Source organism: Nothoprocta perdicaria, unplaced genomic scaffold (genome assembly GCF_003342845.1).
Source record: "Nothoprocta perdicaria isolate Ctin4 unplaced genomic scaffold, notPer1 scaffold_475, whole genome shotgun sequence".
Classification (NCBI taxonomy): Eukaryota; Metazoa; Chordata; class Aves; order Tinamiformes; family Tinamidae; genus Nothoprocta; species Nothoprocta perdicaria.
Window position 1 is genome coordinate 1 of NW_020455727.1, and position 70,898 is coordinate 70,898.

The following is a 70,898-nucleotide window of genomic DNA, read 5'->3' on the forward strand; positions in this document are numbered from 1 at the left end:
AGTACACTGTCGGCCTTGAAGTTAGTTATCTACTAACAAGGCATCCTGCCTGCTAATAGGCACTGTACAGCCATCCTTGGAGCGGGCCCCAACAGTGGGATTCACCAATGACGCTTTTCTCATGTCTCTGAAGGAAACACTAAACTTGATATGAAGTAACTTGTATCTGTGCTGGTCATCTTTTGTCTTCGCACCACATGGGACACAGTTTTAGGCCGTACTTACTTCATCTTGCTATGATTTTAGGTGATTACCATCAGTATGTGGCAAAACATCTTTTTCTGCTGTTGGTTTTGACAAGCCTCCTTAAAACTTTGCTTTTTTATTTCTTTTATCAGTCATCTTACAACTCAGTGGTTAGCTTGTACCTGTCATCTTGGCACTAGGGTTAGCGTGCATCCCTGGCACACTGCAGGTGACAAGGAAAGGTCATGCAGGTGTCCACAGGCTGAGAAGATATCACTGTGTGCTTGCTTGGCCCATAAATAAAAGGAGTCTGTTAGTCATTTTTCAGGGTAATTTGTTAACAGCCTGGGAAAAACAAGCACAAATAATGGGAACAAAATTACTGCTGTCAAGAAAATTTACATGTCAGTCTGCGTATGTGCTTTCTAGGGGAGAAGGACTGATGCTTTCTCACTTCAGGACTGGAAATTTTAGGAAGAAGAGCACTGCACGATGACAGACACTGGATTGTAAAAGGGCTGTCTCAATGTGGGAGTATCTTGTGAACTTGTCCTGGGATGAAGAATATTTTCCATGCTGGTTCTTGGAGAAAGGAATAGATGAGGATTAAATCTGACAACAGAGACCAAAGAAGAGCTCCTACTAGAGTATCTTTGAAAATGAGTATCAGATGTGGAATAACATGTCCAAAGTGAAAAGAACAAACAAACCCTTCATTATCCAAGGAGACAAAGCTGTTATTCCCAGTTCTCCAGCGAGTGATATCATGTGAATGCTACCTAATTATGATGGTATATGTATTGTGTTCCCTGCTATTTTCCCTGCTACAGATAGGGCTTGAATCATGGATGTTGTTTAAAAAAAAAAAAGAAAAAAAAGAAAAAAAAGAAAGATTTTCATTGGAAGAGAGTAGGTATTTTTACAGATCTGTGCAAAACTTCACAATAAGGAAAGAATGGAAATTGTTTAGCTAATACCTGACACAATGATCTACAAGATATTAAGCTTTGGCCCTTGAAAGTCTATGCTTCTTCAATGCTACAACTTCTTTAACAACACGTAAAGCCATGAGAAAGAACAAAAAGAACAATTTTCCTGCCACAATCTGAGGACATGCCACAATCTGAGGACAAAGGTACTGCTTAATTATTTAAACACATGCAACAGCATCCATATAATTTTGAAGGCCTACTGGGATATTCAAATGGCTTTAAAAATCTGCCCTTTAAATATATTCCTATTTATCACTGGTGATAAATACCCATGCATCCCCAGTAAAGCTGGAAATAATTCTTTCCTCACAGAAGTGCTCCAAAATTTAAATTCCTGATCTCAGTAAAGCTTTCCAAAAACTTTGCCTGGGTAATTCTATGAAAAAGGATAGCTTATTTTATTGCTATAACTAATACGCCTGTGACACCACTATTTAGTGCTAGAAATCACCAGTGCGTGGTATCAATAACTATAGTGTGTTGCCAGCCCACAAGAAGCCCATAAAAATCAGTGAAAGCTGGACAACAGAGGAGGCTTATTCACTGCCTTTAGTATCACTAGGGAGATGAAGCATTTACAGTTTCAAGTAGCAGGAAGTAAATTACGAGTTTTGTCTATGAAGTCTAACAAGGAGAACATTGAGTGCTTTTTTTGTGTCCACTGCCACTTCAGAGAGAACATGTTGACGGTACACATAAAAATTTTATTCTCTGCACCCTCTAACTTGTCCTTGGGCCTCAAAGAAGAAATATATATGAGCTTCTGACCTTCACGTACAGAGGAGGCAGCAAGAAAGCAGAAGCATTTGTGGGTTATATCCGAAATATCTCCAAAGACTTATTTAAAAAAACAAAAAACAAAAAACAAACAAAAAAAAACCCCACAAAACCGTGCTTCTTCCACTTCTGTTCCTGTATGTGTTGGTTTTTGGAAACTGCCACTATGCTCATTTCCAATTAGTATGTAGCAAATTGCTGAAAGGCTATTTGCATCGCTCCCTCTAATGGTTATATTAGCTATAACCATTGCAGGATTTATCAGGGCTGCTTGGAACTTCAGATGCGCACCACAGGTTGCATGGTGCTAACTCTTGAACCTATGCTTACAAAATTGAAGTTAGGCCTGTATTTTTGTTCTGTGTAAAAGAGCATACAACACATCAGAACTGTTATTCTTTGAAATCGTTCCATAAAGATCCTGCAGTACAAAAAAAAAAAAAAGGTCTTATACTACCAGCACATACAGCTGACCCCACTTTAGCAGGGAAAGGCAGTGACAGAGTAGCCTGTTTATTGCAGCTCTTTCAAAATATGTCTATAACATCTGCAAATACATGCATGGAGTACAAAATATCTGCTGGTCCTTCCTGCTCTGCTATTGATGAGCACAAAGGTATAAAAATGAGTGGTGTCTTTATTAGATCCTTTCCTTTATTATTTGACATACATATGTGACAGGAGTAATATCAGCAGATGAGAAATTACCTATTTACTGTAGTACATATATCTGCCAATATCACTGCAGATAAATACTACATGTACTCTTAAAACACACTGTACTAATTATTTCTCCTCTACCTACTTATCTCATTTAATTTATCTTCAAAAATTTCCCACTAATCCTGGTAATTTATCAGGTAGCTGCTTCAGGTAGTTGCATTTATCTTCTTTATTGCTAGATAAAGTATTATTGATGCTTTGCTTTGTCATTTCCATTTCTAGAGAAAGATGTCTTGTTTGGGGCGATGTAAAAAGCTATCTGTTACAGGTGAAGGACACTTCTGGGATATGAGAGCTGGAATTCCTTTAACTTGTTTTCAGGGAATGTTGATTATCCTGCAGAGCTGACAGGACAGTGATCCAGACACTCATCCACATAAACCAGTGCAGCTTTTCTGAAGACAAGGGATTTGTTTTCCCACATGAAGAGCTGCTCCGGCCTTCCTTCTGCAGCCAGTACAGAGATGGCAACAGCCACCAGCCTCAGGCTGCAGGAGACATCCCAGGCATGCAAGAAATCCTACTGCAATTGTTGTTGTGTCCCCTTATTTTTTTTTTTCAGTTGCAAATACTTTATTGTATTCTATTGAATTTGACTGCTTAGATCAATATAAACGCTCCCTAGAATACAGAATTACAAAGTTCTTGATGTTGATAAGGACCCCTGGCAATCATGTTATCCAATACCTTTACTTGAGCAGGATCACCATTAACAAGTTTTCCAGGACTGTATCCATAGGGCTGTTGAGTATCTCCAAGAATGTAGACTCCACTACCTCTCTGGGCAACCTCAGTCACCCTCACAGTAAAGAAGTTTTCTCTTAGGCTCAGAGAGAACTTCCTGTGTTTCTGTTTATGCCCTCTTGTCTTTTGCCCTGTCACGGGGCACCACTGCAAAGAGTCTATACCTGTCTTCTTTACACTCGCCTTTCAAGTATTTGCACGCAATGGTAGGATGCCCCCAGAGCCTTCACTTCTCCAGCCTAAACACTCCCAGCTCTCTACTGGGATAAGCCAAACCCAGTGCTGCTGGATCAGGCCTCCTTAATGGTCTTTGCTGCCTTTGCTTCTCTCCTGCATTAAGTCTAACATAGTCAAGGAAATGCACCTTCATCCAGCAGATTTACAGGTTCTTGTCAATACAAGTCTTTATAGTAAATTCAGTCTAGAAAACTGTGCTAGTTCCTAGCCAATATTTCAATATGCCATCCAGTAGCTAAGGAGCCCCAGGGAAGATGTGTTCTTCAGATGACCAGGTCAATCTGTTTATCAATTCATCATTCTGTTTCTTATTCAATTTCTTCTTCCATTTCCCACTACCTCTAGCTCTGAAGAAGTTGATTCCTACTTGCCTCTGAGCAATTATGGTCATTCTTACTGGAGAAGTGATTTGCAGTGATGCTTCTTAGAGAATTAACAGGAGAGAATTTAGCTTGTATGTGCAGCTAGTACAGATAACAGCCTTTTTACTCCTTAGTCATTACAGGTATTTCTGATTTTAGAGTTTGTAAGTGAGTCATACTAAGATCTTGGCTGTAAAGACCTCTGGAGAAAAAAAGAAACAAAACAAACAAACAAAAAAGAAACAGGGGCTTAATCATACTTTCACAAACTAGAGGAAAGCTTGTGCTTTTCTGCTAATTTTAATAGCATTTAAAACAGCATTGATCAAAACAGCAACAATATATATGCAATAGCAGCATCAAAACCTTACTAAAAAAGCCACATCTCATTAAATTGGAAGATGTACAGACACTGAGCAGCAGCATATTCACAGGAATGCATAAGTAAACAGACCAGTCTACATTCATATCTTTATCTTTCCATCAGTTTATATGAATATGGGAATCTGAGTACCACATCAGCACTGTACTTTGTTTAACATGACACTAAAAGGAGTATAGATAAAAGGTGCAAAAAGTCATATAATCAGACAAAAAGCATCTTCTTGACCCCAGCATGTTCACAACTGACATTTATGTTGAAGCTTTCTCCTTTTCCATACAAAATTTAATAGAGCTGCATATGCTTCACTGACTATAATAACATCCAAGAATCAGCTGTGACTATGACAAATGACTTAGAGACAGGGAAACAGAAATTAGTACATATTTCCCAACTAACACAAATTTAATTCAGGCAACAAGGAGACGCTTTTACTTAGGAACATTGTATTTGTGTATATTTGTGCTTTTACTTAGAAACATATTTTCATGGCCTTCTGTCAAATGCAAAACATGAAAATGGCATTTGACCAAATTTAAGAATATAGAAGCAGTCAGTCTTTGGTCACTGTTGACTAATGATTTGCTCTAAAATTCATTAACTATGTTTTGTCAAACTCCACTAAATTTAAGTGAAAAGACAGCAAAAATACTGGATTCTCATGTTTGCAACACTTAATATCACTAGGAAAAATGTACATTGAAAATATTTCCTGATCTTTGGCCTGATTCTCATTGCCGTTACAGATCCTTTGCTCTGACTGGACACCAAGCTTTAAAGGAAGTCTTTCCTATGAACACAGTCCAGGCTACTCTGTTCAATATATCATCACTTTGTATTCAGTCAGACCACATTTCCAAATGAGAAAACTGAAACATCTGTTAAAATACACTAAGTGCCTACTTCGCTTTTATTCTTTCCACAGACGCTGCAAATGGGCATTAAACATTTTTCTGGGCTCTTCGTGATGTTGTGCATCGGATTTGGCTTGTCCATTCTCACTACCATTGGGGAACACATAGTGTACAGACTGTTCCTACCACGAATCAAGAAGAAATCCAAGCTGAAGTATTGGCTCCATACAAGCCAGGTATGTATTTAGCATTAACCTCATCAAAGCCACATTGCTGATTTATAGTCCAGTGCTAGCATAGCATCTCACCAGCTGGAAGTGGATTAGTGAAGAAGTATAGTCTTTGGTATCTTATAAGCTTTACTCTGTCTATCCCAATAAAATTACTCTTGGTTTAGCTGAGCAGTATGGTTGACTTGTGTCCATACAGAGATGCAGGATTCTTCCTGAAAAACCTGCTATCTTGTCAACAAGTCCTTCTCCGGAATTTATCTAAGCACATACTTGTCTAGAAAAGTGTAATCTCCATTTCTGTATATGGTGATGACATCTGAACTTGCATGGTCTTTTAAGAATAGATGCTGAGGATCATAGTAGACCACACAAGTCAGACCTTCTCTGCAGTCACCACAACCAGTGTGGTGTTTCTGTTTTGATTTTTCATGGTATCAGTAACATAGGAGAACACGAACAGGTTACTGTCAGAATGCTAAGGCATTTATGGGCTATGTAAAACAGTGCCTAACAGTACCTGGCCTTATGAAGCTGTGCTGGATTCTGCCACACTAGAGCAGTATGTTAGCAGTGCAGAAGGGCACTGGTGACTGGCATTTGACAAATGAGGAATGACAGCAGCCGTTGCTATCTGAAGATCTCTTTGATTAATGACAAATTGAGAAGCCCAAAGGAAATAGTTCAAATATTCACAACTGCAAAGCCTACAGACAGGATCTTTCCATTTATACCATTAACTTTACAACTCCTTTTAGTCAGTAGAATGTTATTTTGCTTATCAAGAATTTTGCTGGACTGGCTTGCAACTGGTGGAGACACAAGTACTAGAAAATTTAATTAATCTAAGGAAAATACTGGAAGGAAATTGCTGTAGGCATTAGCACCTATGAGAATAAGTCATTTTGAAGCAAAAGGCACAAGTAATACTGTGAATGAGGCCTGTTAGAACATTATGAAATTTGCCAAGATCCATCTTTTTTTTCCTGAGAAATTCTAAGAAAAAGGAGTGTTTGCAGATTACTTATCCACCCTACAAACTGCCCTTCTTTGAGAACTATGGGGAGATTAACGTATAATGACAAACACAGACATTGCTTGTATCCTTGAACACGCAAAATAATTTATGCTTAAGTAGATCATACAAAGTCAAAATTGTTTACGCATTTATGGAGCTATTTTTAAACTTGCTTTTACTTATTCATTTTCTTATTTTCCCTGCAGAGATTACATCGTGCCCTGAACAGTTCATTTATTGAGGACAAACGCCAGCCTAAGACAAAACGAGTAGAAAAGAGGTGGGAAGTTCTGCTTGTCTTAAAAAACAAACTACAAAATTTACTTTGAAAAGAAGTACTTGGTAACATACCTGAAAGACAATGGCCCAAACAAGATACTTTGAAAGGAAACAAGACAGAAAAGACACTGGGGTGAAGTAGAAACAAATTATTTTCAATACCAGTTATTGGCTCCAGAAATTTTGTTTTTATGATTTCCCACATGGCTAATAATCTAAGCTAAACACAGCCTTTGAAGTTTGTTAAATCTGCTAACCTTGGTTTTAGAGCATTATAAGCTCATACACTGAGATACTAGCAGATAAGCAGGGGTCCTGGGAGTTATCTTTACAGCACACGTGGTATGTATGCTGGAATTTTTTTCACACAAATACAAGCTCTGCAATGGAAAAGCTGAAAGAAAACACAGTCCCTCAAAAAACAGTCTCAATTAACTCCTGAAGAAAAGAAAAAGTAAGAAAGTTGCTTGCTTTGATAGTCCATGTCTTCTGAAGCAAAGACAAACTTTCTTATCTATAGCTACCAATACATAAAACATTTTCTTAAAATTAAGCATTTTCCAGCTAACTGAAAACCACAAAGCACTCCTAAATGTATAGGTAATAGTATTGCTTTCCTACACAGGAGGCACAGACAATGGAAATGCAACTTCTTCCAAGCTGTTGATAGGGATTTGGGATGACTGAATTTAATCAAAATTTCAATCGTGTCAAAATACATAAATGTGTAACAGTCTACATAAATCAAGCATATAAAGACATATGCAATTAATTTTTTTTCTTCATTTTATGGCCTCACAAAAGCCCCAGTGCAGCACCTCATTGCACCGGAGCAGCAGTAACAGGAGCTGACTGGTGCAAGACGTTTCTTCCTCACACTGGGTGCTCACTAGGGCACAGCAGTGTTCATATCACGCTGTTTGCATGACTGATGATACACAAAGCATCAGTTGAATTATTATCAGCTTGTCAGATAATAAGTGGGGTAGAAATTCCCTAGCACAAGGAGATGGCCCTAAAGCTGATACTGAAGTACCACAGAAAATATTTTCTTCTCATGTGATGTGGCTCCTAAAATATCCCAGCCTATATGGCAACCAGTGTGTATGTGTGTGTATGTTCACCCACCCATTCCCTGCTGCTTGTGGTCTGAGCTGCCATTTAAACTGGATTGCAGTGAATATACATAACACTTGGTAACATGGGACCTAGATGTAATGAATACTGACATGGCAAGGTACAGCCCAGTGCTCTCTGATCAATTACCTTGTAACACCTCCTCTTATTCCACTTGGAAGATATGGAATTACTAAAAGCACCGCAAGGCAGAATAGAGGTGGAAAGAATTTGTATTATGTTGCTGTTACTTTTGTCAGGGAAGAAATTGACCTGTTTTTTAGGTTATAGCTTTACAGAAAGCTCTTTAAACTCTGTAGTAGAAGACTCTACTAGTAGAAGACTGTAGTGGCCAAGCTCAAAGGATTTTCATCTACACTTCATATGCAGAAGTGAACCCAGGTCTTTGTTAAAATCACTTCAGCTTGAGACAGAAGAGACACCACCATGAAGTGTAGAAGCTGTATCAGTTTCTAAAACTCTTATCAAAATGCTATCTTTTAATCTGTTGGGTGAAAGAACGGAAATTATATCTTAGTGGTTTGACACTGAGAATTATTTACAAGACGAGAGTGTTGCAGCATCTCTGGGACTGCTCCTATTCCTGCCTCAAGGCAGGTCTGCTGCGCAAGGCTCAGGGGCTGGGTCTCCATGGACTCTGCAGAGCCTTCCTAGCAGGCAGCAAGGACACAGCACAGGGAACCGCAGCACCCAGGGCCTTCCTGCACCGTCCTGCCCTTCTGCTCACACAGGGGCACCACAGCTGCTCATACTTTTGTTTCCCTCTTCATCCTTTGCCCACCTCTGTGCACCACAAAAGCTTGACCATTTGCGTTCCTAAATTTATGTTTCTGAGGAAAATAATCTGAAGGATAAAGAAACAACATTTTTTAATAAATCATAATAGCAGCACTTTTTTTCCCTCCTCCAGAGGGATGACTCACAGGAAGGGTTGCACATCCACAAGAGGAGCCTATGATTTCTTATTAACTCCCTCATCTCTATTCAGGTCTCACATTGGGAACAACCAGCATGCCGTGTGGAATACAGCTAATCCAAGCAACTGTCATCGGAAAAAATATATCTGCACCGATGAAGGGCAAACTGAAGTGACCATGCGGCAGCACCAAGACATCCCCCTGCCTCAGGTGAGGAGAGAGACTCCGGCTTCTTTAACGACCAACGGGAAAGCAGATTCCCTTAACATTGCTAGAACCTCAGTGATCCAAGAGCTCACGGAACTGGAGAAGCAGATCCAAGTCATCAAGCAGGAGCTGCAGCTCGCCATAGACAGGAAAACAGAGCTGGAGGAGTATCAGAGGACCAACCGGACTGCAGAGGCCTAGGCCAGCGTGCTTGGTCCCTTTCCCTCCTTTATCCCCCCTCCTCTGTAAAATTTGTAACACAATTTTGTAATGCCAGAAAGAGGCATGAAAAGTAAAACAGGCAGAATGCTCTTCATGAGAGCAGAATCGCAGCAGCCACAGCCACTGCCACCCTCCCGAGGCCTCCTCCTTTCCTGATGAGTTTCTCCTCTCCTTGACAAACATCATCGGCGCCCAAAGGACTATGGAAACAAGGAGCGCGTGAGCAGCTCCTGAAGAGTTCCTGGTTCCTTCACATGACACTATACAGTGAAGTTCCCGCGTTTTAGCCCTTTCTGTGCATTATTTCAAAAAAGAAAAAAGAAAAAAAAGAAAAAAAGGAAAAAAAGAAAAAAAGAAAAAAAAAGAAAAAAGAAAAAAAAGAAAAAAGAAAAAAAAAGAAAAAAGAAAAAAAAAGAAAAAAAAGAAAAGAAAAAAGGGGGGGGGATCTAAACTGTGGAAGCATGTCCCTTGTTGGTATGTTTTTGTGGTGTCTATGGGCCCAGCCCCATTTGTGCTAAGGCTCCTTTTGGTTGCCTTATTACAGCAGGTGCTAGTTCTATGTTGGCAACCCCTTCCCTCAAGGCACGGGCTGTGGTTTCACAGGACAAGCATTTGGTGGCAATCCTAGTACTCACTGCTCGCTCAGCTCTCTCAGCACAATTGCAAAAACGTGTTTGTTCTGTGACTAGGGAAAAGGAAACCACCCAGCTCAACAGCAACTCAGAAGGAAGCAAATCTCATCCGTCTGCTCCTGAGCCCAAGTTCACTATCCGCTCCGCACCAGAGGGAAGCTGGCAAACAGCCGCACTGGCCGGAGCGAGGGGATGGGTTCACAGTAGCACAGAGGAGGAAGGAGGGAAAGAGCAGGGTGAGAAGCACTCTAAGCCAATATTACTTCCCAGGGCTCCTACTGTGAAACTACTCCCTTATTATGCTTTGACTACAACTGACAACAGTTTTTTTTTTTTTTTTTTTTTTTTACAGCCAAAGTAACATAAAGGGGATCAAGTCTGTTGAGTCATTTTGATATCTAACTCCCACTAAAGCCAAAGGGAGTCAGGCACCAAAGTTTTAGTGGACTTGGGCTCTTAGTGTAAAGCAGAATGAGATTTGCTGTTTCAAAGGGGATATACTGAGTGCAGCTGCCTCACACCTGGACGATGAATAGAGGGGAAGGAAGGGTAAGCTGTTCAGCATCTGAATAAATAATACATCAATCCAACTAGCTGTGTTATTTAAATGGGATTTCTATTAACTTTTACACAACACTCTCCAACACATCCTGCATTACAGAGAAAATGTGTATAACGCTGTCAGAATTATTTCTGATAAGTCATCAAAATGTCCAGCCAAGTGTGTGAATGTTGCCAGAGGGGATCTTCTCAGCAGGCACAGTTAAAGGCCACAGGCACATCTGAGTCAGTGCATTTGGTGGTTTCAAAGAGGCATGCATTTTGGCTCCTGTAACCTTTGAGAAACATGGGGAAAGGAATAGCTCAGCACGGACCACTGAAAGCTGATAGCTGCCCACAGCAGTGCCTTCAATTACGAGCCCCACCATGAGGAGTGCTTGCTCTATTCACTACTCAGTCCTTTGCCTGTGGATGCTTCTGTTAGCATAGTCGTTTATATGGAAAAGTCTGGATTAGAAGATACAACAGAAAACTGTGACCCACACACACACACACACACACACACACACACACACACACACGCACCGGAGAGGTCTGAAGGAGTTGGGATCTACTCCTTACTCTGACCCTGACAAGCTGAACGACCAGGAACGAGTCAATTCACCTGTTCTCTTCCCCTCAACTCCCCTACATACCTCAACCAACAGCACCTCAGGAAGAGYTCTTCACTATACAATACCCAAGACTTACATCCTCTAACATGGTTAGAATAGGTGAAAACCATTTTCAACATTATTACAATATAAACACTAGGAAAGAAATATACCAAACAAATTCTGTTACTTCCCTAACTCTGCACGCGTGACCCAAGAAGATATCATTTAGTTCTTAAAAAAAAAAAAAAAAAAAAAATTAGGAGTAATTGCAAAAATACCCAAGAATACATATGTATATATATACTGCTTAAAGGTTCCAATCCAAGCACACAGTCAACTTTAACAACTCGTTTTTTCATCCAAAAGCTAAAAAATGACGTGATAAGACATTAACTAGTTAACAACTGAAGGTAGACAAGAAGTTGTTTCTTTGTGGAAGCCTTCAGATGCTTCCATATCAAAAGCAGAATAGGGATTCCTCTGAACTACAGCAGGGACAGGCCAAATCCTAACAGGAGTGGTCAAAGTTACAGTGATCTGACAGAGTGACAATCTGTCAATAGGCAGATCTTATTCAACTGCTTATTCAAGGCCATTTTCCTAAAGCATAATCTTCTGCARTACCATCATGACAATTTCAGATAGTCACGAAGCTACCACTCATAGCTGAAAGGCATTTCATAATTCATCACTCAGCTCACTTAACAGGGAATCCATGTGCCTCTATAAATTTATCAGAAACATTAGTCTGCCACAGAGAAGGAAAAAAGAAAATTCTAAAAGGTTCTTGCAACTCACTTCACCCCCGCCAATCAGAGTAAGACCATGCTATAGGGAGGAGTAGATTGGCCATGGCAGCTGAAAAGCCTAGGGTTGAAGGGTTTACTCTGAAGAYGTTGGGCTTTCCCATATCTCAGATTTGTCAACTGCATGCAACCTAACAGACTGCAGGAAAAAAAAAAAAAAATGAGAAGCAATTTCTTATCCAGGATGCAGTTCCAAATCCAGATTACTTTCTTATTCATCTCGATCCAAGGGCTCCAGAGTCCAGAGGGAGAGGTGGAAGAGGAAAAAAAAAAAAAAAAAAAAGAAGATTTCTTTGGAGTGGGGAGTACCACACAGATGTCAATCACTGCAGGAAGCATAAGTGGAAAAATGACTTTTATAAGAAAATGCTCTGGAGACTGTAGAAGATCCTAGCCTGTCCATATGGTTGGGTCTCACATTCAGTTCCCTCTCTTTTCAAACCAAGAGATTTACTCTCCTCAAGGACTTCATCTGYCTGGATTCCACAGAGACTTGCACTTATTTAGGACTGTATAAGAAAGCAAAGGCCATAGGGAAGAAAACAGAAGACGACATAAAGGACTGGAAACAGAGCACTATCCTTATGACTAGCTTGTACTCATAGAAGAAAAAGGAGGCAACAGGACATGTAGAACAGTAGTTAGCTCAATTTTCCAATTAAAATAACAACAAAAGGAACATGAAAATTTCCCTAGTTCTTGACTGATGGTGAAGTTACTGTCATTGAAAAGTCTTGGCTAGTCCCGAGAATCTCCATCCAGGACAAGGTACCTAGCAGGAAGGAAAAGATAAGAAAACTTCCAGACTAGGCAGCTTTGTATCCATCTTCACCCAATCTTCATGTTTATATATAGACATATATATATATATATATATGTCTAAGTTCTGTTTGCCCAAGATTCACGTTAGAACATTGTTTTTAAAAAGAATCTATGAATGCCATATCAAAATCCTATTGAGCAAGAATGAAGATGCAAGATGAGTTCTTGACACTTTTTAAAACAAATATATGTTGTATGGGCTGCAAGAATTTTCTAATTTTATACTTAAAAACTCTGGCAAAATGGATTTCCTCTAAAGTACACTTGTTATCCATTCCCTTCTATTAACCACAAATTATTTTATTCTTAAAAACTCTTTTAATTATTCCCATGTCTTGCAGCAAGTGAGAAGAGGTTTTAAGTTTTCACTGTTTCCTCCATGTTGTAATTATAAGTACACATAGAAAATTGGTTAATTCCACAATGAGATTTGGAGATTCCTCTAAGAAAGGAACTTTCCTAACTTCAATTGCGAAATAAACCCATACTGTTTCAACTGTCTGTTTGCAATGCCATGACTGGAGTGAGCAAAACTCTACTCATGTAAGAAAAACAGGTCTGACGTCCACTAGAAGTGTGATGCACCTCAATGACCAAGGGAATGGAGCTTTTGTACCTTTACTCTCTTCAATTCATCGTTCTCAGCTGTAAACGAAGTCGGCTGCTACAGGAAAATTGGTCGAAGGTCCAGACAACTATATGGTCATAATCCAAGTCCTGTTTTTTGATAAACAGGTGTTTGTATCACAAAACCTACCTCTTAATTAGTACCCTTAGAAAATCCTCTTTGTTCTCTGMGATGAAGCCATAAACTAGAATTCAGAGAAAAACTTCTGATGAAAGCAAAGTGGGTTTTGCTCATTTCTTCTACACATTATACAATAAAACTTAGTATTTAAGAAAGAAGGTATATAAATGACTTAGGTGTCACATTTAGAAGCAGACTTCAAATTTGGTCCTGAAATACAAAAAGCAGTCTAAAAGTAATGCCATGTCCTTCCATAAACTTCCCAGCAGCCATGACAAAAGTGTGATTTTGAGAATGCAACTGCATGGCTATTCTGTTGTGTAAGGTAGCAAAGTCACAGTCAAAAGGACAAGGTTTATCTTACTTAATTTCTTGAAGTCAAAGGGAGAAGGAAATTCATCTGTGCACCTTAGAAGTTTAAATTTCTGGAAAAAAAAAAATTTTTAATGATTGGATGAAACCACACTTAGATACCAGCAAAAGCAAGCAAAACAGCTTATCCATACCACAGTTTTTATTAAAATTTGTGCATTACAAGGTTAATCTTTGTGGCAAAGTTGCACCAAAGTAACCTCTAAAAACTCTTTTCTGAAAAGGACAAAGATAATACAGTCTCAGTCCAAGGGAGAAGTTTCCATATTAATCATGCTTTGTCAGTACAACACTATCCTTAAAGATTTTCCTATGACTTATCTTTCTTCCCTTCTGGATAAGAAGATGTGCATATGGTTTGCAGGGTAGGATAGGTGTTTTCTACTGTCCTTCTTTCACAGATTCTTATTCTGACTCGAGAAGATATGCGCCCATGGAATCACTGCTTGGAACRTATGTACCAATTCATTCCTTCTTTGGTCCTTTAACTGGGAAGCTATTCACTTTCAGAAATCCTAGCATATCTTGATGAGATTTACTAAATATTGAAAACAAGCTCCTCAAAATCACACTTATCTATTTTGCACCATGGACAGTTCCCATCTCCTAAAGCCAGGTCTTCAGAATGATGTTCCCAACCTGACAGTGCAAAAGAGACAGAAAACGGCGTCCAAAACACAAGAGAGTCCASAAAAACTGAAGGCAGGAATAAGAGAAAAGGGTTAGGAAAGGAACCAACTTCCACAGTCTGTTCCTTTCCCTTCTCTAACCATACTTCCTGGAGGAGACTGCAGGTCACCTGACAAAAGCACTGACTGCCACAAAAAAAGTGACAACCAAAATAAAAGAGGGAGGCTAGGTGGTCAGCRTAAGCAGCACATTTACATCACTCCAGCGGGAAGAATCAGCCAATGTAGATCCTATGGAAGTCGTTGGCCCCAAAGGCAGCATTGCACTTGGGGCACTTACGCTGCCGGGTGTCATAGCGCGTCTTAACGCACTCGAAGCAGAAAACATGGAAGCACTTGGTGAGCACAGCATCCTTCTTGCGCATGTTGCAGCACGGGCACGTCAGGCGGGCCTGCGAGACAGAAACACCAACACCACCGTGAGGTCCACTGCACTGCACTGGCTGAGCTAAAAGATGACAGAAGATGAAGATCCTTCCATCCTTCAAAAAGTAATGTGTTTTTTCCCTGTTTTTTCTTGGTTTTGTTTTTCACATAGAACAGGTCTACAGACAACAGATGGGAAATACTGACAACAGGAAAACACAGCCTTTTGGCTAAAAGAGAATTAGAGGCTCATGGAAACATATACTCACTTTGTAATCCTTGATCTCCTCCATCAGTATTTCATCACAGTTGGGTACCATATCAGGCTTCTTAGTGGTCTCCAGCTTCCTGCGTAGCCTAGAAATGTCTTCCTGCATAAAAAGGACCAAACAAATGATTAGTGTCCTCTCTCTCACTGCTTTTTCAGGGATCAAAGAGTTTCTGAAACTGTGGGCAAAACCATTCCATATTAAGTTAGTTCACCCCCATGTTTCTCCCCAGATTATCCAACAGATTTATGATAAGTTATATCACCATCTGGTGTCAGGTGCACTGTCAGTTACCGATGGCCAAAATGTGAAGAAATTCACACAACTGGGGCCTATTCCAAGCAGGACACATAAGGAGACAAATATCAAGGAAGACAGAAGTTGCAAGACTGAGTGAGGCATATACCTCAGCTCTTTTGAAGTTGAACATCTCTTTCTCTCTAGTCACTCTGCTTTCCACAATCTCATCCTGGAAGTCATGCAACTTCTTCTGAGCTAGTTCTAGCTGGGCTTTTAGGTCATCAGCAAGCTGGGCAGCATCCATAGCCTGAAAATCAATCAGAGAAAAGAAGTCTTGATGTTTTATAGCTCCTTTATTTGGCAATCCAGGATTGCTCAAAAGAGTTCTCCTAGGACTGCTGCTAACTGCTTTTTCAGTCTAATTTTGGTAGTTTCAATCGAAAGAACTGGAATTATTCCCTAAATATCATTTCAATATCAAAATATCTTACCATCATCAAGGTCTAGTTTAAGCTGGAAAATTCCTCTTTATCCAAACAGAGCCAATTCTTGCTGCACTACGATGCATCTCATTCACAAAATTCTAAAGTCYGCATACAATGTTTCATGTATTTTCAGCTTTCCACTTTCCACACCTTCTCTACTAAATTCTTTAGATAAATAACTAATTTAGAAGCTTGAGATAAACTTTCATTTTTACTTTTTAAACAAAACCATATAAWTTCCTTTTTTGTACTTTTAATTAGATTCAGTCTTATTCTACTCATAACAAACTCCTTCTCTTAAGCTACCTTATACACCTGTAAAATGAGCTCCTAAGCTTATTTTACATTTTTCCCTCTTCCTCATCTCTTCTACATCAGCTCWGACTAATACCAGGCTGCTGCTGCTTCTTCCACTTTCATTATGGTTATCCTTTCAACAGGACTTTACTCCAGTTCCCTCATCAGACTTCCAGAAATACACACTTATTCTGAGTTTTTCTTTAAAAAGAAACTATCAGTCTGCCATACCTTAATTAGAATTATTTTTAAGACTGCTCAGCCTTCCAGCAAACTCACCCCAAACTAGGGACTACTATGCTCCATAACATCAATGACAGAAAGGCACATTCTACACTTGCAATAAAAACAACTTTCCACTTTTTGTTCCAAGAAAAAATCCAAAACACTCACCTTGCGTTTGTTCATTTCCAGGGCCTGTGTTCGAAGACCTAGTTCCTTTTCTCCTGTTCCAATACTGCTTTGCAGTAAGTGCTCCTTCTCTTCCAGCTTACGTACAACTTGTAGCTGGGCATCCACCTTGAAAAGGGATTAGGAGATAAAAAAGGAATGAAAACCGTGGTCTGCAGGTAACCATAGTCATCACGAAAGCTATAAGCTAAAACTACTCCCGCCTGTCCATCACTGAGGAGGATCTCTCCAGCTTGTCTTTCTCTCCCTTGATAAATTGGCAGCCTAAAGCCTTTTTTCCCAGACCTCTCCGATGAGATTTTCAAACTCTAGCAGCCAAAAACTTGCAACTAAACTGAATTTATTTTTTGGAAGGTATTGTAGAAACTTGTTCCAAGGCTGTGAACAATGCTGCCCTAGCTCCAAGAATAGCAGAAAACAGCTCCTGCGGCTGTAGGAGCATGACTCCCCATTTCTCTCTTTTATCCTGCTCCACACAGCAATGAACCTCTAGGACATTTTATGCTCATAGGTGGTCTTTTTGTTGCTCACTAAGAAGGGTGCCTTTGAATTCTGACATAGTACAGTAAGTAATGTAGTAAGMAGGGGGGTTGGACTAGATGACCTTTGAGGTCCCTTCCAACCTTAAGCATTCTATRATTCTATGATGTTCAGGAAAATATTCCCTCCAACTGCCCATCCGTTCTGTTGTCCTCCCTCCTTCTGTCAGGTTACCTGCGTCTTCAGTGTCAAGACTTGATCTGCCAACTCCTCCTTTTCCTCTTTCAGCAGCTTGTGGATCTGGTTGGATTTGATGCGTTCTGACATTAGCTTGAAGTTGGCATCGTCCTTCTCCCGCAGCTGCTGCATCAGGCGGATATTCTGTTCCTGCATGTCTTCAAAGGCCTGGCCTGTGACGTCCATTTCTGAGAGTAGGGCCTCTTCCTCCTGCAATAGGACAAAGTGTCTTGGCACTACTGTCTCCTGTACCTATACAATGAACCTGAATATCTTACTGAGAAATAGCAGTCCTAGCAAAGATGAACAAAAGATGTATGAGTCTCTGCCTTTCCCCCATGCAAAAAAAAAAAAAAAAAACAGGAMAAAAAAAATCCTCCCTAAAACTATGCACCAAAGCCAAGATGGCATAGATTTAGAAGCTGTACAAAAGAGATGGTTATCCTTGCAAACATTCACAGATTGACTAACCTGCTGGTGGGGGGATGGGAGGAAAAACAAATAAATGAAAAAAATTCAGAGGCATCTCCAGAAATGTTCTCTGGATAGAAATGATTTCCCAGTTAGCTGTCAGAAAAAAATAGCACAATAATTCTACTCATGGTGAATGCAACAGTTATTAATTGTCTGCCAAGCCCTTAGACTAACTTCAGCCACTTCCACATTAGCAAAGGACAGTACAGAAGTATTTTGCATGACAAATAAATTTCAAGAAGGTGTATCTCAAGTCACTAGTCTGCCTCTCCCTCACTCAGGTAATCCTGTTCTCTTTATTTTAGATTATCCTATTCCAAAAAAGAAAAGGAGGTTTATAGAATCACAGAATGTTTGAGGTTGGAAGGGACCTCTAGAGATCATCTAGTCCAACCCCCTGCTCCAGCAGGGACACCCAGAGCACGGGGCACAGGGCGGCATCCAGGCGGGTCTGGAAGATCTCCAGAGAAGGAGACTCCACAGCCTCCCTGGGCAGCCTGTGCCAGGGCTCTGGCACCCTCACAGGAAAGAAGTTCCTCCTCACATGGAGCTGGAACTGCCTGTGTCTCAGCTTGCACCCATTACCCTTTGTCCTGTCACTGGCCACCACTGAGAAGAGCTTGGCTCCTTCCTCCCTGCATTCCCCCTTCATGAACTTACACATTTTAATTAGATCCCCTCTCAGTCTTCTCTTCTCCAAACTAAATAGGCCCAACTCACTCGGTCTCTCCTCATGCGAGAGACATTCCAGTCCCTTAATCATCTTTGTTGCCCTCTCTAGAAGCTCCAGTCTCTAGACTCAAGCTCTAGACCCTCTCTAGAAGCTCCACGTCCCTCTTGTCCTGGGGAGCCCAGAGCTGYCCCCAGTGCTCCAGGTCTGGCCTCCCCAGAGCTGAGCAGAGGGGCAGGATCCCCTCCCTGCCCTGCTGACAACATCCTCCTSATGCAGCCAGGAGCCCATTGGCCTCCTTGGCCACGAGGGCCCTGCTGCCTCATGGCTAACTTGGTGTCMACCAGGACACCAGGTCCCTCTCTCCATGGAGCTTAGAGCACCACGCACACATTAATTACATGAACTGTGTAGACAGAAATACTTTTAAAATGAAATAGCAACCTCTGCATCTAGGCACTAACCCTGGCTCTCTGCTCTTCCTGTAGGCCATACGGACAATGCCCCTCACAGTCAAATCCACCATAAGCTTTGAGAAGCCTATTGTTTTTTTCCTTTAGTAGACAAGAATAAAAGCAGTACCGCACTTGGCAGATACAGGGTAAAAATGTCAGTTGAATTAGACAGCTTCAAGTAGCAGACATGGAAGATTACGTGCTTCCCARGTACCCAGGCCGGAACAGCAGCTTTCGTAATCTCTCACCTGTTTAGCCATGGCTAGTTTCTTCTGTAAATACTCAATCTGCTCCTCCACTGCTCGAATCTTGCGGAGTGCATCCTCATCAGCCATCTTTTTACTTTCCTTTTTCTCCTTTTCTTCCAGGTCTTTCACCCTCTGCCTCAGTTCCTCCAGCTACATCAAGAACGGAAGGGACACAATAGTAAGCACAAAAATGTAGCCTAGACTCTCAACAATCTTTTTTTTTCATAACGCTGTAAAAATATTAAAAAGCATCTTCAAAACAAAACAGGAAAAGAAGACAGACCTATAATCTTGATAATATATTACTGGCAGATAGGCCATTAAAATGAGCTGTAAAGACTAAGACYTTTATTTCAAAATCCTTGAAAATGTCACAGTGCCTTTCCTCAGAGTGGGAATATTAACTTCAGTTTCTTGTAACTGAGTAATTCTATTCAGTCTAAGCTCTCTCTGCTGCTCCATTCAGATACAAAGTTTTCAGATTTTGACCTAATCCAYTTGTCCAAACCTCTTTGTAAAAATCATGGAATGACTGAGGTTGGAGGTCATCCAAACCTCCTGCACAAGGAGGCTCATGCACAGCTCTTCACAGATTCATCCAGATGGATTTTTAAGACTCCCAAAGAAGGAGACTCCACCACCWCTCTGTGCAGTCTGTTCCAGTGCTCTGTCACCCTCACAGTCAAGAAGTCTTTGTCCATATTAAGATGGAACTTGTAATGTCAGATACATCAAGTGATAATTTTCATCTAATTAGGCCCCTCTGTCCTTTCCAGGTCTWTCCGGTATCTGTACTCATATAATGCTGATAACAAATAACTACAGTAGAGAACAAAATACATCTTTGCAAGAACAACTGTTAATATCACCAGCAATGACACAGTCCCTTAAAAGGAAAACATCCTTAATTATCACTGTTCATCTCCCATCTTCCCAACTGTCCCAATCTAAGTGACAAAGATGAGAGGAGCAAGCAACCTTTAGTTTGAAGTCAAAAATAAGACAAAAAAACAGAAATTTAAAAGCAGAGCATTTGAGAATAACCTTTAAGTAACATGATAAACGGAAAAAGGGAAGAGAAATTAAATATACCTCAGCTTTTGCCTTCTTCTCAGCTGCCATGAGCTGCACTTTGTCYCTCTGTTCCTTGGGGGCAGAGCGGTACATATCTAACAACAGCTTCATCTCCTTCTGGCTTTCCTGGGCCTTCCTGGAAACAGKGAAGGACAACTGTGAGAAAGCAATACAAAGAAAGAGAAACAAAAGCAAAAGATGCATCATAACAATGAGCAATGAACTATCTGTCTGTGCTTTCATACCGATCCAAGACAGGGAAGACTACTGTATCTGTAGTAATTGTAATCATCATTATAATGACAGCAACCCTAACTACCATGCATCTGGTCAGCTTTTTTATGCTTCAAGATATCACTGGAAMAATGTTATGAGACCCTGTCTGAGCCACAATCTGATCAAGAATGGGTAAGAAGTCTGGAACTTCATAGCTAATCTTATAAATAAGAGCTACAAGTCAAGTTACATGAATGCCTCAGAACAGGCACAACTCAGGCATGGAAGGGAGGTAGTCAYTCTTACTTGAGCTCAGCCTTCAGCTGCTTGATCACTTCAGCTTCCTTCTTTCTTCCCTCTTCATGCTTCCCCTTTTCCTTCTCTTTGGACTCTCTCTCCTTCTCAGACTCCTTCTGCTTCTGCTTTTCCCGCTCTCTCTCCTTTTCCTTTTCTTTCTCCTTCTCTCGCTCTCTCTCTTTCTCTTTTTCCTTCTCTCGTTCCCTCTCCCTCTCCCGTCTTTCTCGTTCCCTCTCCTCTTCATCTCGCCTGGCCTTTGCTTCACCAGCATCTTCAGAGGGAGCCTTGGGAACTGACACTTGGGCAGAAGGATCATCAGGCTCCTGCTTAATCTCTGGAGGTTCCTCCTTCGTGTCTTCAGTGCTGGACTGGGACTGTAAGAGAGCACTGCCACTGCGAGAGCGGATCTGTTGTGGAACAGTGACAGACAAAAAGAGAAATAAACTGGTAAGTTTTTAGCCAGAAGCCTACACCTCATAGTTACTTCCTTTTCCCAAATTCTTGGAAATGCAAGAATTTGGGAAATTCAAATGCAAGAAAGTCTTCCTAAATCCTTTCTTGCACAAGTTCTTCACAATTGCTACTGACAAAGGAGCACCATGTAACTCCAAAAAGAAATCCATTTACTCAGTTAGTAGAAGGGGTACAAATGCAAGGATACTGTCTAGAGCACCACTGAAAATTACACAGCGTATGGCATCTTCAGCCAGGAGGACTAAGAACAAAAATGAGGCTTGTCAGACTGCATCCACCTTTTAAGCACTGTCTGCTCCAGCTTTCCCACTCTGATACCTTGCTCAAGTCAGACTGGGCTTCTCTCAGTTTGCGCTTGTACCTCAACACCTCTCCCTTCAGCTGGTGGTTATGGTTCTGAAGGCTGCTGATGAGATGACGCATCTCCCGATTAATCGGGCCTACAGAAATGAAAAACACATGACAGTAAGAAGACATGGGTTTCGCTGGTCTTGAGAGYACTTTTGGTTGGACAAAAGAAAACCAAAAAAGATTAAGACAAATAACTATTCCATAAGAGTAAGACAGTTTATTCACAGAAGTCATGCCAGTTTTACATGTTGCCCTGCACTTCTGCAAACTGCTAGCACTTAAAATTACTTTTTCCTGTATTTCTACTCTAAATCCAAATGCCGATAGAGTTGCATACTGTCAGAAATCTCCAATATCAACACTACATTAACTTACTGCTTTCTGATGAAATGTGAACATTACTGGTTTCCTAACCAGCCTGTCATCCCAAATATTTAAACTCATTCATCCCAGAAACAACTCTAATACAAAAATACTTTATATTCCACAGTATCTCTATGCTACCATAAATTATATGTTTGCAAAATATTTTACAATATTTTAGGATTTTACAACACCTCAAGTCAGACAACACAGAACTGTCTCTAAAATATATTAAAAGGCTTTTGTACTGCACTGCAAGCTTTAATGTTTTGTTCTGATGTTTTTTAAATACAATAGAAGGCAATTTCATACCTGCTTGTTCATTGGCAGCAAGTGTCTGTTCAAACTCTATCCTCAGCATCTCATATTCTTTGCGGACTTGTGCCAGGGTGTCCTCTAGCTGAATAACCTCTGTGCGGAGCTTCTTGTGAAGGCTGACCTCATCTCTCTGAGGAATAAGAAGGAGAACGAAATTGGTGCTACAACGGTGAAATGTCTCTCAACTCACCAACGAGGTGTGATAATAGATTAATTATCACCCAGCAGACAAATTCCTTGGTTAATTCCACAATCATTCAGGCTAATGAACAGTGATAGTCAATGTCAGGGCAACATCACCTGGTTTGAAGGGGGGGAAATACCGATGGAGAGGTGGTATAGCTACCTCAATCAGTTCCACCTGGCGCTGATGTGTGGTGCGGGTGCCGTGGAGCAGGGTACGGGCCTCATCAAGATGTGCCTTTAGCTGCAGACTTTCATTATACAGAACAGAAAATTGGGACTGCATGCAGCGATATTCCGGGGTCTCCTTCACAGCTTCTTCCACTGCTCGTCGCAGCTCAACCTGGCCAGGACACAAGCAGCCACAATATGAGCAATGACCAAAAGCCTAAGAAGGAATCTGAAATTTTCTTTACGCAAGAATTTAACAAAGTGACAGTAAACAGCAGTAGTGAAACTGATACATACAATACCTGCATAGAGCTTATCATTCATAACAGAAAAGAAAGGGTGTACCACAAACAGTATTTCCCTCAAACGGAGTTCATCTGGATAAAAGAGATTTACAACTGCCTCATGATAATTCCTGGAATGCCATTTCTGAAACCTGGTTAATCAAATAAGGCATTTCTCACAAAAGACTAATGTTGTTACTGTTCACCATGATAAAATTTAGATTATCCTGTATATATTTATGCACTACAGATTAAAATATTTTTATGCTGTTGCTATATAGTAGCAATAAGACATAAGGAATTCATATACTCTGCTTTATCTACCCTTCCTTAAGCCTACCTACTATTCCAAGAACTTAAGATTCTGCTGAACAAGTTCCCTGAATTCTTTCAGCTCTGTCTACTGAGTGGGTTAGTAAGGGAAAGAAGGCTGAGAAAGGAGTTAAGACTACTGAAGACATGAAATTAGTTTTAAACAGAGATCACCAGAAATGTACAAAATGAGTGGATCAGAAAGAGGGAAATAAAGACCACTGAGATTCCAATGTGTGACCACATGGTGTCACCAATGCACTCAACTGCAGGCATCAGTCCCAGGAACATGCTGGATTCTAATACTTGTGGAATGCAGAATACAGATAGAGGGAGCACTGTAGAGTTGTCCTGTAAGAGGCTTTCTAGGGCAAGTAGAGTGCTACAAACCGCATTAGGACAGGTTAATCCTCACACACATCTCCCACCTTGAGTTTCTCATTCTGTGTTGTTACTTCCTCAAGATCCTGGCGCAGCTCCTCCAATTCAYTGAGGCGATTCCCAGCAAGTTCTTTATTCTCTTCCAGCTCCGCATTCATCTCTTCAAACTGTTGGAGACAACATGTTGGTAAAACTCACTACTACCGTATCTTTTGAGGGCACTAATTTAGTGGCTGTCTCTATAGCAACATAAAAAGCTAACAATCTCACCACTGCCAAGTGACTATTTCTATCACGTGTGGTTTGTAAGTAGGTAACTAATGTAGAACACAAAATGTCTTGCCTAAGGCCACATTGAAGCAAAGCAAGCACTTAAGTTCAGTCCCAAGCTGCCCTTAACTACAAGCACTGTGTATCTATTCCTCCCCTTGCCCAGAATGACCCCATGGCATTACCTTGCGGGCATTAATGGTGATAGTGCCCCCATAAAGACTGCTCCCAGCTCCATACACCTTGTAGCCTTTGGAATTTACCTGAAAAAAAGGCAAAAGATTTTGTAAATATCCAACTAAATGGCATGACCCTGATGACAAAACAAAATCAGGACTGAAAATGGTACTTTAAAGGCTTTACCACAAAGCAGTCATCACAAAGATGACAGAGCTCACCCGCTCCAGAACATCTGCTAAGTGGCGGTTGAGTCGCTGCTCTCTTTTGCGGATCTTATCAATATCCCACTGAAGATCATCAATCATAGTCTCCAATACAGACACTCGAGACTCTGCTGTCTCCACTTTCTCTTGCAGTTTGGAGAACTGCAACCAAAACAGTGTTTCAAATAGTGTACCAAGTGAACGTAAGTAAATGAACCTTAGTCCTCCAAGATTGCTCAAAATTAATTTTAGTCAGTATGTCCTAGATTCTTGCACTTTCCACCTGTCTTTTGCCATGGGGACAGATTAATTCCTGAATTGCTATGAAATTTGGAATAACCAATTCACAACACAGCAATAAAAATGTAACAAGCAAAACTGAAAATAGAGAAGGAGTAACAAGTTTCTATTAGCCAGCAGCAAACAAAGCCCTCTACCTAAACATATTAAAAGATACTGGTTAAACCTTTTAAATGCTTCTATTCATCCATTACGCCCATTGTTAATTTTTTTCTTGCGACAGCACAAAACAAAACAGAAACCAACAGAAGGAATAATTGTGATMATGACTGGAATTATGCTATAAACTGGGGTTGTTACACTTTCAAATATCAAGTTCAAAAACTATGATGTTTACACAGCCACCTTAGCATCACCTCACCACTTCCTCTGTGGTCTTTWCTTCTAAAACTGAATCCATTGGCTTGTTGCATCAGTGATAGAAAAAATAAATACTGCTAAAGCACATAGAAAATCCATGTGAAATTCTCCACAACTCTTTCCTTAGCCTTTGCTCAGAATCTGATTTCCAGCTCTTGTTGTTTCTGGCCTTCTCCAAGTCAGTAACCTGCCTTCTAAACTGTGGTAACCATAATTACACTGTGTGGAAAACTACTGAGTGCAGACTCCTAGCCAACTAGGAGAGATTCTCTCCTCTTTATACCTCCTGAGACATGACACGGTGTTTCTCCTGAAGATGATCAGCCAGTTCCTGCAGACGTCCATTTTCATGTGAGAGGTAGGAATTCAGCTCCATGACTGCTTCTTCCATCAGTGAAGCATCTGAAAAATGCACAAAGCACATGAAATGAGCAAAAAAACAAAAAGAATTGTTTTACATTGCTCAACAACACAAAGAAAAACAAACTGGAAAACAATACTTCTATTAAACTTCTTCCCATTATTTTCTCTAGCAGGCGGTTTCTAACTCTCGTTTCTATTCACAGAAAGCTTCAGCTTGCAGTCAGCAAGTAAAAGGCTCTGGGGTATAAGACAACAGGTATTTCCAATTGTCAGTTACTGCCTGCTAATGCCAGAATCACTCCCTACATGTCAGTGTGAGCAAACAGATCATGTCCCTTGTAGCTCAGTGACACTCAGGTGCCAGGTCAAGTTCAAAACKGTATATATCTGCCTCAGCAGGAGGCTTCACCTGATACACACAGATCATGAACGGCAGCACCAAGCACGAGCCAGGCTGCACTCACACCAGAGCTGCTGCACAGTGCGAGGCTGAGCACTAAGAGCACATCACTTCACTATGCTACAGTCAGACTTGCCCAAGCTGTTCTAGGGAAGAATATAAAACATTCTGGTCAAGAGGATGACTTTAGGTTCCACCTACATTTTCAATGAAAAAAGGATAAAAATTCTAACCTTGGGCTATAGCCAATAATTTCTCAGCTGCATGAGCACACCGCAGCAATAAACATGTCCTCTTTTTAGCTCACCACTTTGGACAGAATTCTCAGCATTCAGATTTAAAAGTAGTAKGAACAGTCTTCTGGCGTAAAGTGCTGCTTTATACTCAAAAAGCCATTTTGCTTGTTGGGAGTTTGGCAAGTTAGGCCAGTTTATTCGAGCAGCTAAACAAGCGCGAGCAAAACTAGGACTTAACACTTTCAATACAAGATCATCCCTAGACTGGAGGTAGGTGGGGATCTTTGATGTCAACCAGGGACCAGTCTGCTTAGTCCTACCTCCACTGTTCAGCTTGTGGGACAGCACATCCATTTTCTCCTGCAGCTTGTCATACATCATCACAATCTGGGCAACAGCACGTCGGGAAGACTCCACACGCTCCTGCAGCTGAGACTCTATCTCCTCACTCGTACTGCTGGCCAGYGTGGCTAGGAAGGAGAATGCTGGCTCCAGACCTTCACCTGGGAACACAGAGTGTTCAACATAAAACAGACRTGCTTTGTCAGGCAACATAATATTTGTCTTTGTAACTGCAGAGTCAGTTCTATCCTTTAGAAAAGCATATCCAACACTGTCTATAGTTGAAATTTAGCTCATCCATTGTCAAAAATCAATGTATCACCCTTCCAGATGACTCACCTCGTTCCCTCTCGTCTTTGCGTTCCTGATTACTGTCTGAGTCCGGTTCAGGTTCTGGTACCACCAGCGCTTTGCGTTCGGAAAGAAAGTCTCCAAGACCTTGGTCCAGGTCGAAGCGTTTAAGGATGATACGAATATTTTCATCAAACTAGAACATGGGGCAGGCAAAAAGAGTGACAGATACAAAATAACCGACTGCAGGTGAAGAGAAGCTGGAAGGGGGCGGACAGCATAGCCAAGCAGATGACTAACCTGGTTCCAGTAACGATTGATAATCAGCAGAGAGGCGTCATCGGTGGCCTGCCGCCGCTCCAGCTTCTCAATGTGTTCCCGTAGCTCGTCCTCAATCGCCTGACGCTGGTCCAGCATCTCCGCCAGCTTCCGGTTCTTGCTCTGCAGGGTCCGGATGTCCAGCTCCTCCTGCGCAGAAGCAGGAGTCAGATCAACGCAGCTAACAGAGCACTGGCACRTCCCATACCAGCAAGGCCACTGGCCTCCCAAAGAACGAAATAACATGATTCTGTTTCCAGATAAGCCAGAAAGAGTTTGCATGTGGGCACACAGTGCAGACATACCGTTGAGGAAACGCCACCCAGCTTAATGGTCTCCACTGTGGTGCCCGAATCTTCAACCCCTGCCTTCTTCTCTGGGGGTGCAGAGGGGCCAGGCTCTGCTGCAGCCCGTTTGTTGCCAACTCCTGACATGGTGGCTGATGGGCAGATAGTCCTTCTTCTCTAACTTTTGCCCTAAAATTAAAAAACAGACACAAAAAGATAAAAAACATTAAGCATATAGACACACAAACAAATACATATTTAAATCCATCTTTTAAYGTTCCATCTCAACACAGTAAGACAGCCAACACATTAGAGGAAATCTAACTCAGAAGGTTTTGTAAAACACTGCTCAAAAACATCTCATCAGGGTAAGTGCTGTGAGCWGCAAGCTAGTGAAAGGAATGACCCAGCAGAAGAACCACTGTGCAGGTGGTGGTAATGTCCAGAAAGGATCGCTGTACCTTGTCAGCCCTGTGCAAAAGAGAAAAAAGCACCATGTGGGTTCAGTCTCTGGTGTTTCAGACTCTTTAACAAAAATGATTTGTGCCTTCSTTTTACAAGGGACTAGGTAGCACCCAAAGACTTCCTGAGTTTGTGCACATATTGCATTAGCCAAATGGTTGTCATACCCATATGCACAGACAGCTAGAGCTGAGGGCGACACCACCTCAAAGAGCTCTACAAATGTTTACATAAAGACCTTAGAAAYACTAGTAAAAAGGAAAGGCAATTCCAAAGAACAGTCTGTGAAGGCTCATGTGACAAGCTTGGCTGTGTGTTACAGAAGAGATTTAGACATTTTTAGAGAGCAATTGGGGCCTAATTAATGCAATCTGAAAAATTTCAGGCTACTAGTTCCATATATTTTTTTCTCAATGAAATAGCAAGTATTTCTCTAAAACACTTTTTTTTTTATTAAAAAAAAAAGTATTTTATTTAAAGTTAATATGGCAATTAGTGCTTRACAAGTGCTTGACATTCAAAGCAAGCAGTATTATTCTCTCACATCCTTTCAACCTACRGCTTTGTAAGTTCATAACAGACAAATGAGATCTGTACTTTTCCATATTTGCTTAGCATGGCTTTTGCAGTTACAAATTTAACCTGCCAATACTTATGTATTTGCTTTATTTGTGYAGTTCTACGGAAAGCAGCGAGGCTACTGCACTTTTGAGATTTACCTGGTGCACAGATGGCTTTGCCAAACGTGGTTTAAGAGGCGTTTTACCTGGAGAGCTGCTTTCACCAGGCCCAGCTATAACGGTTAGCTCAAAACGAGTTACTGAAATACCAGACATCTCTCCTAGAGCTCCTATACGCGCCTATGAAATACAAATTTTAGATTCATGTCTAATAAAAGCAAAAAGGGGGAAAAAAAAGTTTATTTTTAAATCGAGGTGCAGCGCTCGGCCGCGGCCTATCGCACTCACCCCCACGACAGGGCGCCCCGGGGCCTCCTCGGCTTCAGGGCGCCAGGACAGGGCGCCCCCGGGAGCCCCGCCGGGTCCCGGTCACTCACGTTCCCTCCGCGCCGCGGCCCCCGGACCCATCAACGGCCGCGGCCACCGCCGCCTCCTCCCCGCGGCCGGACGGAAGTGACGCGCGCCGCCCCCCGCCCCATCCGGAACCGCCGGGCGCTGTCGCCCTCGCGGCGCCGCCATCTCGCCCTCACCCGTCATGGCGGCGCCGCCGCCGTGCGACATGGCCGCCGTTGCCATGGCGATGCCACTGCCGCTGAAGCCGTCGCCCTTGCCCTCAGCTAAGATGGCCGCCGTCATGGCGGGCCGGGCAGCCATACASTCAGCTGCGGGCCCGGAGGGTGCTGAAGGGCATCCTCACAGTGCAGGCTGCCCAAAACGCCTGTGTGCGGAAACGTGCCGGGAAGCAGCGTCTTCCCAGGCCCAGCTCCACTCAGGAATTGTGTAAAACTGCATTTCCGTGAAAATAAATCTGAACAGGAAAAGCCAGTGGGAGCAGCCTGGCTAGGTGGCTCTTCTGCTTGTGTGTTGGGAACAGTTCTACATTTTAAAGAGCTGCAAGCTTTCTGTGYTTGTTCTCTTTCTGCCTTCTCTAGAGTTGATTCTGTATTTGAAAATACCAGCAATAAAACTGTACACSTACCTCAATGTCACAATAAACTGGGCTGCTGTCCCCAGACATAAATTCCAACTAGAGAGGAGAGTTTAGATGGAATTAGATTCTAAATTTCCAAAGAAAAGTGAAGAAGTTAATTGTGGCTGCRGCTACAACTAGTTTGGTGAGCACATTAATTTCAGTAGTTTTATGAGGAACTAAGAGAACATTGATGGAGGGTAGTGGAAGTCTGTGTTTACACTGTAGCACAGTAGCATGTAATCTTCAAGCAACAAAGCTAAAAAAGGGAATTCCCTGAGGCATAACCTTAGGGAATTTTTGAAAATTTGCATTCAAGTGTCTGTTTGAAAGTCAAAAGATTATTTGCTAGTGCATTCTCCACCCACCCACTTCTCAGCTGAAGGCACCTTTTGCTGAGAGTAAAAGGTTAAGGGAACCTGTTGATAGTTACTGCAGGTAACACATGATGAAAAATTTTGAAACAAATTTTTCTGTTGCATTGCACTTAAAATAAACCTTCAAACATTTATGTTTTCTCCACTTTTCTTTATGCCATTTTTCTCCTCTATTTTTTGGTTGCTGATGTTGTGTTGTCTAGAACAAAAGCCTAGCAAAACTGTAATTTTATGGAAAGTCAAACTTTTATTTCATCTTGTTTCTTCTAATCCTTTATTCCTTGGCCGTTTTCTTCACAGAGAGGGAAAAAAAAAAAAAAAAAGTAAAACTGTTCCTGCAACGCAGCCTCATATTCAGCACATTCTTTTCAGTATCTGTGCCATGTCTTTAAATAGATATCCAAACTGATCTTTGATCTCTTGTTTACCCAGTGCAATGGGTAAAGACTTGAGCTTGCCCTAAAAAGGGAGTTAAAAGGGAAGGTCCTTTCAGCCAGCCAGACTGTAGTACAAATAAAGAGATAGCTCAATTTCAAGACACTTGTGTACTTTTGAACACAGTCGGCACACTGAAGATAGGAAAATTGCTCTCCTCCATCAGTTCTTTGTCACTCTGACCTTACATAAGCCCTGGAAAGCAGGTAATCTTTCTGTGAGCACTGGGATTCTTGCCCCCGCCTTCTTTAGAAAGAATATGCCTCTTCCCTCGTGCCCTTTATAGATTCACTGTCACATCCTGGTGAATTCTTACACAAAGATAATAAGGCTGAAGTCTTTGAAATCTTTTTTAGCAAAAGTATTACTAAAGAGACTAAAGGGAGTGAGGAAGGGAGGGAGTATAAATGCTTGAAATGCTTGTGTGAAGAAAGTGGGAAAACTGAGCAATCTAATCTCACCGAATCTCACAAGGTGCAGAGGAAGTATTTTCGCCCTGTTAGCAGTGTTATACGCAGTGTTGCTCCTCGTTGAAACTTGCAGGTTTAGCCACAATCCTTCAGCCGCAGTAGCAGTAGGAGAGAGTTTAGCACATATTTCTTTCAAAAGTAGAGCTGCTCAGGAATTTGAATTATTGGGGCAGAGCGTTGCTGGAAAAGCAGCTGCACAGATTGCAACATGAGCAGAGAGGAGCCTGATTTGAAGAAATATATTCAGTTTATTTCTAGGTTGGGTTAAGTTGTGTAGGGGTAAGGATACTCCGAACTCCCAGTAGTTGCATCCTACAGCTGGGATCATAAAGACTCTCAGATTGACTGGTTTCACCTCTATAAACAGGACTTTCTGATGTCTCATAACCAGAATTGAGATAAGATTACCTGTCTTGCCAAAACAATCTAAATTACATATCAAAGCATTTGTAATTTATGACAGCTCAAATATTTGCTGCCCCTCAGACTGTAAGGAGAATAGCATATACACGTCCCAGGAAGAAAAACAACGGAAGAAATGGGTTTGAAATGATTCCTCTTCAGTAAATCAAAGTGATGAGACTCCATGATGTGGACTCTTCACAAGTCCAAGTGTGTCCAGACAGACAGCATGCAGATACACAGCTAAATTTAAAAGGTTGATGCACATAGGACAGTATCTCAAAAGATCCTTCATATGGCCGGACTGTACTGCTCTTGGGAGGAATTGCCAAGAAGAAACTGCATGCTGTTGATAGGTGATCCTAGTAAAAATAACTAAAATAATCAGTCATAATGAGTTTTTTGACTCAGTTTCACTTATTGCTTATTTGGGTTCACCATATTAGCATACTGTCTGAGGGCATGAATACTTAGCGTACATACGTAAGGGACATATGAATTATATTCGACTTTGGTTTAGGAATGAAATTTAATTTTCACCTGATTTGAACCAACTAGATAGAAATGTGGAAGTGAATCACACATTCTGCACAGAAATTCAGATTTGTCCTCTGTCTTGCAGACATGGCTTCTGAAATTGTCCTCCTGTGGTAAAGAAACACTTGATGCTAGAAGTCAAATGGAGAAYACAAGCTTTAAGGCAGGAGATGATTACATTTTTCTATTTTATGAAATAAGAAGGTCTGAGAAACATGCATACTACTTAGTAATGTTTGTTAACTCACAAAGTCCCTGTATGCTTTTATCCAAAATAAGCTTTGAATATGATTTATTTTTAGAGTTCCAACAGTAGCTTTGCACAACTCCATGAATCATAAGTAGGAATTTCCATAATAACCCAAACACCCACACCCCTCGCAATGGAAATGCATGAAGAACCAAAGAGCCCCAGAGCTGCAAAAAGGGAAATGTTGGAAGAGCTCACTTAAAACTAAGGCCACACAGAAGAAAAGAGCTCTGTCTTTCTCATCCTGTCAGGTATCTGAAGGAAGGAGAAGGAAAGACTAAGACCCAGACCTAGACTAAGCAGAACCAACAGGTTTATTAGGTACAGCCTTGCTATCTAACTGCCCAATTTCAGTAACAAGGAGGAGGGATCAAAGTCTCAGAAAATGGAGCAAGAATTTGAGTGTTTTCTTMCTTTTTCTCTCTGTTGGGGGCAGCCAGCCCCTCAACTTTTTGTGTGTATATGGAGGGATGTTGTAAGGTTATGATTCTGGAAACAGTTATCACTAGTTTCCTCAAAACAACCCAAATTCCACTATCCATGCCTATAATGCACTTAAACAGCTGTTATTCAAGAGTTTTGTATGTTGGTAAGCTCTGCATTTCACATTATGAGATGGGGCAAGGAAAGAGATTTATCTGAACATGCTCATTACTTATCAGCAATTAAATTTAAAAAAGTAATATATCATGGAGAAATTACTTATATCTTTAGTCTAGATAATGCAGGCATAGATGTTATAGTAGGTGTCTGATATAGATGAGACATTTTTGTCTCTAGGTGAGACATTAATATCCTTCTGAAGTAAGGCCAATGACCTGAGTTGGGGAGGTTGTGGAAACTCAAAGAAATTAATTGGAGTTAATTAAGAAATATGAATTGAAAGTGAACCACTTAGTCTCTGTGTTACTTTCTTTACAGAAACTGTCATTTAGAATGAAAAAGCTTTAATTATTCTGCTTCTTTCACTTTGAAAGAACATTCAGCTAAAGTGAATTAAAAWCATTTAAAATTTTCAAATCATTTTGTCTCCTAGCAATTTCCTCCCAGCAATAGAAATGAGTAACTCTTTGTGCTTCTCACATAGGCACAGAATTTGTTAGTGAAATGCGCCCAGCAACCACACAAAATAAACCTTACTTCATTCTGTAAGAGATAGTTAAATGCTCTTCAGCAGGSCCTGGGGGAAATTCCTATCTGATCCAGCAAACTAACTAGTTTGTTAATCCAGCATTTTTCTACTGGTTCTCTGTATTATCATCTGCAAAAAGAAAACCATTCCAGATTATTCTCAAAACTTTAAACACAGAACAAGTGCCTGAGAACCAGTGTATTTTAGCAGATAGTTTAAAGAGCCTCTTCATTCCATTTCTAAATAAAACCTCTGTCTCTGTCATTGAAATATCCACCTCATGGTCTGCAGAGTTCAGGATGATGCAGTGAGACAGCTGGTAACTTGGATCACCAGAATATACACAATTAAATAGATAAGATACATCGACTTCAATGACTGCTACCACAGGTACAGCCCTTCTAAAATTCTTTCATCATTTAATACATTGCTGTTTTCTAACATATATATAATCAAAGTACCTAATGATTTCTTCYGGGAAGCAAAGGAAGCCTGGAATATGTTTGTGTGTGTATATATGTGCGAGTGCAACATGCAGTAGTCTCCAAAAGGAAATTACAGTTAGCAGATATCTGCAGCCAGGCTGGAAGACCTTAGAGGAACAGTATACCAGATTGTATCTATCATATGATTATGTAAGTTATCAGAACAAGTCTGGAAAATATGAAATGCACTTGTACATACATAYTGCATAGAGTGAAGGTTTGCAAAGGAGATGAGGAGTGTTTGGCAGCAGGTGGATAATCCAGTGTGCAGACCAGCATAAAGAAGAGATGAAATGATTCCAGCCCTTCAGAGAACATTTCTATGCCCTGGACTGCCAGGCCAGCATGAATTCATCCCCGTTGGACCTGTATTTTATCTCAGTCCTGTTGTTCTACAGTCAAACACAATAGTCCTGACATATGAGCTCATTGTGCCTCTAGTAAAGAACAAAGGACTCTGAATACTTTTTGTCTGAGGTGATCAATACTGGATCTGAAAGATAAGCAGAGAAAGCCATTTCATGTAGCATGGTATTCATCAATATTGCATTTCATTTTTAAAATTTATCAGAAATGTCTGCTGCTTCTTAAAAGACATAATGGAAATGGGAAATATTACTTACTTGTTTTTTTTTTCTTTGAACAATTAGCAAGAGAAGAAAAATATTAAATCAGATTTTTAAGACAGTTTCTCCCTTCTCTGCAGGGAGAAGATACCTACAATGCAGCTGAAGGTGAAGAAATAACTAGATAATTATTAKCATCATCTGATAGCTGAAAGAAGTATTTGCAGGTGAGGCACAGCCCTTAACTACTGGCCATATACTGTATGTACATACCAGTAATACACATGATTCACTCTCCTGCTAAAATGCAGTCACTTTGGATGTTTTCCTAAGGATACAAGATTTACAAAATCTTTTTTTTTTTTTTTTTTTTTCCTGGCATTTCACTACTTCCCTGAATACATTTATTAAATTCTATTTTAACTGGATGAAAGAGAAGTCTCAAATTTAAGTTCACTGCTACGTATTGCTTGCAGAGTCTATGTAGACGTCAGATAGCCATATCTCCAACTGCATATGCAACTTACTTGCCCTCTGCTAAAAACGTGTGATGGAGCAGGAGATGCTGCATAGGAGGAAACCTAAGGAATGTGGACAGTGGTAGTGTGGCAAGGAACATGGTGCAGGTGCCAAGGATATTCAGGGACAACAGTGATGTACAGGGTAGAAGCAACATAAATCCATAGGAATCCAGTGCAGTCGCCTCAAGACACTGTATTTCTGCTCTGTGGCTTTCCAGGGACACAGAAGAATATCTAAATCACCTTGATGGCTCATCCTTCTAACAGGCATTTGCTACACAAGACAAGAGCCATACACGATTGYAGGCAAACCAAAAGGAAATATTAGCCCATTCCCTTGCACAAATGTGTAGTCCTGAGATCTCTTGGAGTAGCTGAGTGCGTGGCTGGGGAGAAGGCAGCTCTGCCAYAGGAGAATACCCAGGTCTGCATTCCTGGGTTGAACTTACCCTGCCTAGAGACAATTTTCACCTCTTTTTTGTTTGTTTGTTTGTTTATTTTCCTGATTATAACTTCAAAACGTTGACCTGCTACAGGCTGAATAATTTCATTAACAGCTGCTGCTCCTCGGCACTTTATTTTGCAGTTAGGCAGCCTGAGCAGCGGCTGTTCCCACATGTTCCTTGGTGCTCTCCAAACCCTCCCTGCTCGGCTGGCAGGTTCCATGGGGTGAAATGAAGTGCCCCAGGTAGCAGCACAGGGCCCATCATAAAACAAGGTTTATTCTTTAGTCAGACCAGTCCCCCTTGGCACTGAGCAGGGGAAACCCACTGACAGAAATGAGCAGGCAGGACTGTGTTTTAAACRGTGTCATTGCCCCCAGATTGCTGGTGACCCTCCACCCTCAGCCTTTCAGGTCTAACAGGAGTGGTTTTAGAGGAGTCCTAGAGCTGTTCAGGGGTAAGAACTCAGACTAACCTGAGAAGTGAGGAGTTAAGAGATGTGGCAGCAGGGAAGACGACAGACAGGGGTCCTCACAAGATAATAATTACTGTAACTTTTGCCCTGAAAAATTGCCATTCTTGTCRATCTATTACTGCTAAATTACTCTGCTGGCTGAAAATGTATCTGAACTGTAGTACTAGATACTACCATGTGGTATGTGTTTCTGGTGATGCCACTTCATAGCTCTCCCACACACATATTGCCACGCAATGGGATAAAACCATCATTCTGTATTTTTATTTATGAATTCTGCAGCTCTAATCCCAAGAACATGCTAACAGACCTCCCAGCAATGTACAGTCCCTTATATCTGACACCTCCATGCATTCTTTGMCTCTTTTCTGTCACATCACTTTTTTTTTTACTTTATTTTTTCCCTAATACAGCAATATTTGGAGGCCTAGGAAGGAACATCTGAGTGGGATGYGGAGGGATGAATCTAAGTGGGAGGAATCATTGTCCTTAAAACTGTCAGCAAATGATGGTCAGCAAGAAGGATAATGGGAAATAAATCGCCTGAGAAACTATGCTTTCTTCTTCTGTGTTTTCATATTACTTTCATAGAATAATAAGGTAAGGTGCCGTTGGGGACATCTGGCAAATCTGCCAGGGGAGAAGACCTTTTCCTGGGAGAGCAAAATGCCGTAGGAAACAAAGCTTGATGCTTGATGATATTTCCATTCAGAGCATTACTTTTCCTCTTGTGTTACTTTCCCCTTCATCAACATCACCTCAACAATATGAAGCTCCAGCTAAGTGATAATTTCTATAAATTGTAAGAATTGAGGATTACAGGTGCACATAATTGAGTTCTTTTATTTATAATGTTTATGAGAGGGAATAATACAAATTGAGACATTAAAATTGAAATTAAAAAAGAAGATGCATCATGCTAGAACTTTCTGATCACAGGACTGGGCTGTAGCAAATTACATCTGTGTTTGACAGAACATAGAAATACACAATGCAAGGGATTTTTCTCTATTTTTTTATTTTTATTTTTAATTTCAGATTTTTCCATTAAAGGGAGGTTAGAGTCTGATAACAATTTAGCCTACCTAATTTGCATTCACTTCCTTTTTTCTGTAGCTGCAGGCATTAAAAAAAAAATTCAAAGCTTGTATCATCTTTCAGATAAGCTGTGACTAGAAATAACGTGTAGAATTTAGAACTGTGATAACAGGACTCTTCAATCACATTGGTATGATTTTGGGGTCCTCAACAGCCCCCTACAAATTTGTCATAGCCAATGAGCCTCCCCTCTTGGTATAAATCAGTATAAATCAGTATAAATATGAGTGGTAGCGCTGTTATTTCTRTGTGTGACGGAGCACGTCCAGGTAAAGCAGCCACCATCTCGCTCGCAAGCTGAGCGTGTGGGAGTGACCCTGCCATCCGCAAAGGCACCGCGACCGTGTGAGTTGGCAACGGGCCCGCAGCATGTACGGCCTGAGTCGGAGCACGAACCGCCCGGAGGGATCGGAAGCAAGACAGGGCAGTGACATAAGGGTGTGGTGACAGAAATGTGTAAATATAGTTGAGTCATTCGAAAATCCTAGCTAGGAGAGGGCTTTTTATGCAGCCACAGATGACCACAAAGCTCTCCGGCACTAATCGGGTTAATATTTCAGTAGTCCTAGTGGAAAGCATTCCAGGAGCAGAGCAGAAATCAGGGACTCCAGCTGTGCCGGGATCTCCACCCTGCAAAGCCCTTCCACATTGCAGACAATCTGCCTTTTGTTCCTTGACTCTCTTTCACATACCTGCTTCCCCTCTCCATTCCGGCTTTTTCACTCTTGTCAGTTTGTCTGTCCCCTCTTTCTAAGCATCTCCCTGTTGGGCAGTCACATGTTCAGGCTTAGATGCCTTTAATCCCACCCTCACTGCCTGAGAGGGAGGAGAAAAATTTGCAGGAGAGAAGTGAGCAACAAGCAGAGTGGCAAGACAGCAGAAAACAGAGCTGCACGGATTTCCTCTGCTAGGAGCACCGAGTTTGGGTGGTGCACAGCCCATGCCGCTGGAGAGCAGGGAAAAGGAAAGCAAGGGACATGCTGGATTTACGGAGAGCCCGCGGCTCCTGCACGCTCCAGGGTGTCTCCTGACTCGCAAGGCTGCTGAACAGAGAAGGGTAATTTTCTTCACGCTGCATTTTCCGTCCCATGTTGCTGCCTTTATGGCTCGGGCTGTGGTAGTGGGTCTGGCTTTGCTTTTCCAGCGGGGACTCGGRATACAGGGAACGCTGCTCACCTGGCGGGGCCCCAGGCACCCCGCAGCAGAGGCGCCCCATGGGCAGAGCGGGAGGTGCTTTTGCTCCGGGAGCCACTTCCAGCTTTTGCAGGGCCGGGTGAGGAGAGGCACAAAGTTGTCGGCCTCCCTAGCAGCCGAGATGGGCACATTCTCCAGGAACCGGCTGCCATGGGCCCCAGTCACTGGGGCGCTTGAGAGGCAGAAAGCAGAAAGCCCCGTGGGAACCAGCTCAGTGTTTCGTGCTTGCCCTGGGGACGTGACCCAAGGTGGTGACTAGCAGAAGAGGGGGTGGTCAGAGATTGGCGAGACCTGCAGAAACCTTCCCTTAAGGGAAGAAAAAAAAAAAAAAGAATTTAAGGAAACAAGGGAAAAATAGCCAGCTTCCTCCCTACGGCTTGGTGTTGTCCCAGTGAATCCTTAAACCTCAGACAAAAGCAGCATCGCCAGAATTTCTGTTTGAAAACCTGGGCAGGAGGCTCAGGGCCGCGCACACGGAAATGCTGCTTGCGCCTCTGCGGTCTTGCGAGGGGAGAAAGCAGAGAGGGGGATCAGCTTTGCTTATCTAACACCCCCTCCTCTTCGACCATCATCACTAAGGTAACTGCTATTAATCCTAGTGCTTTAAGGGTCACCTTGTGCTACCTGGCAGCTCTCCCGAAAGCAAAGAAGAGCACCTAAGAAATCTAGGGTCTGAAGTCAGTGACATTTAAAGTCATAGGTTGTGGAGGAAATCCGCAGCTGAGCTGATGGTGCAGCAAGACATGAAATATATAAAATATACCAATAGTGAACCTACACGTTCACATGCTTGCTCTTTCTTATGTGGTCGACAAAGAAACCACCGAAAGAACAATTTTAATGTACAACCAATGGGCTGTCACAAAGACATGCCAGTTCAGCWGCCTTTTCTAGCATAAGAAACCACAAAAAGATTACCTTGCACATGTGAAATCTGCTGCTTTCTTGTCTGGCCAAAAAGAGCTATGAAGCTGTATGAATTATATAACCTACTATTTTTCAGCTACTGTATTTATCTCATTTTCTTTGCTTGGGGCTCAAGCAAATTACCAATACACCTCAGAACCAGGACATTCCATTTACCATGCATTTCTACCCAGGATATGTTATCTGTTTCAACATGGGAGAGGGAAGACTGAGTCCTTCAAAGTCAAGTAAATACGGAAAAAGAGGTTGTAGTAATTTAATGTTTGCAGACTGTGCCTCTGAAAAGAAACATGCTGCTTATCAGTATGACCAAACATTTTGCCTTTGCACACTACTGGACTCGGAATATTCTTGATGGTACTTGCTGCCGTTTTATATTTTGTTGTTACAGTGACCTATTCCAACTGGAAACTTACAGCTTTGTTACCAAGTGCCTTTACTCACAAGAAGATGATATTACATTTCTCTTTTACCTTTTTTAACTCATGACTTTATAGTCATAAATGGACAAAAAGCTGCAACGTTTCCTGAGTTGAGCAGCAATCAGCACATCTGCTTTCTTTTCCTCTTCSCCATTTCATATATCTGCATCCTTGTCCTTTCCAAATCCCGACTGCTCAGACAACTAATCTAATCTACACGCTCCCATCTCAGAGATTGTGAAATGACTGGTTTATTAGCAAGCCCCACAGGCACATCTGTATATAGAAATTTAATAAAAAAAGCTATGGCAGAAGGGGCTATTCTGGAATAGCTGTAATGGGATAACTCATTCACATCTGTTCTGGAATAGCTCCTTCTGGACAGACTTTTCTGTGTTTAAGATTTTTTTTTTTTCCTGCTCTGTTCTATAACTTGTTATTTAACTTGTTAATTAAAATAATTCATTAATGCCAATAAAYTGAATACCACATTCAGTTTCTTTTTCAATAACTATTCTAGGTCATTTACCCACGTGGATTACTAAACTACAAGATGCCAGCTGTTTATGACAGACAAAAACAGTCTGATTTGCTGCATACCTGGGAAAAACAAATTTGTTCCTACATTTTATATTCTTATGCTGAGACCCACTGAGGCAAAACAATCTCTTGTTAAGTATATTTATGTACAGGATCTTACATAAGACCTTGGCCTTCTTTTAGGAAAGGACTGTAACACAAAGAGTTAAATACAAGTTATCTATAGCACCTCTGTAGCTAAGGAGTGAAAGCACATTCAGCTCTGAGATACCAGGGACAGAAAAAGGTATTAGTTGATGCCGACTGCTTTGTCTAAAATGGATTTTCTTTTTTTAACAAAAATGTGCATGCAAGTTTTATAACAAAGTAGAAGCAGGCTCAAACTAAAAGCCTCTTTTTACTTCTTGGACAGCTTTAAGCAGATCTCTATGAAAATATGCAGCAGTTTTTATATAGATCATTACCCAGCGCTATAACAGCATGTCATTTTTGTTTCCTCTGGCAGAGAAGAGAATGTAAATTTAGACGGATGCAGATTGCATAATTTATTTCAAAGCTGTATAAACCTTTGGTGTCATCTTGCAAAACTCCTCCCAGAGCTCCTTGTCCTAAGTCTCTGTATGGTCCTATTTTGCAGGACTCTTCTCCAGGGTTCTTCTGCTCCCCCTAGATCTTAGTCTTAATCAGCCTCAGTACTACTTTTCTATGATGTCTGTGCATACATAGAGAGGCGGCTAGGTGTCTGCAGTGAGCTTTGGTCACTTGGCTATGGCAGTACAAAGTTAACCCACTTGAGAAGCAGGAGAGAATTTGAGGAAATAATGTAATTAATATATACTCCATTTCATAGTCTGTTTCGTTGGTGGCTTTGTTCTTTTAATTTAGGGCAAATGGGAAAACTGTCTTCCAGCTGCCATATCATTGTACTTCGCCGCTTAGTGCAGCAGCTTCCAAGCTGTGGTCCCTGTATTTCTAGAAATTTATTAATAACTTGTAAAAATTGCTAATAACTCTTTGGCTTTGCCCATCACAGTCAAATGGGAAAAGCAAACCAGCTTATCAGCAAGTTCACATTCAAGATGCAAATCTTCTGTTTCGGGGGTTTGGTAATTGAAATTGGTTAAGAAACACTGCCTATATAACTGCCTATTACGCTCTTCCCCGCCCCCCATAGAATTTAAATTACATGTCCTTGGACAGGAAAAGACATATATCTTTCTTAACAGGCTTTGTGAAATAGTGAATCAAAATAGAGTGCACATGCCACTGACTTCCGCCTCTCATGGCCATGAGAGCCCCCTACACTTTCCTTACTCAAGTTACCACTAACCTAAGTATTAGGCTATGGCAATGTTATGCCTTTGGTTTAAAAATATCAACATGAGCAAGAACAAATAAGGCTCTTGGGGAGATCTGAGCAATCCACTGCATCACCAGCATTGCTTGTCTTTGCCTTAGCAGGGACTATTTTAAATGAAAGTTTAAAGGAAACAATCAGTTCATTTTATATTATTGTGTGACAAATAGCAAAGGCAAAAAAATGCATTTAATAACTTCTCTTGAAAATGTCTACTTCACTCTAAATTTAGCTGTATCCATGACTAACCTATATGGATCCTTGCCAGTTGTTAGCCCTAGCATTATCTGAGTTTCTTTACAGAGCTGCTTCAAGTACTGCTTGAAGTTGATACAGGAAATACGTTTGATGCCTCTTAGTAATGCACCTTGGAAATGAACTGCTGAGTTGTTACCATTTAGTATTCTGCTGAATGCTTTTAGGAGCAGAGCTCTTGTCAGGATGGTATGCATTTCTAAATGCATGGTATGTCCTATCTAAATGTAATGGCTCTTTGCATGCTTGACTTCTACTGCACAACACAGTTTTCAGTTAGAAGCTATTCATTGCAAAAACATTATCTGACACCTCACYGACTCAAAGCTGTCCAGAAAGCAGAACAGGAATTGCCATATCCCAAATGAGAAAAGATGTCCATCTGGTCCAGGAATATGGATCAGCTTTTGGTAGGGAACATACTTTTCTGAAGATGAAGGCATCCAAATAGAACAATGAACTGAGAGCAGGCTTATATATAACTGTAGAAGATTTATAATGCTATTTAAGACTTTGTCAAGCACCTCTCAGCAGCTTCATTTGATTCAAACAGGATTGTTTGCTTTTAAACTCCCTTTGTATTTCAGTTAAATTTAATTGGTGCACTAACAATATCACCCTCAAGACAAAGGTCTCGTTTCTATTCAAAGAAGTTAATCATTAGATGTACTTGGTCCTGGGCTTGCAGCCTGTCTGTATAGTGCTAGGTTGGGGGCTAGTGATGCTTCACACAGGGGTTTCTATTTTCTATTTTCCTGCCACTGCAGGATCAACACGTAAGTTAAAACTGCCACTCAGTGTAAGGTGAGTTACTACTCTTAGTAGTAACTATCAGCGTAGGGATAGTTACTACTATCGCTACGGCTGAGCTAGGGACAGGTAGCTACCAGATTGAACAGTCGGCCTATCTGTGGCACTTGGTGAGAGCCTTTTGTTTTGTTCATGTTAGGAATGGCTTCTCACATTCACACTGAAGTTTAGTTAGTCAAAGAGGAATCACTTAATATTGTAATCATAAAGGCACAGATAAGGCAGTGGAAGAGGGAGAAGACCTCTACCAACATACAGTGTCTGTCTAGAAATCTCTTTGTATTTCACAGTTTTGAAATCTGTAGGAAGCTTTGCTCCAGGAACACCTGCCCTCAGGAGTCCCTCTGCAGAAGTGTTCTGAAAAGCAAAAAAATCAGCTTCTCCTTTAAAGCACCAGCGCAGGAGACAGTGTTTTGCATACTAAAGAGGAAGTTATACTTTTTTTCTGTCCTCATTTAGTTACACAGAGAACTGTTTCCTAAACAGCCCAGTAATTAAGAAAAGATTTGGATGCAAAGCCGCTTTTCCCAAACGGATGCCAAATTAAGTGACTAAATGTCTAAATATGGAAACATGCTGAATACACAACTTTATGTTAATTACAATTTCCAAAAAACGAATTAAGTAATTGCTGACATACTTCCACAAAGAGCATGTAAAAAATGGCTTTTACTGGAAGTAATACACTATTGCAAAGTGACTATTCATGACTTATAAAAATTTTTAACCCACTATAAAATGCAATTTAGATTCTTATTTTTTTCCTCAGACCTATTTTTCAGTTACCAATATTACCTACATTTATAAGGAAAATAAATGGAACATCTAAAAATAGAGAAAAGAGAAAGCCAGTACTAACAGTTTCTGAAAATATAGGTAAAATCAGAACCACCCTGATGAGTAGAAAACAGTTAGAACTCTTGGATTTGAGTTCTGCGTAGGGGATGAAGCTTCACTTCTGTCGACTGAAAATAAGTTTGACCTACATTCAGAATTCCCTAGTTCCTACAATTATAGTCCAAAAAAAAAAAAAAAAAAAGGAAACCAGTGTTTCCTTCTTTTCTACATCCTGGAGCTTGTTTTGGCACAAACTAGAGTATTTCTTGCATTTTCATGTGCTTTTGGCAGCTGTTAGGCTCTGTGGTTATTCTGCTACGAAAGGCAACGGACTCTTCCCCATGGGGCTTCAGACTGATAACGAATAGGAGACCCAGCACGGCTGCTCACAGCCTCGTAGAAGCACCGGTCTGACGGTTGCTCCGCTTTAACTATTCTTAGTTGCAGGATCAGACCACAATCTGGTTGGATTGGCTCATCAGTTACAGAACTCACAAGCCAAAGCCAGGCCTTGGCAGGTGTCCTCTCCATTCTCTCCCCATTTGTCCTCCTTGCTGTCTTAGCTTCCTTGCTTTCAGCTTGCAACCTCTCAGCCTCCTTGTGCCATGAAGCAGGACGTCGGCAGGGGGAGACCCAGCACAGCTTTCCAAGCAGAAAAATCCAGAGCAGAACTGGTCCCTCGGCACAGGGGTCCCCCACACAGGGATCAGGGATCCAGGCAGCACGATTTCATGGTGCTGTTGGGCCTCTCCCTTGCATAGCAAGAGAGCAACACCTTAGGCAAGGATCACTGGGGTTCATCACATGAGGTGCTGCATAGAAAATACAACATCTGTTTCTTTCTCCCATTTCAGCATGAGACAGTATAAGGGCTCTTGCCTGAATGGGTATCTCTAGTGGTTGAACATAYAACCTCAAAGCTGCAGAGCTCAATGCAGGCTCATACTTCATCTACCTCAGATTTCCAGCAGAGTTGGCAGGTAGAAAGTAATTGTTACCTGAAGAATAAACCTTCTTTTAGCTCATCACCTCTATATATTTTCCCTCTGTAGTCCTCATTTTCAAGTCTGGAGTCTGATTCTGCAAACTGTCAACACGTTGACAGTGCAACTCACACCAAAAGGAAACTCAGAGGCATAACCAGTGTGGGTGTGACTATGGAGCTACAGAATGATATTCTGCATTTGTTTGTTTTGTTAATGTTTTTGCTTTGTTAGCAGAACATGAGAAAAGGGAAATCCCTGGATTTTGAGTAAGTGCGGTTACATATAAAGTCTTCATTTTTGATAGATATCAGGTCTTCATATGCTGAATCGTAATGGCTTGGGTTCTGGTGGCTGAAAAGCATCTATCAGGGCCTTTATAAAGTGCATTGATGGAATACAGTGCTGTGTTAGTGAAACAACATCTTATTATCAGCATAGAAGGAGTTATTTGCAAAGATACTGCACATTCTCATACATCAATGTGAAAATTTCATGCTATTACTACTTAACTACACAACAGATTGTGTGAGTTTTGTGCTTTCATGAATCATGGGTTTGCATAACACTGATCCTATAATCTGTCCAAGAAGCATTTGAGATTTCACAACATGTTAGAAGGGCCTGGCCTCTAGCAAAGATTTCGAGTACCTCTGCTGTATTTTTCATTAATTCTAGCATATGAGACTGTCAGATTGCCGTATGTCAATGGGAGACAGTTCCCCCCAACACTAAAATCAGCAACTCAAATGTAGCAATGTGCCGCTGTGGCCAAGGAGGCCTGTGGTATCGCGGGGTGCATTAGGCAGAACAGTGCCAGTGTCGACCAGCAGGTGGAGGGAGCTGATCCTGCCCTCTGCCCAGCCCTGCTGAGGCCAAGTCTGGAGAGCTGGAAACAGGGCAGGGCTCCCCAGTACGAGAGGGACATGGAGCTACTGGAGACTCCAGCGTAGGGCTGTGAAGATGATGAGGAGCCTGCGGCATCTTTCTTGTGAGGRTAAACTGATAGAGCTGAACCCATTCAGACTGGAAAAGGCTGAAGGGGACCTTATCAGTGTCTATCTTAAAGAAGATGTCAAGAAGATGGAGTCAGGCTATTTTCAGTGGTGCCCAGCAACAGGATAACAGGCAGCAGACACAAATTGAAGCACTGGAAGTTTCATCTGAGAAAAAGCTTCTTGACTGTGAGGGTGCCCGAGCCCTGGCACAGGCTGCCCAGGGAGGCTGTGGAGTCTCATTCTCTGGAGATCTTCCCAACCCGCCTGGATGCCACCCTGTGCCCCGTGCTCTGGGTGTCCCTGCTGGGGCAGGGGGKTGGACTGGATGAYCTYGAGAGGTCCCTTYCAACCTTAACCTCTCTGTGATTGTGTGAGAGAACACAGAAAAGGACAGTCAAACAGCGGATTAAAAGGGAAACTAATGACATTTAGAGAAATCATATAAACAGCCTAATTGTCTTAATTTTTTGGAAAGCTATTAATAGGCAGGCTTTTAGAGGCTGAGTTAGTAGCAGCCTAGAGAAAATCACTGTCCCTGGTAGTGTTCAGAAAATGTGTAGATGAGGCACACAGGGACATGATTTAACAGGCATAGTATTGAAGGGCTGATAGTTGGACTAGTTAAACTTGAAGATCTTTTTCCAACCATAAGGATTCTAAGATTCTGTGACAGAAAAGCCAAATTTGACAATTTCTAATCTGGAGGAGGAGGAGTGCTTACTTAGAGTGTATCTAATAAATGTATGTATAATGAATATTATAAATTTCAGTTTCAAATTAAAAGCACATACTTTTAACTTACAAGTAAACGGCTTATAGCAAGTTGTTCATCCTGCTGCTGAGGATGCAGAGGAGGTAGGAGAGGAGGACATATCTGGGAGATAYGTCTCATATCTGGGAGATATGTCCTCTCTAGAGAGGAGGAGATATCTGGGAGATACATACTGCACCTAGCAAATATGTGCCCTTTGTGAGGTAAACTGGTACCTTTGTTATCTTGCTTCATGCTCCAGGAAGCACCGCATAAACACATGTTTAGTTTTGCAAAGGTGAGTGACAGAAAACAAATGTGCCACTTCACTAAGGCAAAAAATTGTCTCCCAAATATAAGCTAATTAAGACTGTGTGACTGGTTTTGGTTCTTGGTTGTGACCAAGTCTTACTGTATGATTGTGACTGAATGGCAATGTCCCTTCTTTTTTCAGCAAAGGATTGCTTTATCCACACCTCCTGCACCCACGATATCTGTTAATTGCAAGTTGTGAGAACAGTAACAAGCACAGAAATGTGGTCAGATCTAGGTCAGATCAGATCTCCTGTATGCTGAAAAAAACTTTTKGGGCACTTTGCAGGAAATATTTACTCTAGTAAACTGCATCTCATGACACKGTGATGTCCTCCAAACAAGGAGGACCTTCATTGAGGAACTTTTTCTTTGGCTTACTCAGTGACGAGCCCTCAACTTTTCGTCATCTCAAATCACATTCTCCCTGCTCTGTCAGTGCCTATTTCACTAACCATCTTTTCTCTTCCTCTCCAGTTTTGATGAAAGAGTGTGAGTTTGGTACCCATTGCACCAATGACATCTTGCCATCCAAAGCAGATGCAGAAGAATTGATGGGGGCATGAATAGAGCAGGAGTGCCTTCCTTCACCAGGAGCCATGTTGCACCAAGGCTGGCAGCTCTATGGGAAGTGGTGCCGCTGGTCCAGCCCTTTCATGCACCTCCTCAYGCTGACCGTGGTGACATTCGGTGTGCTGGCTCCTTTGATGTGTCACCGGCTCCTCCACTCCTATTTCTACCTGCGGCACTGGCACCTGACCCCCATGAGCCAGGAGTTCCTGGAGCAGAACCGACAGGAGGGTCAGGCTGCTCTCCGTTACTTTGAGGAGCTGCAGGTACTGAACACTACTGAGGCATCCAGCGGTGAGGCCTTCCGGCCCTTCCTGCTTGTCACCATTATTACTGTGCAGCGGCGGAGTGATTTCCACTACGTCCTGCAAGTAGCCTCCCGCTTCCACCACCTCCTCCGGCGGTGTGGCACACGCTGCCAAAGCCACCGCATCCTCCTCTGCAATGTGGAACCAGACCCTCACAGCCACCAGGATGTGAGGCTGCTTAGCAGTTTTTTTCCCATGGTTAGTCGTGACCAGATCAAGGAGGACCCTAACCCTAGAATGAACCAGTTTGAGAAGGAGAAGCAGGACTATGTCTTCTGCCTTGAGCAGTCACTGTCAGTCTATAACCCAGAGTACATCCTGATAGTGGAAGATGACGCTGTGCCAGAGGAGGAGATATTCCCTGTCCTTCAGCACCTCTTGCTGGCCCGTTTTTCCAAGCCATACCTCAGAGATGCRCTCTACTTCAAGCTTTACCACCCCGAGAGACTTCAACGCTATTTCAACCCCGAACCCATGAGAATTCTGGAGTGGCTAGGTTTGGGAATGTTCCTGGGGCCAGTACTGAACTGTGTGTACTCCTGGGCAGCCGGCCGCCCAAGCCTTAGCTGGCCCATTGTCTTGTTCTTTGCGTTGTACAGCATGGTGCTCTCAGAGCTGGTGGGACGCCACTACATGCTGGAGCTGCGCCGCCTGGCTCCCACGCTCTACAATGTTGTGCCTGTCACTGAATGCTGCACGCCTGCCATGCTCTTCCCCGCTCCTTCTGCCCGCCGTGCCTTAAGCTACCTGAAGGGGCTGCACTGCCGCCAGGGTTTTGCTAAGGATATAGCCCTCTACTCGCTGCTACGAACTAAGGGGGAGAACGCCTACGCGGTGGAACCCAACCTRGTGCGGCACGTAGGCTTGTATTCCAGCCTGCGGTTAAATGACAACCCCAAGCTGTTGTGATCTGCCCGTGCCCGTCGAGACACAAAGACAGGAGAGCTTTGCCACGTCACAGAGACCCATTCTGAAAATTCAAATACTGTGCCTCTCACACACAATGTGCTATGCCTCCAAGTGAATTTCTCCTAAAAAAAAAAAAGTTTTGTTAAGAAATAAACTTGCATACATCAAGGCCCTTATTATGCCTTGAACTAATCACTRCATGGTGTGTGGGAGGGAAGTGGAGGCTTTCAGCTGAGGGTTTGGATTATCCACTCTCCTTAATCATTCTAAGAAAAAAGCTCCTACAAATATATTCAGAGGTGCAGGCCTACCTTCCTTAGCAGTAGTTAAAGAAAGCCTCACCTTACGGCAACYGAAATGCTGAACAAAGTGAATGATTCTAATTTAAGCCAGTGAGGATAGTCCCCTATTTTTCTGTCCTTGACAAGGTGTGATCTGTGACCTCTCTTCATTTCAAAGGGATATTTTTGAGCAGACCTTTTAAAAGCAGCTTGTATATAATGAGAATTCTCCCTCAAGTTTCACGTAGATCCTCCAAATTTTACTGATCTTCTTTGTTRCTGCCTACCTCTACAGATCCTACCTGTATTTCCACCGTTCTGCCTCCTCTGTTTTGGAACACAGACAGGCTCCTAAAACAAAGCCTCTGCTGTTTCAATAAGGCACACCTCTGAAGATAGGAATGGCAACATTAACAGCCTTTACTGTTACACAGCCAGACCATAAATCTGTGGTTTTATTTCTAGATATGGTAAAAAACTTGGGGAAATAAAAATGGTGGTATCATCACTGTTACTCTTAGCGGATCCAGATCCTTAAAAACAGGCCTTACCAGTTGCTAACTGAACTACAATTTTTCCGTCAGCACAGAAGGAAAGGAAAAAATCATTCCAGTGCTGCCATTTTTCAGGATCCTTCTTTGGTTCTGAAGTCATAATTCACAGCTCTAGCTAGTAGTTCACCTGCTGCTCCTAGCAGCAAAGATAATGACCATGAAAAACAGAGCTATCTGTGCTTAAAAAAACATGAGCAACAATAGCTCAGCATATAGGGGATCACTTCTGTATGGACCTTCTGTATGTACTTAGTGTGTCTGGTTGTTTGGCATCTGAGATACAGTTTTATAGCATAGCTGTATGCACAGCTAAATACAAAGGCATTTATTTTATTTGGAGAATAGGTCATAGGTATCTCTTAGAGATAACACTATAAACACCAATAYGATTATATCTAATGAAAAGTCCCCCTTGCCTTCAATGGGCTTTGAATCAAATTCACTTATAGAAATATAAAAATATATAAATGGGTTTGGAGCATGGAGTGGTGCATGCCCAGGCAAGTGAGCTTCACCCTCTCACTGGCTCAGCTAGGATAGCATTCGATATCGTCTTCGTAATTTAGATGTGGGAAAACTGACTTGCTTGGGGCATTCTTTATCTCTCAAAGGGCAAAACAAAGGAAATTCACCATTTATCCTTAGCTGCTGAAAATCTCAAAGATACCACAGACTGGTAATGCAGAAACACCAGCAGCAGGTGGSCAAACCTGTTCTCAGTCTGTACTGTAGCAGGCTACAACAACAGGATTGGATGTAAGTGTATATTTATTCCAATAAGTGCCTGTGCATGTGAGGAAATACAACTGGTTTATCCTTCTTTAATTGCTGAATGTTTCAGTGCGGTGTGTTTTCACTTCTGCATTTTTATTAATCTTTGTACTGTATAAAACCAGAACATCCTGTTGTTTTCATGAGAGTCTGTTCATTATCATTTCTGCAAAGAAAATCTCACAAAATGTGCAATAAACCTCTCACTTTTTCAGAAAGAAATGAAAAAAGAAACTTTAGGAAAAAAGTAACCAAATGACAATATAGAGTGAATAAATATTTTGACGTGGGAAATAATTTATCAATGTCTCCATGTTATATTTGTTTTTTGAACTGTAGTACCTAAATTGTTATTGCAGAGGTCAAACAATATTTTGCTAAGCATAGATCAGCTTTAATACCTGAAAGTTAAGAATATGATTTTCAGGCATGTATCCTAAACTAGAAAACAATTTTCAGAGTGAAAGGATAGCTGGGGAATCATTTCCAAACAATACCYAGAAAGGCTAAAATTTTAACCTCTTAGTGTATATATTTGTCCTGCTTGGTAGCAGCAGGTTAATAAATTCTTTATGTCCTTCTGGAATTAATAGCCTAATTGTCCGGTTTATCTTTGTTGTAACAGAGATGGCCGCTCTGCTGCCGCAGCATGCCGGTCACTACACTGAGTTTTCAAGCACGTTACTTACGCAGTGCCTACCCCGTGACATCTCAGGCATTCAGCATCAAGCGTCACATTAACAGGATGTGGTTCTTTCCTTCTTCTGCATCTGGACTTTGAAAATGTTTAGTTCTATTTCTATCTTATGAAATACTTGCAACAGAAATTACAGGCCAGAGAAGTGCCCTTTGCCCATTGACCTGAAACAGGGAAGGTAGTATTTAGCTCCATGGTTTAGGCTAATTATGTAGCTTCAGACAACCAAGTCCTACCTTTCTGCTGTGCCAGGGGGGCAGAGCTGTGCTGCTGTATCTCAGGCTACAAGGTATTAATTCTTTCATACGTGGTTTTAAGAGACTGTTTATTAAAATAAATTGTCATTTATTTTTAAAGAAAAGACATGTATTTTTCTCAGATGTTCATTCATTTCCAAGGACTGTTAAACTATTTATCAGTATAACAATTAAAGCTTACACAAAATAACTTTTTCCCCGTGGGTTGAGGAGCAGAAGTCAGGGCATTACCATCCAAGGCAATTTTGGGGAAGTACCTATATTAAACAAAAACTGACTTTGTTTCCAAGGTATRTTGAACATAATTTTGATTTCTGGCAGAACACAAAGCACAACTTGGTCACTCTCTATCTGATTAGAAGCCAAAGACAATTTTAAAATTATARTAGGTATCAGTGTCTCAGTGAGAAGGCACCACATCTGAAGACAGAAAGAAAAATACTTCCTCTTGATTGTGAGGAGTTGAACTGGCTGTTGAATGGTTGAACTGGCTGTTCCAGCAGCAACACTGATGACAGAGGTTGGCACAGTTCTATTTAAAGCCTAGAATTTTTGTAAAAGAAATTGATAAGCACACTTTCTACAAAAGAAACTTGTTTCCTCTTAAAAAACTACTGTTTCTATTTGCATTCTATGTGCTACTGTTGGTTTCCTTATTGGCAGATCCATCACTTTCATTATTGCAATTGAGTGAAGAAAAATATTTCTCTTTTTGGTGGCTTCATGCATCTGCATGGACAATATCATCATTCTTAAGAATCCTAGAATAACTCAGATTAAAAAAGCACTTCTGGAGGCCTCTTGTCCGAACATCCACACAGAGCAGGCCTCGTTAGATCAGGTTGTTCCTGGCCATCTCCATCAGGTACTAAGATACTTTAATGGRGACCAGCAATTAATTCAATCTTTAACTGCTGGAATTTATATTTAGTATAATTTTGCATAGAGTAGGGTACATTTTCCACTAGGTATGAAAGGGAATTTTCTGTGGAAGTCAACTGTGGCAACTAAACTGCTAGTAGCTTCTTTCCAGAAGTTAGACTTTATTTTTTTATTCCTTCATACCAACTTTACAGATGTCCTTTCCAAAATGGTCCAATGCCAGGGTCCAACATACAGTTCTTAATAATCTTCAGTATATCATATATATAAATAACACAAGCATGAGGAATTCCATGTTTCTTGGTAGGTATTCCATTTCTTCATGTTTGCATGTGTCTCTGTTGCTTGAATACCTTAGTTTCCATAAATTATTTTCTGTCCTGACAGAATTCTGTAGTTGATTCCTACACCTACAGGCAGACAGATCCATTTACAATATTGTTCTGTGTAAAAAGCTATGAATGACACATAATCAGTTAAAACCTTTGATGATTTTTAAGTAGTTCTGCAGATGAAAATAAGGTGTTTTTTTTTTTTTTTTTTGCACTGGCCAGGTATTCATTCTCCTGTGCCTACCTTCTCTTTGAAATCTGCCATGGCATTGCTGCTTTCCTCCACCTTTGCAGAAATCTCATCCACATAATGTTTTCAGCAAATGAGTCTACTTTGTTGTAGTTTATATGTTAAAAATCATATACCAAGATTAGTATGCAGTATGAAAGAATGTGTTTTTCTGAGAACTATGTACCATTTGGTAATATGGTACTAGTAATAATAAGCTGATTGGTTCCCATCCTAGGAGCCAGTCCTTTGCCTATTTGCTTTTCAAAAACTCAATGTGTTGACAGCACAGTCATGACTGCATTTATCTTTGTGTCCTGTACAACATGTGTGGAGTAAGACAGTTATTTTGTATTGCTCAAGAGATGTTGTCACTGACATCATGACTAAAAGTCTCATCCTGATTTGCTATCACCATTACTYAAATTATTATAGAGATTTGGGTTATGATAGCAGTAATGATAAGAGTCTGCTTGTACTTCATTGCACATCTTCACAACGTTTGCTGCAGCCCAGTTTTGAGTCAGAACAAGAGGAAAGCAAGCAAATCCTCCCTAAGCTGCAGTCCTCTCTTGCATGAGTCCCTTGAGGGCCAAAACCCTCCACCTCCTTCACAATGAGCGTCTGCAGGCACTGCTGAACACCGTGCAGCCAGATGCACAGATTTCTCTTAACAGGGTCAAAGGCCAGGCTCTCTGGATTGGGGGTGAGGAGCACAGGTGAACGGGGGAAAACAAGCCTCTTCAATAAACAATATCTCTGATTAGATAGGGATGAACAAGCTGGACTTTGAGATAGTTAAGCAAGACTGCAGAGTACAAAAAACAAGAAACATCCAGCACAACCTGGGTAGGTGGAAAGTAGGTGGACTCCACTCGGCTCGAGCATGCTCTGATTATACTTTAACCCCATCACGCAGGCAGCACTCTCTCGGAGTTCAGAGAGGCACTTGTTTTTCATGTGAATGCACATTATGCTCAAACATTTTCCAGCTATCAGTGTTTCTTCCATTCAATTTCAAAGCATTTTAGAAGTCTGACTACAAAGTGTTGATAAGATTAATACTACCTCATTTACTGAACTGCAGAGGCAAGTTTTAACCCTATTTTACTTCTCATGAGGTGACCAACCTTATAATCTTTGAAATTATTCAGACGTTTCTTTCTTCTCCTTTGCTTCCTCTCACAGGTCTGCCACAGTTTGTCTTTCTTATCTTCTGACATTTACTGATTTTTTCATTTAAAATACTAATTAATATGAAAATTTAAAAGCCAAAATCAGTATCAGTATGATTCTAGAAACATTTGCAAAACAAAATCTCCAACCTGAAGGAACTTAAGGATTCTAAATTTTTATCTAATACCTGTAAATGAGGCTTTCCATTGATTTTGAAGTACTTCATGAGGCAACAGATTTCACTCAAAACTTTTAACACAGAACTGGCAGATCTTTTGCCAGTAAGGTTGGATATAATAAAGACAACTATCAATTTAACTTCTGCTATGAAAATCCTTTATTTTTAAGATGGTATATATTCTTTTCTAACTCAAGAAACTAGAAATTAAGACCTAAATAATAACCCACGTCACCCATAAGGTAATTTTTGTGGTCTTTAGACTTTTAAAATACACTGAATACTTCTGTCAACTTTTGCGTGGTAATTTCAGATGAAAAATCAACATTAAGATACAACAGAGCAAAAACCTCCAGGCTGTTCAAATACGAACACCACTTACATTCTGCCACATTGGTGACACAGAAAAGAGTAAGACATTTAGCTTTATCCTTCCATTTTGTAGCTGATGATAACCATTTTTCTCTTCCTGTTCCTAGGCTAAAAAAGGCAAAATAACAATGAACATTCACAGTCTCTTCCTATTTATCAGGTTTTTCAGTGATTATTCAGAAATTCAAGTGGACTTTGAAGATTTTTATATGAGTGTTTATATCAGTTACTTCATTAACAGATAGAAAAGCTATTATAACCCATTGATGAAAACTTAAACACCCTACTTAGAATCCTTAAGTATGTATGCTTTTTACACTTTGAAAAATGCTTAAGAATGTTTCCTGTTTTAAAAGATTTTTCACTACAAAAACAAATTAGGAATCACCACAACAGTGTCAATTTCTGAGTAAAACTGCTGCCACCTGTAATAATAATTGAATGCACTTGTTCATTTGCTCGGATGCCCTCCCTTTCCATCCTCCCTGGCCTTTCCCTAAGTCTGAGATCTCTCTGGTACCTTCCCCTCTCAGTGCCAGAGGGAGATGATGATCCCCAGGAAAGAACTTTCTCAAGAACAGAACTCTTCAAGAAAAGCCTTCCTACATGGTCAGCTCTACAAAACCAGGAGGCTTCTCCAGCTACCTTGCAGGACAGGCCAAACCCCACAAACCACTAACAAACTGGGAACACAACCAGTCTCAGAGAAGCCATCGGTTAATACTTGAAAATGACATCTGTTTCATTGCACTGGCCTTGCCACTTTGTCACATTGCTACTGTCTGTACCCTCTTATCCATCTCTCTTTGCACCTCATTTCCTGTTCTCTGATAGCCCCCAAATGTACATCCTGAACTGCATCCTTGCCTCTCTGATTCCACGTTCAGTATTCCTCAAAATCCATGTCCACCAGATGTCTCACAGCGTTGTGCTTCATGCATTGAAGTCATGCTGTCTATAGCTACAAATTCTCAAAATCTCCTTCAAAATAATGTCCTCATATAGTCACCTCTGACAAGGCTCTTCAAACCTGCAGACAGACATCTTGCTACCTTCAGTACCATCTGTTACTCTGAGGAAGGCTTAAATGAAAAAGAAACAAATTCAAAATTATTTTTTTCATTGGAAACCTGAGGGAGCCAGCAATACTGTGAGCTTGAACAGTAATTCAGTGAAACAGAATACACTGATTTTGGTGTAGAACAATTAGTGTAGGTAATAGTTTTTATTATGCTGTAGGTTAATTGCTGGGTTGGATGCAAATATCCTGCATTCTCCTTACCATACAAGCTTATTCCCCTTACCTTACCTTGTAAGAACATCTATTTTCTTAACCTAAATTTCAAATGAGTTAAATATCCTCTTATATAGTTTCAATCATGAATGATTTTTTTTTCCCAGTGTCTTTTTAGAGCTATTCCAGCATGGAGACCACTACTGATTTATAAACAGCATGATCTGAATCATGGTTCTAAATATTAATAGTACTGAATCTGATAGTGACATTATCTAGAGTGACTGCTCATTTCACAATTTTGCCATAAAAGCTTCAACTTTCCAAATTAAGTGAAAAAAATTGGCCGCCATGTTTGTTTGCTTCTCATCTCCATACTGCTCTGAATATCTGCTGGAATCTGTAGATCTAGAAGTGCTGGGTTTTAGCTGAGAAGGAGTGGAAAGGCACACACTAGCTCCTACACAAGTTAAAAAAAAAAAAAGAAAAGCTCTCAAAACGTAAGAGCGTAGGGGCGTAGGGTAGACTATAAGACTATCTAAAACATTTTCAAAATATAAGAAAGCCGTCCTTTTGAAAATATCACTTTTTTTTTTTTTCAGGAAATCTGCCGCCAGCTTTGCCATTCTAATAAGCACATTCATACCTCATCACAAATGAAACTGGGGGAAAAAAAAAAAAGAAAACAAAAAAGAATCTCAAATACTTTCTTACCTGTCACAGACCAAAGCAGGAATGACAAAAAGATTTTCTCTGTGGCACTGAAGTATGCAATAAGTATGACACCTGCGTCACGCTAAAAGGGTATTAGATAATATAAATATTAAAAATATTTTTAATCCATAGCAGAAGCTTTTTTGAATTAATTTTAACAAGATATTGAGTCATCTTCCTGCTAGGGTAGGACACATGGTATATAAAGCAAACACCATAACCCACTGAAGGCTTTCTATCGAAGTTACATACCACAGCATTCTTCAGCAAAAGATGGAACAGAAAGGAGATAGTTAAAAAGAACAAAACAAAAAATGCACAAGGTCTTCCATTAGATTCAATAGACTGAATCCACAGGTTTCATAGAGCTTTATTGATTGACAAAAAGTTCTCGGGCTGGCACTGTATTAACTGAGGTTTTCTACACTCATTGACCTTGCCACACACCTCCTGAACTGATAGGCTCAGAGAGGAAGTGCCTAATGAAGTAACAACTGCTCAGTGAAAGGCAAAATCACCTTTCTCAYTGAGTTCACATAAAGGTTAAAGGTGTCACTTCACGAGCCAAAAAATGGAGAAAATACGTCATTACYCAAGCAAACACTAGGCCTTTTGGGCAAAGCCATGCCAATGTCCAAGGTCACTGGCTGTGCTGTTAYAGGATATTTGCCTAACATAGACCYTATACTGCACTTCTCTCCAGTGACCTGGAATAATAAAGAAATGARAAAAATTATCTGTATCTATGTGGATTTCATGCATTGCTGCACTTGAYATAAACTAAATGTGGATATACCATTTATAGAGAATTAGTGCTTTTTCCCAGAAATGATTTATTAAGCAACTTAAAAGATTTCATGTCATTATAACTCAGGCAGAGGGTGTTTCGGTAGGATTTCAGTGGACAGYTTAGCTTTAACTTTTGCATCTCCATGTGGACATATTTCTTCTGATAACTCTCATTSCCAAATATGCCACACTGCACTGCTCTAAGGGAAATCTAGATTTTCTGCTTCRTTAACTCAAGTACTTTAACATGAGCTTTTACCTTTCTAAATATGAACTAGAGAAGGAAAACACATTTCTGGCTTAAATTACCAAGTGAATAAAATCAGTGAAATAGGTAGGAAGTGACTGAAAACAATAATAATTCATGCCAAGCAAGAATCCATTCCATTGTTTGTGCATTTTGTTTTCCAGTCTTCTTTCYTGTGTTGCGGCTCTGCACACTGTGGACTTTCATAAACATAAGCTTCCTAAATAACTAGCCCTAAACGCAAAGTCACCTCCAACTTGCCTGTAAACAATTCCTCTGGTTGCTCTTGTAATTGTTTTTGCTGTGTTTCTGAAAGAAGAGGAATACTGTCAAATCACAGAAATGATATGAAAAGCTTTTCAATTCCACTTAACCATAACCAGTGTTAWATGTGCACTGTGGGAGGGAGGGGAAAAGGAGAGGCAAAGGAACAGGGAGAGACAACAGATCCAATTGGCTCCGCATAGTTCTTTTCCAAGAGCCAATCAACGATCTCCAGCGATAACATCTCCCCAACCAGCCAAGAGAGGTGGGAGAATAAAGAAAAAAAAAAAGGACAAGATTTTTATAAAAGTTAGTGATTAGAAGTACTAGGTCTCTTCGCCTCCAACCACCTCCGCAGCAGCTTGTAGCACCAGAGGCATTGTATACAAACACGTAAGTATAAACTTTTTATTCCTGAATTGTAAAAGTTGTGTGTGCATTAGCAGCCGAGTGTTGATCTGAACTGCACATGCTTGGGAGGTTGTTTTTGTTTCCRTTGTTTTCCAGGAACAGCTTACAAGAAATAAGCATGCAGATGTTCTGCAGTGATCTTCCAGTGTGATTCATTTACTCTTTATACTGTCTTCCAACCTTAGTATAGTGACTCAGAACTCCTAGAGTAAGTGCATAGTTTGAGGATACTAATGCAATTACATACCTGAATTGTTTTGTTTTGCTTCAGTTTGCATGTTTTTATTTATGTTTTCAATTGTTCCTAACAAATATCTGTGCTGACAGAAATGCTATTATGTGTATTCCATATGCAGTTTCCTCTGAAGTATAAGTGCTGTTATGTTGATAATTTTCTTTGGCAGAGCGAAGCAAGGTAGGTTGGAATGGCAGAAACTAAGAAGGAAGAAATATTAGAAGTACTATTTTTTTTGGAACTAGCGTTAGGCTTTACCCTGGCAAAGTGTGAACAGCTAGCCACAGGGAACTGCCTGTTAATAAACACATTTCCTTACAGAGTCTGTGATTCTTTAACATGCTGTCAGTGATCCTTTATACTTGGCACATAAAGCTKAGGTTTCCCTGCTGACATTTCAAAGTCTTGAACTCTCAAGCAAATCTCACAACATTTTCTACTTTCTCTAAGAGCTCAGCTCCGAAGGTGAAGGAACTTCATACTAATTGCTGCACTTAAATAATCGAGTTTCTGGCTGCCTCTAGCCATCATGAGTACACAGGGGTGCTTCACAGCAACTGCAGAGAMCAGATGTAGAGACTATGTAGTTTCTTTTCATACTTTGGGAAGAGGAGGTATATTTGCTCAGAGCTATGAATATAGCTCTGAATATATGAAAGGCTCAGAGCTTGGAGATCAATGTGACAACCAGGTCAGGGAACAGCGATTCTCCCTTATTTCCATACACTTGAGATATAATGGCCAGGAAAGATCCCTAGACAGAGAGCAAGGATGGAAAATTGTCCTCCCTGTCCCTCATAAACAGGAGCAAAACCTACCAGGCAATTTACTATTACAAATGCCAAAGGTCAATGTGCATCTCCAAGGACCTATCATGATGAAATCAGATCATGCTGATATCTGCTTTTTGGGAGCTTTCACAAGAATTGCCATGTCAGTGAAAAACATATGTTGCTATTTCTAGGTTAATAAAAGTCTGAAGATTCCTTTTCTCCCCTTACATTGTGACTCACATTTTATCCCCTAGTACTGAAACATTTTGTATCTCTCATTCCCATCACCATCATAAACAGAGAAACAGCCTGATCTTCCCTCTCACATCCTTATCACCATACATACAAAAGGAACAGCTTTCATTGCTAAGCAAGTATTCCTAATGCAAGTACTCACAGTATAACTCGGCTTGAAAGTGACAATGTCACTTTCAAGTGACACCCATACACTGGGTGGAAGAGCCTGGATGTATCTCTTCAGTCACCTCCCTATAGAAACTAGAGGCTGCTGTTAGGTCTCCTGAAGCTGAACAAGCTTCCAGGTTGAACTAGTTCTGGTCTTACAGCCTCATCTTGCAAGCGCTTCAGCCCTCAACCTTCCCAGTGACCTCTGTTGAATTTGCTTTTCAGGGCCTTTCTTGTACTGATGTGGGAACAAAAACTGAACAGAGTACCAAGATGTGGTATAAGAAGTGATGAGCACAGAGGGATAATTCCTCCACTTGSACCCCCTGCTCTCACAGCCCGTTGCTGGCAGGTATAATGCTGGCCTGTGCAGAGCTGCTTCTGGTGYCACTGGCCCAGTCCATATTGCTGCTACAATGCTGCACTACTAGGAGCAAAGCTGGATGTTCATGCCAAATGCCTTGGAGGCACCTCTGGCCCCGTTCTCCTGTCTCTTCAGATCTTTCTGAATAGCAGACCTGCAGGGCAGTGTATCAGTTGATCCTGACAGTTTGGCTTCATCTGCAGGCATGATATAAATGTGCTCTATAAGCCTCTTTAGGTTTTAAATGAAGATATTAAAGAGGATAAGTCCCAGGCCTTGGGACCCTAGGATGGACCCTACAGTACTTCACTGCTCACTGGTACCCAGATAGATGACAAGCCACTTGTCCAACTAACCTTCTGATTACATCCTAAAATGTATATTGAATATTATCGGAAACTGTGTGAAAAGCCTTGCTAAAGTCAGAGTGAATTCCACATTACTCTGAATATGCTGGCCTCTTTCAGATTCTACAGAGGCAGGTGACTGTGCCTCAGTCTATAAAGATTCATCTTTTAAATCCAGATAGCAGATAATACATTCACTTTCTATTCATTAATATCATTTAAATATAAAAATATATCATAAAATTGCTCTCAGCAATATAATTATTAATAGTTAACATTGTCCTATAATAATGCTCTTAACAACAGAAGTATTCCCCACACACTGCGTCCTCTAGTAGGGGTGGGCTTGTTCAGACATTTACCATTTTCTCCAATGGTAAAATAACTAAAACTGGTTAGAAATAGCTTTTCAATAAAATTTCTTGGTGAAACGAGCCAATATATCAACTTACACCCTGTAACAGTAGTATAAGCTGCATAAAACATTACGGGTCTAACTTTCCTAAACATACAAATGAAATTAGGGACTAAATCCAAACTTTTTTTTTTTAGGAGCCTGTGGTACCTTAGAATCAGATCTTGTATTTTGGCCTATATTTAAGCTATTTCATTTTCTGCATATCTATTGCTTGGTTATGTATGCAACTTCTGCTTCTTCCGACTTGCAGCACACACTTTTTTTGAAGAAGAATCTGTGGTGTACACAGTACAACAACATGCAAATGTGATTTGTATTGTTAATTTTCAAAGAGATGGAGATGGGTTTGAAGAGCTGTGTTTAGTGGTAACTGAACAGCCAAGCTACATGTATTGCATATATACCATATTTCAAGARTGCTGTCTCGAAAAGAAGACATGAAGAACAACAGAAAAACATGACAATTCTAATCTGATTTTTTCCTAGCTGCTAACCAGTACTCAGGAGATTTTTTTTTCTGTAATATCAGAAGATGACAGTCACTTCAAGTGTTTGGACACAAAAGAAGTCAATGAAGTATTCATGTTTCTAGGCTGACCTCAAGTAGAATGTAGCAGTTTGTTTTTTCTGATGTTCGTCTTGCCTCTGCCCTTTGGTCCACACTATTAATATTAACAGAATGCAATGTTTGTGCTGATATCTACAAAGATATTTCCCCTGGAGTGCTCCTTTCTGGTACCTGAGAAAAACATGAGATTTTGTCAGTACAATATTTACTTTTATAACTGTATTTTCCTCTATATCCACATCTCCATTGTCTCCTGGTCACAGATTGGGATGAACAAAGAACACTGTTTGTTTAAGGAGCTGCTAAAGCCTGACAAACACTGGCAGTCACCATAATGCTGATTTTCATGTATGCTGTGCAGTTTTTTATTTGCTTGTTCATCTATTTTTTTTTATGATAAAATGATGTACTGTGAACATTTACCACAGAGATGCTCATCATCATGCGTTCATACAAATAAATGTGAAATCACCAGAGCATATGACACATACATAAAGTAACCTGCAACATAAAACAGTTAAATAAAGATAAGACTTCTTCAAAACCCTTTGTGGTGAGACAACTCTTACATATTGCTACTATGAAAAAAGGYCCTCTGGGACTTTCCATGACTGGAAAAGCTGACAAAAAGATAATCAGGCAAACTACATTCACACTGGAAATAAACAAGATGTCAAAATTGTACCCACAACAGGGACATAGTCATTTTTGGGGGGATCTGTGCATTGACATACTCAATTAGATTGTAGTGGCTCTTTAGGGTGGCATTAGGGCTTCTCATGATACATTGGGAGCTTATTCTTTGCATGTCAACAGTAAAAATGTGTTACTGAACTGCAAGCCACCACCAATCCTGTCTATATATCTACAGCAGCACATCACACCAGAAACACCCCTTCTGAATCCAGCAAAGAAGACTGTCAGAGATTATGCTCCTAATGAAGGATCTTAGAAGAGAGCCTTAAATCAGGTGCCCTGAACAGTACAGACTTGGAAACCACCACCAGCCTTACCATTTCTTTCGCACTAACTTCTTCACCATTTTGTACTTCTTCTTCACCATTCCTGTGCAACACTCTCCATGATAAAGTTCCATATAGCTCAACGGAGAAGCTGGGAAACACCTAAAATAGCTTCACAGGTCTTTTAGGGATCAGAGATGTTCAAATCTCTTGTGAAAAACAATGCACATGCCACCAAAATGGCTGTTTTGTCAATTATCCACCTACTCTATCATGTTCTAAGRGGCTACAGGCATGAAAACAGAAACTCACTTGCTGTCTTCCAATTCATCCTTGCCTTGTGGGTCTGCAGAGTAATGTCTTAATCTCCCACACTATTCAGCTGGACTACTGCAAGAACAATCCACTGAAACCTCTTATTTCCATATTTCTGCTCTTTTTCTGCAAGCTCATTTGGGTGATAACCATCTCTTTGTTAACTTTATGCAAAKAGAGGAAACAAACAAGATAAAACAGAAGTTAGCTTCATCATTTAGTGCACTACTGGGAAGAACATATACCCACAACAAAGTAACCAGAGTGWTTGATGAGGCTCTAGTTCTGCTAGCTGGATTAAAAATTATCTAGATCCACCTACTCACACTGAAGCACACCTCCAAGTTGCAAGTAGATGTACTTTGAAATCTCATTAGAGATCCAGCAACTAACTACCTTTGACCTTGGACAAGGTCRTATTTTCTCACAATTTGCTGGTCTTTTCCTTTTAGACTGTGAACTACTAGAGTTAATTCTCACCGTGTTTTGCAGAGCAATTTATGTAACAGTGCTATGGATTTAGTTGAAATACCTACAATACTGTTACTAATAAYTATTATATTAACAAGTTAGTTTCCTATTTTTAAGAGTTTTTAAAGTGATATACTAGACCTGGAGAATAGGAAAGGACAAGTAGGGCTACAGATAAGTGTAATAAACTGTGCAGCATAAACCACGGCTTTTCAAATTCTTCTTTTTTTAAATGGTAGTGATGGAGTGGTGGTCATCACAGTAAAAGAAAGGTGAGCTTCCCAGAGCTCTATTCTCTAGTGAGATTCAGAGAGAGGACTTCAACAGCAGCAGCTTTTGTAAGATCAAGGCATTTATTTCAGCAGCTGGGAGAAAAAGTTCTCCCTTATTTGACACACTTCTTTATAGACTCTCTCAAGCTCTGTAAATCTGGARTGACTCATCTTTGACAAATCACATCGCATCACTTCTAGCCTCCAACAACTTATACAAAGGAAAAGCGGATATCTGGACACTACAGCTGGCACAGTAACATAACTGATATTAAAATGTCCTCAACTAGAAATCAGAGACATAACAGTACTGGACATCTCATGCAGTACTACTGTTGCCAGAAAATTTTGGCACCATCTGACAAGTTGACAAAATTCCACGGAGGCTGGTACCTGTCCCACCACAAGTGGTAGCCAGTTTTCCCTAATTGTCCCTCCTCATTATGCCCTTCAGTGGAAAGAGCAAGACAGAGATTCCCTGGTAACATAGTATCTTAACTTAAAAAGGATGAAGAAAAATGGTTTATTTTGTGAGTTCACCTCTGGCACATGTTGAAATGAATGGTGGGGACTATGAGGTGTCGACAGATTTTTGCTCTTCTCTAAGGCTATTTTGGGAAAGATAAAGATGCTGCACAGAAGCCTTGCCCTCCTTGTGGGGAGAAAACTGCCAATAAAAACACAGGCATTCCTCTAGCTAAAGCATGTGATGAAGGGTAGACGGTCTTCTTGTCTCTAGCTCCACTCTCTTATACACAAGAAAATTATTGGCCTCTTCAGATGATCTGAGAAACTGTAATTTAATCCCATATAATCGAAACCTTATTAGCGTCCAACACTTTGGCAGAACAAGACAGAAACTGAATTTCAGTTGTTGGATATCTGCAGATGGTAAGCCTTTCCCAGCACTGAAAAGACAGAAATGGAGGGTGAACCCTTCTGACACTTCTAATCTCATGTAGAGTAGCCATCCTGCTACAGATTGAAAGCAGCCAAGGGAAGGAGAGAAATACAAAGTAAGGCAGTACAGACAGGATGAAAATACAGCTAGACAAAGCAAATACTGACAACACTAGTTATGGAATGGGATAAGAGGCATTGTTCATTGGAGTGTTAAGGTCAGCTATTTGGAAATTTTAACTGTCTTCTAGCCAGGACCAAGATGAAGCTTCTTTGCTTTGCACAGAAGTTTGCKCTTTCTGCAGTTAGTACACTTGTTAGCTTGCCACAGGTTTTCGTGATAAATTGAGCTCYCTTTAGTCTCTGAGCAAATCTGTGCAATATGCAGAATCTTTCCTACTTTGGTTCTTGAAAGATATATGAAGGTTTCTGTGTTTCACTCTTCCAGTATCACCAGACACACCAAGTTCAGAAGACATCAAACCAGATTTCTGAGTTAGGTTCCTGGGATGAAACAGACAGACAAGAAACAAGAAAGAGGCTTCTAACAGGAATACTTGAGACTGGTGTCTCTACTTCATAATTGTGCATACCATCTCCCTCAGTTCTCTTCCACAGATAAGTCATCATGACCCACCAATTCCCTGCGCTGTCTCCAGAGCAGAAGAAAGCTCTTTCAGACATTGCTCAGCGTATTGTGGCTTCAGGAAAGGGGATCTTAGCTGCAGATGAATCAGTGGGTGAGTACTGGATAACAATCAACTAGCATTACCTGAGCTGTTCCCTTTCATTTTGCTTAATCTTCCAAATCAGTGGAGTAAATGAAAACAATTAAAAACTGCCTGTAGGAACAACTGTTCTAGTTAGACAGGGCTGGGTCTTTAGCATTGAAGGCTGCTAACTATGGGTTTATGAAGACAAGCCTTGAGCTGAAGTCTCAGATCATTCTGATTTCTTCCTGTGAGGATCAAAGGCCTAACCATACCCAACACCTTTCTGTGCAACCTTTGGCAACCTTGCCAGGTACCATGGGCAACAGGCTGCAGAAGATCAATGTGGAGAACACAGAAGAGAATCGCCGTGCTTTTAGAGAGATCCTCTTCTCCTCAGATACTTCCATCAATCAGAGCATTGGGGGAGTGATCCTCTTCCATGAGACTCTCTATCAGAAAGACAGCAGTGGGAAGCCATTTCCAGCTGTCATCAAAGAAAAAGGCATTGTGGTGGGAATAAAGGTGGGTATCTGTATTTATCTAGTTGTCATAATATTCTAAGCCCTATTTCCAATGAGAACTGTAAYACAGGGGCTGCACTCTTCGCTGCAAAATATTTTTCCTTGTTTTTTAGAAAGCGTTGAGATCTCTGTCCTCATTCTCTGTACAGCTTTTGAAAAAAAATAAGCAGGACACATTTGTACATGATCCAGCACCTTTTCATCCAACACTACTTCCTTGGAGCAAATGTTGCAACATTCACTGATACCAAACCTCTCATCTCAGTACACAAATTAAAATCCTTTCAGAGGCTGACAGAACTCTTGAGCTGTTCACTTCAGTCATCTGTGTATTGCTCAGTCGTATTTCCCAGTGAACTCCTTTCTTCCCCTTCAGCACATTTCAGCTATCTCTCCTTAGCCTGTTCAGTCCYGTACTTTACTTATAGTTTGTCTGCAAAGACAGAATAGCCATGGGTCACAAGATAAGTAACAGACTGATCTCTATCTATTTTTCCTGTCTCCACAGCTGGATAAAGGCACAGCACCCCTAGCAGGAACAAATGGAGAAACCACCATACAAGGYAAGGAAAGATCTAAGTATGATTATGATTGACAAAGTGAAAGCCATCAGATGACCACAGCCTAAGCTGGTGTCATGATACTTCTAGGACTGTGCTGAGAACACAAAGTTGAGGCCTACCTATAAGGAACTGCTTTCAGTGAAGCACTGTTCTTTCATCTGCAGGGCTGGATGGACTAGCTGAGCGCTGTGCCCAGTACAAGAAAGATGGGGCTGACTTTGGCAAGTGGCGGGCAGTGCTGAAGATTACCAGCACAACTCCCTCTCAGCTTGCTATCCAGGAGAATGCTAACACACTTGCACGCTATGCCAGCATCTGCCAGCAGGTATCTACCCTCCACTAGTCTTTCTTGAGATGCTGTTACTAGTTCTTAACTATTTCCTGTGATAGCAACTACATCTCCGTAAGCAGTTTAAAAAACAACAACAAAAAAGCAGCTAGACTGCAACTAGCATACTATAATTGCTGGSGGTGTCGGCAAAGATTTTTCTGTTTTTCTTTCCTTAGCATGGGTTGGTGCCCATTGTAGAACCAGAAATCTTGCCTGATGGAGACCATGATCTCCAGCGTTGTCAGTACGTGACAGAAAAGGTAAGTTGCCTCATCATGCTATGTGCCTCATCAAAAATCAGTGATTAGTGCAGAGTTTACATTCACAGATAATCAGGGGAGTTTAACCAAGAAAATACTTGGTAACTTTATCACAGAAATTAGATGCTCATATATGATGATTTATTGGAAAACAAGAGACTAGAATCTAGTCTCTTGTCTTTTACATGCCAAATTGAATATCTGTTAGAAGCATCTCACAAAGATTCATGGGGAGTAAAATTGCCTGTTCTTCTGTAACCCTGTTCACAAACAAATCCGAGAAAGATAAAGAGTACCTTAGTCATTCCCAAAGCAGTAGTATCTCCAAGGCTGCAGTAGTGACCCCAGTGACAAACTTCATGAGAAAAAAAAGCTCAATTTCATACTCTCCATACTTTTCTCCATACCGTCAAGAAATAAGCTATTTTTCCACAAYAGGCTGAGCACACTGCAGGTGAGAATTAGATGAGTCTCAGTATGGAAAATCTCCGAGGTATGAGTCAGAGATCTGAAATTTGAGCATACTGAGATCATGGGTCTATATTTAATCCTCTTGTTCTCAGGTTCTGGCTGCAGTCTACAAGGCCTTGAATGATCATCATGTCTACTTGGAAGGAACACTGCTGAAACCCAACATGGTGACAGCTGGGCATTCCTGCCCCAAGAAGTATACCCCTCAGGATGTTGCTGTAGCAACTGTCACTACTCTCCTGCGTACTGTTCCTGCGGCTGTGCCTGGTGATTCCTAATTTATTACTATGTACCCATTACTTTGTGTCAAACCATCACACTGTCACTGTCACTGGCCTTGCTCCTAAACTCATTGCTCTGGCAGATAAAAGTCAGTGGCAATGGTGGCTGCAGCACTCAGCTTCTTCCCTTCCTTACTGCAGGAATCTGCTTCCTGTCTGGAGGTCAAAGCGAAGAGGAGGCTTCTCTCAACCTAAATGCAATGAATCAGTCTCCTCTGCCAAAACCCTGGAAACTGACTTTCTCATACGGGAGAGCTCTGCAGGCCTCTGCTCTGGCAGCATGGGTGGGCAAGTCAGAGAACAAGAAGGCCGCCCAAGAAGCCTTCCGCAAGCGCGCACAGGTAACTTCCCCTGAATACAGAGGGTATAAAGGCACCTTCAGTTTGCAGTATACTGCTGCTGGGTGCTAAGGCAGACCTTTTGCCTCCTTCCTAAGGCTCTTGGTCCTGGCCATCCTGGGTAGGCGGTTACAAATCTAAAGCAAGAAAAAGCAGACATACTAACTAGTGACAATTAGATCATCTTCTTTGGCAACATGGAGCTACATCCACTGTGCTTCTGTTTGAGAAAAATGCATCCCTTTCTGCTGGGTCTGTAAGTGACAAAACAACAGTTCTTACTTAGGACTGCTAGTGATTGCTTGGGCAGTGTCACAAGCCTGAGCTAGATCATAAAAGTCACTGAGAAATTTAGAATCTGTCTCCGTTTTCCCTAATTTTGCCTTACTTTGTTTGCTCCTAATGGTTTTCTACAATTGTCTCTGCTGTTCCTGGCTAACTGCTTTCCCCTTCCCCTCCCTCTTTTTTTTTTTTTTTTTTTTTTTTTTTTTTCTCTCTCCATATTAACAGCTTAGCTGGCAGAGGATCGGATGTCGTGTCTGGGAATACTGATGCAGCTGGCATGCAGTCACTTTTCACTGCAAGCTACACCTACTGAAAGAACAGGAATCCTGCTTTTGTCCTGTCCCTCTTCATAGGTTGAACATGATCAGAATGAAAGAAAAACAAAGAAATCTAATTACCTTTACCCTAAACAAAATTTGAAATAAAACAATTAGCTTCCCCACCACCCTTTGCTATTATGACTTCGGGGTATAATATTCCTGTATGATCTGCACGTTCTGTACAACCAGAATATTTCCCAGAGTATAAGCAACAACTGCCATTGAAACAATAACCCCACTATCCCTCTGGTTTAAACTCCTTCCCCAAAATACCAGGCAGATTAGGTGTTTGGAATAATTTGGGAATCCATGGTCTCCAGCAATTCAAATGCATGCCTTCTTGCACCTGCTGCTGCCAAAATCCTGAAATCCAAAACCTGACTCTGTCTTTAATCATACGAATAAAACAATAATCAAAGGCTAATCTCTACCTCACAAATCTTTATTCTATAGAAACTTATCAGTCTCTTTCATGTTTGTGATTTTCAGTAGCCAAAGTTAAAACATGAAACATTATTGCTGGTAAACTAGAAAACCCTGAGGAGATCAAAGTGAAATAAACCAGTAATGATAATACCAAAGACATTAATCCTGCTAACTGGAGTCAAGCAGACTGTGAAAACATTGTGTACATATATACATATTTATATACATATACACACGACAAGCACTTCATTGGTYTTCAGCCACAAATAATTATAGAGTGCCTTCAAAATCTTCTCGTATTGCTGGAAAAACTCTCCCTTTGGTTTAGCATGATGTATCTGATACTCACCCACGTAGAGCTGAACAAGTTGAGCCGGTGCTGTGCAAAGACTAATTTTTTCAAATGCACTTTTACTGTAGAGCCTTCAAAACAATTAGGATAACACATACAAGGAGGTATCTCAGCTTCTTGAGATCTTCAGTTGAAAAGTGAGGCTGATGTTAGGGATCCACCACTTCACCTTCAGTGTGTTATTACATAGTTGTGAGGGTGTAACTTTTGTTAAGGAGAATTAGCTGTGTTACAGAAACAGCAAAATCAAATTATATAAAAATAGTGGCGAAGCAACTTGAGAGCAACAGTTCAGAGCAGTCCTTCAGTCTGTACATACATCTGGAGGATGTTCTTCCCCCTCCTGCATCACATCCACCTCTGCCCAGAAGGACAAGGCACAGCTCTGCTGCTGGGCTCGCCTGGCCATGCAGGACCTTCACGGACACCTGGGGACATCAGCACACTCAGTGTCCTGCTCCTCTGACCACTGATATGGATGCTCCTGTCAGCAAARAAATGGGAAATAACTGCTTGTGTGTAACTCTGCTGTGTTCTTCGAGTTAATAACAGCAAGTACCCAAACTCCTTCATGTGGATCCTATCACTGCACAGTAATTAATAAGTATGTTGAGTCTGTCCTGACACAAAACAAGCAAGACAACCACGTGACTTGCCAAAAGGCACTCTAGAGCCCATAGCGGAATCAGGAGCAGTATCTGTGTTCTGGCTCAGTCCTAGTGCTCCGGGCCTTCAAGCACCTGAATTCAAATAACTTCCTGCTCCCAGCAAATAGTTCATTATTGTGCTACAAACATCACTATGATATTTCTTTTAATATCATAGGGGATATTAAATAATTTTGATATTAAATAAATTTAATATCAAAGGGGATATTTGGGGWTTTTTTTTGGGGAAAAAAATCCCCAAAATGGGAGTTGTGGGGAGGAGGGGATGGTTCAGTCCCTTTCTAAAATAGAAGTTTTATCTTTGCTGAATATTTCCTGCTTCTCTGCTGGACAAAAAACTGTGCTAGGTTCAGCTGCAGGCGAGGGTCTGACTCCTTACTTTTCTCCCTGGCAAGGAGATTTATGACCAGAGCACGGTGTTCATTAAAAGCCTTATCGCAAATCAAAGCAAGGCCATGTCTTCTGGCTGTGCACAGATCAAGGAATATTTCTCGCTTTTAAAAGTGAGTGCCCTTGTTAAAAAAAAAAAAAAAAAAAAAGAAAAGAAAGCAAAAGTAATTTCTCCTTTATTTGCTTGTTCATATCTGAAACTGTTAGCAGGCAGAAGAAACTCACTGTAGAAACATAAGAGCTGATGAGGCTGGAGTCTATTACAGCGCAAAGATGCAAGGAAAATCTCAAGATAGCTGCTGGAGCTTTCACTGAAGGGAAAAAAAAATAAAAAAGGCAATCACTAAAATCTCAGCAGGTGATGACATATGCCCGTACCCTATGTTGTTTGAGTCCCGCATACTCTGTTGCCAAACGTGCTTCCCACGCCGCAGCTGCGACCGCCGGGCGCCGTTTCCCCTGCGAGGCGCCGTTACCCTTGGATGGAGGAACCTGCCACTCTGTCTCCCGGCCCGGCAGGACGCGGAGACGCGGGCGCCTCCCGCGCTCCTTCCTCGAGGAGCCCACGGCGGGCAGAGGACAAGGGCAGCAGCGAGGCGGGGGGTTGGGGACGGGGGGAGACAGAGCGATTTCGAACGGCGGCACCGTTGGCCGCGCGCGACCGTTGGCGGGGACCGTTGGGGAACTACAGCTCCCATGATGCAGCGCGCGGGGCGGGGGGGAGGARCCGCCTTCCCCCGGCGCCACCGCGCGCTGCGCCAGAGGAGGTGCCTCAAGATGGCGGCGGGCGCGGCCGTCATGGCCGTGGGGCGGCGGGTGCTCCTGGGTGCCGCGCAGCGCCGCGCGCTCTGGGGGGGCTTCAGGTAACCCGGAGGGTCGGGCAGAGCGGCTCCCTTTGCCGCCCTGAGAGGCAGGGGGCGTTTTGGAGCGTTGGTCTCTTCCGCCGGGCACCCCCCGGGCTGGGCCCAGGAGCGGCCACCGTGCGTAGATAGGAAACTGAAAGAAACATGAAGGTTTTAAATTCTTCATGAAAGAAACATGAAGGTTTTAAATTCTCCAAGACGTAAAATTAGCAACGCGAATGGTCGCTGTGTATTGGCAAGGCCTGTGGGACTGACAGGATAAGTGCTGGGGTTAAGAAAGAGAAGGGCTGTCACTGGCACTTCTTGTGTGCATAATAGAGTAATACTATAATAATATGACTTGTTCTGTGCACGCAGCGGGTGTGTAAGTTCTCTACAGACTAAATTGAGACAGGCCMTTAAAGGACTATGAGCAGCAATATGCTTTTATTGATTAAGCAGCCAAGAGGCTGAAAATGCTTGCCTTATGTGATGTATCGTATAATTAACATACATCTTATACCAACAGGAAAAAGGAGGAAGAATTAGATATAGAAAAAATAGTAGAGCCAGAGGAAAAGGAGCCCAGTTTAAGGGTTCCCCCGCCACGCAGCAGAAAYTACGTCCCTCCAGCAAATCTACAAAGTAACCTCGAGATTCTTGTCAAAGAGATATTTGGGCCTTCAGTTCCTGAAAACTGGCAACAGACATCCCTGAAAGAAAATCGGTTAAAGTTTCTCCTCCTGGATCAGCTGGCATCAGAACTCGGTCATACCGTCCCCAATTCACAGCTCCATCTGATGTGCAGTGCTGCGGATGTGTTGAAATTCTACAGCACTCCTGTGAAGGATGTGTCCAAGTTTGATGAACTGTGTGCTGCAGAGCTACCCCCAAACCTGAAGATTGTTTGGGAACAGTGAATTGTACTGAGAGATATTGCTTTGTTTTACACGTGTTCCTAAGGGAGAATGGTGCAGCAGAGCCYTTCCACCTGGTTATGGGCCAAAAGTTTGAATATCATGAATAAAAGCTAATATCAGTGTCTTCAGATGTCATTGTTTGTGTTTATGCTATGTTCTGAAAAGAGCAGAATTTTATACTATAGAATAGTGACACAGTGTGGTCAGTGAAGTAATAATGTATG

The 70,898-nt window shown here is 41.3% G+C and overlaps 5 protein-coding genes across 9 annotated transcripts in view; 4 read left to right on the plus strand and 1 right to left on the minus strand.

The window, feature by feature from the left end:
• The first annotated feature begins 5,335 nt into the window (after nt 1–5,335).
• GRIN3A (glutamate ionotropic receptor NMDA type subunit 3A) lies at nt 5,336–9,567 on the plus strand. The gene is made up of 3 exons (XM_026047090.1): nt 5,336–5,493; nt 6,712–6,785; nt 8,910–9,567. Exons 1-3 carry the CDS (start codon nt 5,338–5,340, stop codon nt 9,244–9,246), a joined length of 567 nt encoding a protein of 188 aa, XP_025902875.1. The 5' UTR covers nt 5,336–5,337; the 3' UTR covers nt 9,247–9,567.
• A 4,444-nt stretch (nt 9,568–14,011) lies between these two features.
• RNF20 (ring finger protein 20) lies at nt 14,012–28,587 on the minus strand. 2 transcript variants are annotated; one of them, XM_026047088.1, is made up of 21 exons: nt 28,530–28,587; nt 28,281–28,421; nt 27,118–27,288; nt 26,795–26,962; nt 26,543–26,690; nt 26,182–26,364; nt 25,146–25,264; nt 24,218–24,364; nt 24,005–24,082; nt 23,597–23,716; nt 22,565–22,744; nt 22,213–22,348; nt 21,505–21,626; nt 20,722–21,119; nt 20,218–20,335; nt 19,126–19,275; nt 17,276–17,488; nt 16,544–16,669; nt 15,535–15,675; nt 15,129–15,230; nt 14,012–14,885 (listed from the first exon to the last, which is right to left on the minus strand). In XM_026047088.1, the coding sequence occupies exons 3-21, from the start codon at nt 27,244–27,246 to the stop codon at nt 14,709–14,711; spliced, it is 2,955 nt and encodes a 984-aa protein (XP_025902873.1). In that variant the 5' UTR covers nt 27,247–27,288; nt 28,281–28,421; nt 28,530–28,587; the 3' UTR covers nt 14,012–14,708. The 2 variants fall into 2 exon arrangements, with proteins under 2 accessions (XP_025902873.1, XP_025902874.1); XM_026047089.1 differs by lacking the exon at nt 28,281–28,421 and having other exon boundaries at nt 28,530–28,579.
• An 8,584-nt stretch (nt 28,588–37,171) lies between these two features.
• TMEM246 (transmembrane protein 246) lies at nt 37,172–47,695 on the plus strand. The gene is made up of 2 exons (XM_026047092.1): nt 37,172–37,459; nt 46,266–47,695. Exon 2 carries the CDS (start codon nt 46,388–46,390, stop codon nt 47,573–47,575), a length of 1,188 nt encoding a protein of 395 aa, XP_025902877.1. The 5' UTR covers nt 37,172–37,459; nt 46,266–46,387; the 3' UTR covers nt 47,576–47,695.
• A 9,178-nt stretch (nt 47,696–56,873) lies between these two features.
• Nucleotides 56,874–67,462, plus strand: ALDOB (aldolase, fructose-bisphosphate B). Of its 4 annotated transcripts, none has more exons than XM_026047083.1 (9): nt 56,874–56,945; nt 63,599–63,733; nt 64,017–64,228; nt 64,736–64,788; nt 64,953–65,115; nt 65,298–65,381; nt 65,945–66,119; nt 66,275–66,474; nt 66,974–67,462. In XM_026047083.1, the coding sequence occupies exons 2-9, from the start codon at nt 63,622–63,624 to the stop codon at nt 67,067–67,069; spliced, it is 1,095 nt and encodes a 364-aa protein (XP_025902868.1). In that variant the 5' UTR covers nt 56,874–56,945; nt 63,599–63,621; the 3' UTR covers nt 67,070–67,462. The 4 variants fall into 4 exon arrangements, with proteins under 4 accessions (XP_025902868.1, XP_025902870.1, XP_025902869.1 ...); XM_026047085.1 differs by having other exon boundaries at nt 56,877–56,945; nt 63,612–63,733; XM_026047084.1 differs by lacking the exon at nt 56,874–56,945 and adding an exon at nt 56,969–57,171.
• Nucleotides 67,463–69,689: 2,227 nt separating this feature from the next.
• The window catches only part of MRPL50 (mitochondrial ribosomal protein L50), a 1,622-nt gene continuing 413 nt past the window's right edge, over nt 69,690–70,898 (plus strand). Inside the window, exons 1-2 of the mRNA XM_026047091.1 lie at nt 69,690–69,775; nt 70,266–70,898. The exon at nt 70,266–70,898 is cut by the window's right edge and continues 413 nt beyond it. Coding sequence (XP_025902876.1) covers nt 69,690–69,775; nt 70,266–70,674 — 495 coding nt within the window. The 3' untranslated portion in view covers nt 70,675–70,898. The remainder of the gene's footprint in view (nt 69,776–70,265) is intronic.

Bases quoted from the DNA above. Each gene is read 5' to 3' on its own strand.
- GRIN3A (XM_026047090.1), top strand. From the start codon at position 5,338: ATGGGCATTAAACATTTTTCTGGGCTCTTCGTGATGTTGTGCATCGGA. The intron at 5,494-6,711 runs GTATGTATTTAG...TTTTCCCTGCAG, and splicing joins ATTGGCTCCATACAAGCCAG to AGATTACATCGTGCCCTGAA. The intron at 6,786-8,909 runs GTGGGAAGTTCT...ATCTCTATTCAG, and splicing joins ACAAAACGAGTAGAAAAGAG to GTCTCACATTGGGAACAACC.
- ALDOB (XM_026047083.1), top strand. From the start codon at position 63,622: ATGACCCACCAATTCCCTGCGCTGTCTCCAGAGCAGAAGAAAGCTCTT. The intron at 65,382-65,944 runs GTAAGTTGCCTC...TCTTGTTCTCAG, and splicing joins GTCAGTACGTGACAGAAAAG to GTTCTGGCTGCAGTCTACAA. The intron at 66,120-66,274 runs GTGATTCCTAAT...TCCTTACTGCAG, and splicing joins TGTTCCTGCGGCTGTGCCTG to GAATCTGCTTCCTGTCTGGA.